Genomic DNA, 72089 nt, shown 5'->3' on the forward strand with positions numbered 1-72089 from the left:
AATCGGTTTCCTGCAATTCTGCCCCGCTTTCAAGTCCTCTTGGCAGCCTCACTTCAATATATTTTTGGACGATAGCTGTCATTTATAACTCTGCAGGTTTGTGAATTACAGTGCCCCTGAGCTCCTTTCTTCAACTCGCTTTCTTGTGAGCTGGCCGCAACACCGCAGGATTGCTTCAGGCCCTAGTGTGGTTCTGGCACGGCACGCTGAGCCTTTGGTTAATTCCTCTTCCTGGTGGGAAATGAGAGTTAAATTTGCCCGTCCACACACCTCCAGCTAGTCTCTCATTGGTTCTCCCTATTCCTGTACATTTTCCGCAGAAATTGCAAACTGGGCCAAACAGGAGTTTAAAGGCACTGACTCTCCAAGTGGGGAGAGTGTTAGTAAAGCGTCTTGAATGTTGCACCCGAGTACCAGGGGACGAAAACTGAGACACATTTGAACACGTTTCCTGATCACACAGTGGATCATACACTGTGTTCCACATGCATGTTTCAGCTGAAGGAAGAATCCCTTAAACCTGGAGAGTTGAGACCCATGGAATGGGTACCATGCAGTATGACTTCAAAGGGTCTGCATTTGCTCACCGAACCTCACCAATCCTATCACTGCTGCGTTTATGCCGCCGTACACACGCTTGATTCTCTTTCGGAGACATATAAATCCATAGGTTTTAAGATTATTTCTAGTCAGGTATATTCTTAGGCGTTTAATATGGGGTGTTGAGTCCACTGCGTTGAGCAAGGAGTAGCTCTTGTCTATTACATATTTGGCTTATGGTATCTGTGCGAATTTCAATCTCTGGTTTCATGCAGCACCCCAACTCACCTTTCCCCTCAATCAACCATAAGTTGGTTTTCTACATTTGAGACCCTGTTCTGTTTTGTAATTCAGTTCTTGTGTAGCCAAGTTTACCTTCCGTGTAGTAGTGATATCTTCTGGTGTTTCTTTTTCTGTGTGACTTATTTCACTTAGAATCATCGTACCTAAATCCACTCATTATCTGCTACGGGCCTGATGACATAGATTTCATTGCTGAGTGATATTGCATTGTACGTAAGTACCACAACTTCTTTATCCATTTTTTGCTTTCTGTGATATTGAACTTGTACTGTAAACGAGGTTCTTGTAAACAGAGCCGTCCCAAACTTTGGGGTGGCTTTGTCTTTTTGATTTTAATTTCCCTAAGCTATAGGACCATAAGTGGAAGTGCCCTAGGCTCTGTTGCTTAGTTTTTTAGATGTTTCAGGAAACACCATACACTTCTCCAGAGTGGCTGTTGGCAATTTACATCCCGCCCACCAGCATAACAAGACTCCCAGTTCTCCATGGCCTGTCCTGCCTTTCTGGATTTTACACTTTTTTCAGATGGCCCTTTTGACCGGGGGGCAGTGAGACTTCATTGTAGTGCAGATTTCCTTTGCAAGCTTGCTTGGTTGGCCAAAAAGGGCGTATGCGTTTTTTCCTGAATATATTCAGGAAAAAACGCATACGCCCTTTTTGGCCAAGTGCATCATTGTGGACGTTCTGCCTCTTTTCCTATGCTTTACATGCAATTCCCGTCTACCTCCTGAAATCGGTTTCCTGCAATTCTGCCCCGCTTTCAACTCCTCTTGGCAGCCTTACTTCAATATATTTTTGGACGATAGCTGTCATTTATAACTCTGCAGGTTTGTGAATTACAGTGCCCCTGAGCTCCTTTCTTCAACTCGCTTTCTTGTGAGCTGGCCGCAACACCGCAGGATTGCTTCAGGCCCTAGTGTGGTTCCGGCACGGCACGCTGAGCCTTTGGTTAATTCCTCTTCCTGGTGGGAAATGAGAGTTAAATTTGCCCGTCCACACACCTCCAGCTAGTCTATCATTGGTTCTCCCTATTCCTGTACATTTTCCGCAGAAATTGCAAACTGGGCCAAACAGGAGTTTAAAGGCACTGACTCTCCAAGTGGGGAGAGTGTTAGTAAAGCGTCTTGAATGTTGCACCCGAGTACCAGGGGACGAAAACTGAGACACATTTGAACACGTTTCCTGATCACACGGTGGATCATACTCTGTGTTCCACATGCATGTTTCAGCTGAAGGAAGAATCCCTTAAACCTGGAGAGTTGAGACCCATGGAATTGGTACCATGCAATATGACTTCAAAGGGTCTGCATTTGCTCACCGAACCTCACCAATCCTATCACTGCTGCGTTTATGCCACGGTACACACGCTTGATTCTCTTTCGGAGACATATAAATCCGTAGGTTTTAAGATTATTTCTAGTCAGGTATATTCTTAGGCGTTTAATATGGGGTGTTGAGTCCACTTCGTTCAGCAAGGAGTAGCTCTTGTCTATTGCATATTTGGCTTATGGAACGGTATCTGTGCTGATTTCAATCTCTGGTTTCATGCAGCACCCCAACTCACCTTTCCCCTTAAGCAAGCATAAGTTGGTTTTCTACATTTGAGACCCTGTTCTGTTTTGTAATTCAGTTCCTGAGTAGCCAAGTTTACATTCCGTGTAGTAGTGATATCTTATGATCTTTCTTTTTCTGTGTGACTTATTTCACTTAGAATCATCGTACCTAAATCCACTCATTATGCTGCGACGGGCCTGATGACATAGATTTCATTGCTGAGTGATATTGCATTGTACGTAAGTACCACAACTTCTTTATCCATTTTTCACTTTCTGTGATATTGAACTTGTACCGTAAACGAGGTTCTTGTAAACAGAGCAGGCCCAAACTTTGGGGTGGCTGTGTCTTTCTGATTTTAATTTCCCTAAGCTATAGGACCATAAGTGGAAGTGCCCTAGGCTCTGTTGCTTTGTTTTTTAGATGTTTCAGGAAACACCATACACTTCTCCAGAGTGGCTGTTGGCAATTTACATCCCGCCCACCGGCATAACAAGGCTCCCAGTTCTCCATGGCCTGTCCTGCCTTTCTGGATTTTACACTTTTTTCAGATGGCCCTTTTGACCGGGGGGCAGTGAGACTTCATTGTAGTGCAGATTTCCTTTGCAAGCTTGCTTGGTTGGCCAAAAAGGGCGTATGCGTTTTTTCCTGAATATATTCAGGAAAAAACGCATACGCCCTTTTTGGCCAAGTGCATCATTGTGGACGTTCTGCCTCTTTTCCTATGCTGTACATGCAATTCCCGTCTACCTCCTGAAATCGGTTTCCTGCAATTCTGCCCCGCTTTCAAGTCCTCTTGGCAGCCTTACTTCAATATATTTTTGGACGATAGCTGTCCTTTATAACTCTGCAGGTTTGTGAATTACAGTGCCCCTGAGCTCCTTTCTTCAACTCGCTTTCTTGTGAGCTGGCCGCAACACCGCAGGATTGCTTCAGGCCCTAGTGTGGTTCCGGCACGGCACGCTGAGCCTTTGGTTAATTCCTCTTCCTGGTGGGAAATGAGAGTTAAATTTGCCCGTCCAGACACCTCCAGCTAGTCTCTCTTTGGTTTTCCCTATTCCTGTACATTTTCCGCAGAAATTGCAAACTGGGCCAAACAGGAGTTTAAAGACACTGACTCTCCTAGTGGGGAGAGTGTTAATAAAGCGTCTTGAATGTTGCACCCGAGTACCAGGGGACGAAAACTGAGACACATTTGAACACGTTTCCTGATCACACGGTGGATCATACTCTGTGTTCCACATGCATGTTTCAGCTGAAGGAAGAATCCCTTAAACCTGGAGAGTTGAGACCCATGGAATGGGTACCATGCAGTATGACTTCAAAGGGTCTGCATTTGCTCACCGAACCTCACAAATCCTATCACTGCTGCGTTTATGCCGCTGTACACACGCTTGATTCTCTTTCGGAGACATATAAATGCGTAGGTTTTAAGATTATTTCTAGTCAGGTATATTCTTAGGCGTTTAATATGGGGTGTTGAGTCCACTGCGTTGAGCAAGGAGTAGCTCTTGTCTATTACATATTTGGCTTATGGAACGCTATCTGTGCTAATTTCAATCTCTGGTTTTATGCAGCACCCCAACTCACCTTTCCCCTTAAGCAAGCATAAGTTGGTTTTCTACATTTGACACCCTGTTCTGTTTTGTAATTCAGTTCCTGTGTAGCCAAGTTTACATTCCGTGTAGTAGTGATATCTTATGATGTTTCTTTTTCTGTGTGACTTATTTCACTTAGAATCATCGTACCTGCATCCACTCATTATGCTGCTATGGGCCTGATGACATAGATTTCATTGCTGAGTGATATTGCATTGTACGTAAGTACCACAACTTCTTTATCCATTTTTCGCTTTCTGTGATATTGAACTTGTACCGTAAACGAGGTTCTTGTAAACAGAGCCGTCCCAAACTTTGGGGTGGCTGTGTCTTTTTGATTTTAATTTCCCTAAGCTATAGGACCATAAGTGGAAGTGCCCTAGGCTCTGTTGCTTTGTTTTTTAGATGTTTCAGGAAACACCATACACTTCTCCAGAGTGGCTGTTGGCAATTTACATATCGCCCACCAGCATAACAAGGCTCCCAGTTCTCCATGGCCTCTCCTGCCTTTCTGGATTTTACACTTTTTTCAGATGGCCCTTTTGACCGGGGGGCAGTGAGACTTCATTGTAGTGCAGATATCCTTTGCAAGCTTGCTTGGTTGGCCAAAAAGGGCGTATGCGTTTTTTCCTGAATATATTCAGGAAAAAACGCATACGCCCTTTTTGGCCAAGTGCATCATTGTGGACGTTCTGCCTCTTTTCCTATGCTTTACATGCAATTCCAGTCTACCTCCTGAAATCGATTTCCTGCAATTCTGCCCCGCTTTCAAGTCCTCTTGGCAGCCTTACTTCAATATATTTTTGGAGGATAGCTGTCATTTATAACTCTGCAGGTTTGTGAATTACAGTGCCCCTGAGCTCCTTTCTTCAACTCGCTTTCTTGTGAGCTGGCCGCAACACTGCAGGATTGCTTCAGGCCCTAGTGTAGTTCTGGCACGGCACGCTGAGCCTTTGGTTAATTCCTCTTCCTGGTGGGAAATGAGAGTTAAATTTGCCCATCCAGACACCTCCAGATAGTCTCTCTTTCGTTCTCCCTATTCCTGTTCATTTTCCACAGAAATTACAAACTGGGCCAAACAGGAGGTTAAAGGCACTGACTCTCCAAGTGGGGAGAGTGTTAGTAAAGCATCTGGAATGTTGCACCCGAGTACCAGGGACGAAAACGAGACACATTTGAACACGTTTCCCGATCACACGGTGGATCATACTCTGGGTTCCACATGCATGTTTTAGCTGAAGGAAGAATCCCTTAAACCTGGAGAGTTGAGACCCATGGAATTCGTACCATGCAATATGACTTCAAAGGGTCTGCATTTGCTCACCGAACCTCACCAATCCTATCACTGCTGTGTTTATGCCGCTGTACACACGCTTGATTCTCTTTTGGAGACATATAAATCCGTAGGTTTTAAGATTATTTCTAGTCAGGTATATTCTTAGGCGTTTAATATGGGGTGTTGAGTCCACTTCGTTCAGCAAGGAGTAGCTCTTGTCTATTGCATATTTGGCTTATGGAACGGTATCTGTGCTAATTTCAATCTCTGGTTTCATGCAGCACCCCAACTCAACTTTCCCCTTAAGCAAGCATAAGTTGGTTTTCTACATTTGAGAACCTGTTCTGTTTTCTAATTCAGTTCCTGTGTAGCCAAGTTTACATTCCGTGTATTGGTGATATCTTATGATGTTTCTTTTTCTGTGTGACTTATTTCACTTAGAATCATCGTACCTGAATCCACTCATTATGCTGCTACGGGCCTGATGACATAGATTTCAGTGCTGAGTGATATTGCATTGTACGTAAGTACCACAACTTCTTTATCCATTTTTCGCTTTCTGTGATATTGAACTTGTACCGTAAACGAGGTTCTTGTAAACAGAGCCGTCCCAAACTTTGGGGTGGCTGTGTCTTTTTGATTTTAATTTCCCTAAGCTATAGGACCATAAGTGGAAGTGCCCTAGGCTCTGTTGCTTTGTTTTTCAGATGTTTCAGGAAACACCATACACTTCTCCAGAGTGGCTGTTGACAATTTACATCCCGCCCACCAGCATAACAAGACTCCCAGTTCTCCATGGCCTGTCCTGCCTTTCTGGATTTTACACTTTTTTCAAATGGCCCTTTTGACCGGGGGGCAGTGAGACTTCATTGTAGTGCAGATTTCCTTTGCAAGCTTGCTTGGTTGGCCAAAAAGGGCGTATGCGTTTTTTCCTGAATATATTCAGGAAAAAACGCATACGCCCTTTTTGGCCAAGTGCATCATTGTGGACGTTCTGCCTCTTTTCCTATGCTTTACATGCAATTCCAGTGTACCCCCTGAAATCGATTTCCTGCAATTCTGCCCCGCTTTCAAGTCCTCTTGGCAGCCTTACTTCAATATATTTTTGGACGATAGCTGTCATTTATAACTCTGCAGGTTTGTGAATTACAGTGCCCCTGAGCTCCTTTCTTCAACTCGTTTTCTTGTGAGCTGGCCGCAACACCGCAGGATTGCTTCAGGCCCTAGTGTAGTTCCGGCACGGCACGCTGAGCCTTTGGTTAATTCCTCTTCCTGGTGGGAAATGAGAGTTAAATTTGCCCGTCCAGACACCTCCAGCTAGTCTCTCTTTTGTTCTCCCTATTCCTGTTCATTTTCCACAGAAATTACAAACTGGGCCAAACAGGAGGTTAAAGGCACTGACTCTCCAAGTGGGGAGAGTGTTAGTAAAGCATCTGGAATGTTGCACCCGAGTACCAGGGACGAAAACGAGACACATTTGAACACGTTTCCCGATCACATGGTGGATCATACTCTGGGTTCCACATGCATGTTTTAGCTGAAGGAAGAATCCCTTAAACCTGGAGAGTTGAGACCCATGGAATGGGTACCATGCAATATGACTTCAAAGGGTCTGCATTTGCTCACCGAACCTCACCAATCCTATCACTGCTGCGTTTATGCCGCTGTACACACGCTTGATTCTCTTTCGGAGACATATAAATCTGTAGGTTTTAAGATTATTTCTATTCAGGTATATTCTTAGGCGTTTAATATGGGGTGTTGAGTCCACTTCGTTGAGCAAGGAGTAGCTCTTGTCTATTGCATATTTGGCTTATGGAACGGTATCTGTGCTAATTTCAATCTCTGGTTTCATGCAGCACCCCAACTCACCTTTCCCCTTAAGCAAGCATAAGTTGGTTTTCTACATTTGAGACCCTGTTCTGTTTTGTAATTCAGTTCTTGTGTAGCCAAGTTTACCTTCCGTGTAGTAGTGATATCTTATGGTGTTTCTTTTCCTGTGTGACTTATTTCACTTAGAATCATCATACCTGAATCCTCTCATTATGTTGCTACGGGCCTGATGACATAGATTTCATTGCTGAGTGATATTGCATTGTACGTAAGTACCACAACTTCTTTATCCATTTTTTGCTTTCTGTGATATTGAACTTGTACCGTAAACGAGGTTCTTGTAAACAGAGCCGTCCCAAACTTTGGGGTGACTGTGTCTTTTTGATTTTAATTTCCCTAAGCTATAGGACCATAAGTGGAAGTGCCCTAGGCTCTGTTGCTTTGTTTTTTGGATGTTTCAGGAAACACCATACACTTCTCCAGAGTGGCTGTTGGCAATTTACATCCCGCCCACCAGCATAACAAGGCTCCCAGTTCTCCATGGCCTGTCCTGCCTTTCTGGATTTTACACTTTTTTCAGATGGCCCTTTTGACCGGGGGGCAGTGAGACTTCATTGTAGTGCAGATATCCTTTGCAAGCTTGCTTGGTTGGCCAAAAAGGGCGTATGCGTTTTTTCCTGAATATATTCAGGAAAAAACGCATACGCCCTTTTTGGCCAAGTGCATCATTGTGGACGTTCTGCCTCTTTTCCTATGCTTTACATGCAATTCCAGTCTACCTCCTGAAATCGATTTCCTGCAATTCTGCCCCGCTTTCAAGTCCTCTTGGCAGCCTTACTTCAATATATTTTTGGACGATAGCTGTCATTTATAACTCTGCAGGTTTGTGAATTACAGTGCCCCTGAGCTCCTTTCTTCAACTCGCTTTCTTGTGAGCTGGCCGCAACACCGCAGGATTGCTTCAGGCCCTAGTGTAGTTCCGGCACGGCACGATGAGCCTTTGGTTAATTCCTCTTCCTGGTGGGAAATGAGAGTTAAATTTGCCCGTCCAGACACCTCCAGATAGTCTCTCTTTCGTTCTCCCTATTCCTGTTCATTTTCCACAGAAATTACAAACTGGGCCAAACAGGAGGTTAAAGGCACTGACTCTGCAAGTGGGGAGAGTGTTAGTAAAGCATCTGGAATGTTGCACCCGAGTACCAGGGACGAAAACGAGACACATTTGAACACGTTTCCCGATCACACGGTGGATCATACTCTGGGTTCCACATGGATGTTTTAGCTGAAGGAAGAATCCCTTAAACCTGGAGAGTTGAGACCCATGGAATGGGTACCATGCAATATGACTTCAAAGGGTCTGCATTTGCTCACCGAACCTCACCAATCCTATCACTGCTGTGTTTATGCCGCTGTACACACGCTTGATTCTCTTTCGGAGACATATAAATCCGTAGGTTTTAAGATTATTTCTAGTCAGGTATATTCTTAGGCGTTTAATATGGGGTGTTGAGTCCACTTCGTTCAGCAAGGAGTAGCTCTTGTCTATTGCATATTTAGCTTATGGAACGGTATCTGTGCTAATTTCAATCTCTGGTTTCATGCAGCACCCCAACTCAACTTTCCCCTTAAGCAAGCATAAGTTGGTTTTCTACATTTGAGAACCTGTTCTGTTTTCTAATTCAGTTCCTGTGTAGCCAAGTTTACATTCCGTGTATTGGTGATATCTTATGATGTTTCTTTTTCTGTGTGACTTATTTCACTTAGAATCATCGTACCTGAATCCACTCATTATGCTGCTACGGGCCTGATGACATAGATTTCAGTGCTGAGTGATATTGCATTGTACGTAAGTACCACAACTTCTTTATCCATTTTTCGCTTTCTGTGATATTGAACTTGTACCGTAAACGAGGTTCTTGTAAACAGAGCCGTCCCAAACTTTGGGGTGGCTGTGTCTTTTTGATTTTAATTTCCCTAAGCTATAGGACCATAAGTGGAAGTGCCCTAGGCTCTGTTGCTTTGTTTTTTAGATGTTTCAGGAAACACCATACACTTCTCCAGAGTGGCTGTTGGCAATTTACATCCCGCCCACCAGCATAACAAGACTCCCAGTTCTCCATGGCCTGTCCTGCCTTTCTGGATTTTACACTTTTTTCTAATGGCCCTTTTGACCGGGGGGCAGTGAGACTTCATTGTAGTGCAGATTTCCTTTGCAAGCTTGCTTGGTTGGCCAAAAAGGGCGTATGCGTTTTTTCCTGAATATATTCAGGAAAAAACGCATACGCCCTTTTTGGCCAAGTGCATCATTGTGGACGTTCTGCCTCTTTTCCTATGCTTTACATGCAATTCCAGTGTACCCCCTGAAATCGATTTCCTGCAATTCTGCCCCGCTTTCAAGTCCTCTTGGCAGCCTTACTTCAATATATTTTTGGACGATAGCTGTCATTTATAACTCTGCAGGTTTGTGAATTACAGTGCCCCTGAGCTCCTTTCTTCAACTCGTTTTCTTGTGAGCTGGCCGCAACACCGCAGGATTGCTTCAGGCCCTAGTGTAGTTCCGGCACGGCACGCTGAGCCTTTGGTTAATTCCTCTTCCTGGTGGGAAATGAGAGTTAAATTTGCCCGTCCAGACACCTCCAGCTAGTCTCTCTTTTGTTCTCCCTATTCCTGTTCATTTTCCACAGAAATTACAAACTGGGCCAAACAGGAGGTTAAAGGCACTGACTCTCCAAGTGGGGAGAGTGTTAGTAAAGCATCTGGAATGTTGCACCCGAGTACCAGGGACGAAAACGAGACACATTTGAACACGTTTCCCGATCACACGGTGGATCATACTCTGGGTTCCACATGCATGTTTTAGCTGAAGGAAGAATCCCTTAAACCTGGAGAGTTGAGACCCATGGAATGGGTACCATGCAATATGACTTCAAAGGGTCTGCATTTGCTCACCGAACCTCACCAATCCTATCACTGCTGCGTTTATGCCGCTGTACACACGCTTGATTCTCTTTCGGAGACATATAAATCCGTAGGTTTTAAGATTATTTCTATTCAGGTATATTCTTAGGCGTTTAATATGGGGTGTTGAGTCCACTTCGTTGAGCAAGGAGTAGCTCTTGTCTATTGCATATTTGGCTTATGGAACGGTATCTGTGCTAATTTCAATCTCTGGTTTCATGCAGCACCCCAACTCACCTTTCCCCTTAAGCAAGCATAAGTTGGTTTTCTACATTTGAGACCCTGTTCTGTTTTGTAATTCAGTTCTTGTGTAGCCAAGTTTACCTTCCGTGTAGTAGTGATATCTTATGGTGTTTCTTTTCCTGTGTGACTTATTTCACTTAGAATCATCATACCTGAATCCACTCATTATGCTGCTACGGGCCTGATGACATAGATTTCATTGCTGAGTGATATTACATTGTACGTAAGTACCACAACTTCTTTATCCATTTTTTGCTTTCTGTGATATTGAACTTGTACCGTAAACGAGGTTCTTGTAAACAGAGCCGTCCCAAACTTTGGGGTGGCTGTGTCTTTTTGATTTTAATTTCCCTAAGCTATAGGACCATAAGTGGAAGTGCCCTAGGCTCTGTTGCTTTGTTTTTTAGATGTTTCAGGAAACACCATACACTTCTCCAGAGTGGCTGTTGGCAATTTACATCCCGCCCACCAGCATAACAAGGCTCCCAGTTCTCCATGGCCTGTCCTGCCTTTCTGGATTTTACACTTTTTTCAGATGGCCCTTTTGACCGGGGGGCAGTGAGACTTCATTGTAGTGCAGATTTCCTTTGCAAGCTTTCTTGGTTGGCCAAAAAGGGCGTATGCGTTTTTTCCTGATATATTCAGGAAAAAACGCATACGCACTTTTTGGCCAAGTGCATCATTGTGGACGTTCTGCCTCTTTTCCTATGCTTTACATGCAATTCCCGTCTACCTCCTGAAATCGGTTTCCTGCAATTCTGCCCCGCTTTCAAGTCCTTTTGGCAGCCTTACTTCAATATATTTTTGGACGATAGCTGTCATTTATAACTCTGCAGGTTTGTGAATTACAGTGCCCCTGAGCTCCTTTCTTCAACTCGATTTCTTGTGAGCTGGCCACAACACCGCAGGATTGCTTCAGGCCCTAGTGTGGTTCCGGCACGGCATGCTGAGCCTTTGGTTAATTCCTCTTTCTGGTGGGAAATGAGAGTTAAATTTGCCCGTCCAGACACCTCCAGCTAGTTTCTCATTGGTTCTCCCTATTCCTGTACATTTTCCGCAGAAATTGCAAACTGGGCCATACAGGAGGTTAAAGGCACTCACTCTCCAAGTGGGGAGAGTGTTAGTAAAGCGTCTGGAGTGTTGCACCCGAGTACCAGGGGACGAAAACTGAGACACATTTGAACACGTTTCCTGATCACACGGTGGATCATAATCTGTGTTCCACATGCATGTTTTAGCTGAAGGAAGAATCCCTTAAACCTGGAGAGTTGAGACCCATGGAATGGGTACCATGCAATATGACTTCAAAGGGTCTGCATTTGCTCACCGAACCTCACCAATCCTATCACTGCTGCGTTTATGCCGCTGTACACACGCTTGATTCTCTTTCGGAGACATATAAATCCGTAGTTTTTAAGATTATTTCTAGTCAGGTGTATTCTTAAGCGTTTAATATGGGGTGTTGAGTCCACTTCGTTGAGCAAGGAGTAGCTATTGTCTATTACATATTTGGCTTATGGAACGGTATCTGTGTTAATTTCAATCTCTGGTTTCATGCAGCACCCCAACTCACCTTTCCCCTTAAGCAAGCATAAGTTGGTTTTCTACATTTGAGACCCTGTTCTGTTTTGTAATTCAGTTCTTGTGTAGCCAAGTTTACCTTCCGTGTAGTAGTGATATCTTATGGTGTTTCTTTTCCTGTGTGACTTATTTCACTTAGAATCATCATACCTGAATCCACTCATTATGTTGCTACGGGCCTGATGACATAGATTTCATTGCTGAGTGATATTGCATTGTACGTAAGTACCACAACTTCTTTATCCATTTTTTGCTTTCTGTGATATTGAACTTGTACCGTAAACGAGGTTCTTGTAAACAGAGCCGTCCCAAACTTTGGGGTGACTGTGTCTTTTTGATTTTAATTTCCCTAAGCTATAGGACCATAAGTGGAAGTGCCCTAGGCTCTGTTGCTTTGTTTTTTAGATGTTTCAGGAAACACCATACACTTCTCCAGAGTGGCTGTTGGCAATTTACATCCCGCCCACCAGCATAACAAGGCTCCCAGTTCTCCATGGCCTGTCCTGCCTTTCTGGATTTTACACTTTTTTCAGATGGCCCTTTTGACCGGGGGGCAGTGAGACTTCATTGTAGTGCAGATATCCTTTGCAAGCTTGCTTGGTTGGCCAAAAAGGGCGTATGCGTTTTTTCCTGAATATATTCAGGAAAAAACGCATACGCCCTTTTTGGCCAAGTGCATCATTGTGGACGTTCTGCCTCTTTTCCTATGCTTTACATGCAATTCCAGTCTACCTCCTGAAATCGATTTCCTGCAATTCTGCCCCGCTTTCAAGTCCTCTTGGCAGCCTTACTTCAATATATTTTTGGACGATAGCTGTCATTTATAACTCTGCAGGTTTGTGAATTACAGTGCCCCTGAGCTCCTTTCTTCAACTCGCTTTCTTGTGAGCTGGCCGCAACACCGCAGGATTGCTTCAGGCCCTAGTGTAGTTCCGGCACGGCACGATGAGCCTTTGGTTAATTCCTCTTCCTGGTGGGAAATGAGAGTTAAATTTGCCCGTCCAGACACCTCCAGATAGTCTCTCTTTCGTTCTCCCTATTCCTGTTCATTTTCCACAGAAATTACAAACTGGGCCAAACAGGAGGTTAAAGGCACTGACTCTCCAAGTGGGGAGAGTGTTAGTAAAGCATCTGGAATGTTGCACCCGAGTACCAGGGACGAAAACGAGACACATTTGAACACGTTTCCCGATCACACGGTGGATCATACTCTGGGTTCCACATGTATGTTTTAGCTGAAGGAAGAATCCCTTAAACCTGGAGAGTTGAGACCCATGGAATGGGTACCAGGCAATATGACTTCAAAGGGTCTGCATTTGCTCACCGAACCTCACCAATCCTATCACTGCTGTGTTTATGCCGCTGTACACATGCTTGATTCTCTTTCGGAGACATATAAATCCGTAGGTTTTAAGATTATTTCTAGTCAGGTATATTCTTAGGCGTTTAATATGGGGTGTTGAGTCCACTTCGTTCAGCAAGGAGTAGCTCTTGTCTATTACATATTTGGCTTATGGAACGGTATCTGTGCTAATTTCAATCTCTGGTTTCATGCAGCACCCCAACTCAACTTTCCCCTTAAGCAAGCATAAGTTGGTTTTCTACATTTGAGAACCTGTTCTGTTTTCTAATTCAGTTCCTGTGTAGCCAAGTTTACATTCCGTGTATTGGTGATATCTTATGATGTTTCTTTTTCTGTGTGACTTATTTCACTTAGAATCATCGTACCTGAATCCACTCATTATGCTGCTACGGGCCTGATGACATAGATTTCAGTGCTGAGTGATATTGCATTGTACGTAAGTACCACAACTTCTTTATCCATTTTTCGCTTTCTGTGATATTGAACTTGTACCGTAAACGAGGTTCTTGTAAACAGAGCCGTCCCAAACTTTGGGGTGGCTGTGTCTTTTTGATTTTAATTTCCCTAAGCTATAGGACCATAAGTGGAAGTGCCCTAGGCTCTGTTGCTTTGTTTTTTAGATGTTTCAGGAAACACCATACACTTCTCCAGAGTGGCTGTTGGCAATTTACATCCCGCCCACCAGCATAACAAGGCTCCCAGTTCTCCATGGCCTGTCCTGCCTTTCTGGATTTTACACTTTTTTCAGATGGCCCTTTTGACCGGGGGGCAGTGAGACTTCATTGTAGTGCAGATTTCCTTTGCAAGCTTTCTTGGTTGGCCAAAAAGGGCGTATGCGTTTTTTCCTGAATATATTCAGGAAAAAACGCATACGCCCTTTTTGGCCAAGTGCATCATTGTGGACGTTCTGCCTCTTTTCCTATGCTTTACATGCAATTCCTGTCTACCTCCTGAAGTAGGTTTCCTGCAATTCTGCCCCGCTTTCAAGTCCTCTTGGCAGCCTTACTTCAATATATTTTTGGACGATAGCTGTCATTTATAACTCTGCAGGTTTGTGAATTACAGTGCCCCTGAGCTCGTTTCTTCAACTCGCTTTCTTGTGAGCTGGCCGCAACACCGCAGGATTGCTTCAGGCCCTAGTGTAGTTCCGGCACGGCACGCTGAGCCTTTGGTTAATTCCTCTTCCTGGTGGGAAATGAGAGTTAAATTTGCCCGTCCAGACACCTCCAGCTAGTCTCTCTTTCGTTCTCCCTATTCCTGTTCATTTTCCACAGAAATTACAAACTGGGCGAAACAGGAGGTTAAAGGCACTGACTCTCCAAGTGGGGAGAGTGTTAGTAAAGCGTCTTGAATGTTGCACCCGAGTACGAGGGGATGAAAACTGAGACACATTTGAACACGTTTCCTGATCACACGGTGAATCATACTCTGTGTTCCACATGCATGTTTTAGCTGAAGGAAGAATACCTTAAACCTGGAGAGTTGAGACCCATGGAATGGGTACCATGCAATATGACTTCATAGGGTCTGCATTTGCTCACCGAACCTCACCAATCCTATCACTGCTGCGTTTATGTCGCTGTACACACGCTTGATTCTCTTTCGGAGACATATAAATCGGTAGGTTTTTAGATTATTTCTAGTCAGGTATATTCTTAGGCGTTTAATATGGGGTGTTGAGTCCACTTCGTTGAGCAAGGAGTAGATCTTGTCTATTACATATTTGGCTTATGGAACGGTATCTGTGCTAATTTCAATCTCTGGTTTCATGCAGCACCCCAACTCACCTTTCCCCTTAAGCAAGCAAAACTTGGTTTTCTACATTTGAGACCCTGTTCTGTTTTGTAATTCAGATCCTGTGTAGCCAAGTTTACATTCCGTGTAGTAGTGATATCTTATGATGTTTCTTTTTCTGTGTGACTTATTTCACTTAGAATCATCATACCTGAATCCACTCATTATGCTGCTACGGGCCGGATGACATAGATTTCATTGCTGAGTGATATTGCATTGTACGTAAGTACCACAACTTCTTTATCCATTTTTCGCTTTTGTGATATTGAACTTGTACCGTAAACAAGATTCTTGTAAACAGAGCCGTCCCAAACTTTGGGGTGGCTGTGTCTCTTTCATTTTAATTTCCCTAAGCTATAGGACCATAAGTGGAAGTGCCCTAGGCTCTGTTGCTTAGTTTTTTAGATGTTTCAGGAAACACCATACACTTCTCCAGAGTGGCTGTTGGCAATTTACATCCCGCCTACCAGCATAACAAGGCTCCCAGTTCTCCATGGCCTGTCCTGCCTTTCTGGATTTTACACTTTTTTCAGATGGCCCTTTTGACCGGGGGGCAGTGAGACTTCATTGTAGTGCAGATATCCTTTGCAAGCTTGCTTGGTTGGCCAAAAAGGGCGTATGCGTTTTTTCCTGAATATATTCAGGAAAAAACGCATACGCCCTTTTTGGCCAAGTGCATCATTGTGGACGTTCTGCCTCTTTTCCTATGCTTTACATGCAATTCCCGTCTACCTCCTGAAATCGGTTTCCTGCAATTCTGCCCGCTTTCAAGTCCTCTTGGCAGCCTTACTTCAATATATTTTTGGACGATAGCTGTCATTTATAACTCTGCAGGTTTGTGAATTACAGTGCCCCTGAGCTCGTTTCTTCAACTCGCTTTCTTGTGAGCTGGCCGCAACACCGCAGGATTGCTTCAGGCCCTAGTGTGGTTCCGGCACGGCACGCTGAGCCTTTGGTTAATTCCTCTTCCTGGTGGGAAATGAGAGTTAAATTTGCCCGTCCAGACACCTCCAGCTAGTCTCTCTTTCGTTCTCCCTATTCCTGTTCATTTTCCACAGAAACTGCAAACTGGGCCAAACAGGAGGTTAAAGCCACTGACTCTCCAAGTGGGGAGAGTGTTAGTAAAGCATCTGGAATGTTGCACTCGAGTACCAGGGGACGAAAACGAGACACATTTGAACACGTTTCCCGATCACACGCTGGATCATACTCTGGGTTCCACATGCATGTTTTAGCTGAAGGAAGAATCCCTTAAACCTGGAGAGTTGAGACCCATGGAATGGGTACCATGCAATATGACTTCATAGGGTCTGCATTTGCTCACCGAACCTCACCAATCCTATCACCGCTGCGTTTATGTCGCTGTACACACGCTTGTTTCTCTTTCGGAGACATATAAATCGGTAGGTTTTTAGATTATTTCTAGTCAGGTATATTGTTAGGCGTTTAATATGGGGTGTTGAGTACACTTCGTTGAGCAAGGAGTAGCTCTTGTCTATTACATATTTGGCTTATGGAACGGTATCTGTGCTAATTTCAATCTGTGGTTTCATGCAGCACCCCAACTCACCTTTCCCCTTAAGCAAGCATAAGTTGGTTTTCTACATTTGAGACCCTGTTCTGTTGTGTAATTCAGATCCTGTGTAGCCAAGTTTACATTCCGTGTAGTAGTGATATCTTATGATGTTTCTTTTTCTGTGTGACTTATTTCACTTAGAATCATCGTACCTGAATCCACTCATTATGCTGCTACGGGCCTGATGACATAGATTTCATTGCTGAGTGATATTGCATTGTACGTAAGTACCATAACTTCTTTAACCATTTTTCGCTTTTGTGATATTGAACTTGTACCGTAAACAAGATTCTTGTAAACAGAGCCGTCCCAAACTTTGGGGTGGCTGTGTCTCTTTCATTTTAATTGCCCTAAGCTATAGGACCATAAGTGGAAGTGCCCTAGGCTCTGTTGCTTAGTTTTTTAGATGTTACAGGAAACACCATACACTTCTCCAGAGTGGCTGTTGGCAATTTACATCCCACCCATCAGCATAAGAAGGCTCCCAGTTCTTCATGACCTGTCCTGCCTTTCTGGATTTTACACTTTTTTCATATGGCCCTTTTGACCGGGGGCAGCGATTCTTCATTGTAGTGCAGATTTCCTTTGCAAGCTTGCTTGGTTGGCCAAAAAGGGCGTATGCGTTTTTTCCTGAATATATTCAGGAAAAAACGCATATGCCCTTTTTGGCCAAGTGCTTCATTGTGTACGTTCTGCCTCTTTTCCTATGCTTTACATGCAATTCCCGTCTACCTCCTGAAATCGGTTTCCTGCAATTCTGCCCCACTTTCAAGTCCTCTTGGCAGCCTTACTTCAATATATTTTTGGACGATAGCTGTCATTTATAACTCTGCAGGTTTGTGAATTACAGTGCCCCTGAGCTCCTTTCTTCAACTCGCTTTCTTGTGAGCTGGCCGCAACACCGCAGGATTTCTTCAGGCCCTAGTGTGGTTCCGGCACGGCATGCTGAGCCTTTGGTTAATTCCTCTTTCTGGTGGGAAATGAGAGTTAAATTTGCCCGTCCAGACACCTCCAGCTAGTTTATCATTGGTTCTCCCTATTCCTGTACATTTTCCGCAGAAATTGCAAACTGGGCCATACAGGAGTTTAAAGGCACTGACTCTGCAAGTGGGGAGAGTGTTAGTAAAGCGTCTGGAGTGTTGCACCCGAGTACCAGGGGACGAAAACTGAGACACATTTGAACACGTTTCCCAATCACACGGTGGATCATAATCTGTGTTCCACATGCATGTTTTAGCTGAAGGAAGAATCCCTTAAACCTGGAGAGTTGAGACCCATGGAATGGGTACCATGCAGTATGACTTCAAAGGGTCTGCATTTGCTCACCGAACCTCACCAATCCTATCACTGCTGCGTTTATGCCGCTGTACACACGCTTGATTCTCTTTCGGAGACATATAAATCCATAGGTTTTAAGATTCTTACTCGTCAGTTATATTCTTAGGCGTTTAATATGGGGTGTTGAGTCCACTTCGTTGAGCAAGGAGTAGCTCTTGTCTATTACATATTTGGCTTATGGAACGGTATCTGTGCTAATTTCAATCTCTGGTTTCATGCAGCACCCCAACTCACCTTTCCTCTTAAGCAAGCATAAGTTGGTTTTCTACATTTGAGACCCTGTTCTGTTTTGTAATTCAGTTCCTGTGTAGCCAAGTTTACCTTCCGTGTAGTAGTGATATCTTATGGTGTTTCTTTTTCTGTGTGACTTATTTCACTTAGAATCATCGTACCTGAATCCACTCATTATGCTGCTACGGGCCTGATGACATAGATCTCATTGCTGAGTGATATTGCATTGTACGTAAGTACCACAACTTCTTTATCCATTTTTCGCTTTCTCTTATATTGAACTTGTACCGTAAACGAGGTTCTTGTAAACAGAGCCGTCCCAAACTTTGGGGTGGCTGTGTCTTTTTGATTTTAATTTCCATAAGCTATAGGACCATAGGTGGAAGTGCCCTAGGCTCTGTTGCTTTGTTTTTTAGATGTTTCAGGAAACACCATACACTTCTCCAGAGTGGCTGCTGGCAATTTACATTCCGCCCATCAGCATATCAAGGCTCCCAGTTCTCCATGGCCTGTCCTGCCTTTCTGGATTTTACACTTTTTTCAGATGGCCCTTTGACCGGGTTGAAGTGAGACTTCATTGTAGTGCAGATTTCCTTTGAGAGCTTGCTTGGTTGGCTAGAAAGGGCGTATGCGTTTCTTCCTGAATATATTCAGGAAAAAACGCATACGCCCTTTTTGGCCAAGTGCATCATTGTCGACGTTCTGAGTGTTTTCATATGTTTTCAGTACAATTCCTGTCTACCTCCTGAAATCGGTTTCCTGCAGTTCTGCCTTGCTCTCAGTGCCTCTTCATAGCCTTACCTCAATATACTTTTGGAGAATAGTTGGCCTTTATAACTCTGCAGGTTTTTGAATTGCAGTGGCCCTTAGCTTCATTTTTCAGCTCTTATTTTTGTGATCTTGCCTCATATCCACAGGATTTCTTCAGGCCCTATTCTTCTTCTGGGGCGCCTTGCTCTGCCTTTGGTTAATTCATCTTCCTGATGTGAAATTAGAGTGACATGTGCCCATTGAAACCGCTACAGCTATTTTCTCACTGGTTCCCCCTATTCCCATTCATCCTCCGCACTAACTGCAGACTGTGCAATACCGGAACTTAAAGGCATTGACTCTCCATGTGGAGATGTTGTTAGTAAAGTGGCTGGAATGTTGATCCGGAGCCCCAGGAGAGGAAAATGAGGTGCATTTTAGAAACCTTTCCCGATCATATGGTATACCATCCGCTGGATTTCCCATGCATGGTTTAGCTGTAGGAAGATTCCCTTCAACTTGGAGTGTTGGGACCCTTGGAATAAGTAGCATGAAGTATTGCATTAAACTTTCGGCAGTTGCTCACCAAAGCTCTCCAATCCTTTCAGCCCCAAGTGTCCAGCCTTATGTCTTATCCAGCTGTGGGTTTATATGTGGTCATTCCAGGTTGCATCACAGCCCCTGAGCGAATTTTGTAAGAATTTTTCTCTCTTTCATTGTTTCTGCGTTTTGGTTTTAAAATTTATTTCTATAATGGGGTTTAGCTCATTTTCACTGCTGTGTTTGTGCCGCTCTGCGCACACTTGATTCCCTTATGGAGATATATCAATACATGGGTTTTAAGATTCTTATTACTCAGATATATTTCTCTGCGGTGTATAGGGTGTGTTGAGGCCAGTTCATTGAGCGAGGTGTAGATCTTGTCTGATACCTATTTGGTTTATTGAACGGTATCTGTGCTAATTTCAAACTCTGGTTTTATGCATCACCCCACCTCTCCTTTCCCCTTAAGCTGACATAAGTGTGTTTTCTAAATGTGAGACACTGTTCTGTTTTGTAATTCATTTTTTGTGCAGCCATATTTATCCTCCCTCTATAAGTGATATCTTATGATATGTTTCTTTTTCTGTTTGACTTATTTCAAGTAGTATTATCGGACCTCAATCCACTCTTTATCCTTCTACTAGCCTTATTACATTGATTTCATGGTGAAGAGATATTCCATTGTACATAAGTACCACATTTTCTTTATCCATTGTTCTCTTTCCTGGGATATTTAAGGTGTACTGAAGTTGAGGTTCTTGTAAACAGAGTAGCCCTAAACTGTGGTGTGCTTGTGTCTTGTTGATTTTTAGACTTCCCTAGATATACTCCCGTGATTGGAAGTGCCCTATGCTCTGTCGCTCTGTTTTTTAGATGATTTAGGAACCACCATACACTTCTCCAGAGTGGCTCTCGGCAGTTCACACACTGTCCATCAGCGTATAAAGGCTCCCTGTTCTCCATGGCCTGTCCTGCATTTCTGGTGTTTACAATTTTTTCGGATGGCCCTTTTGACCGGTGGGAAATAAGACTTCTTTGTTGTGCACATTTGCATTGCTTGCTTGCTTGGTTGCCCATAAAGTGCGTATGCGTTTTTTCCTGGATATATTCAGGAAATAACGCATACTCCCTTTTGGGCCAACTGCATCATTGTCGAAATTCTGCCGCTTTTCATGTGCTTTAAAGGCGAGTCCAATCTATCTCTTGAAATCTGTTTCTTGCAATTCTGTCTTGCATTCAGATCCTCTTCTTTGCCTTACCTCAACATATTTTTGGACATTAGTTTTCATTTATAACTCTGCAGGTTTGTGAATTGCAGTGACCCTGAGCTCCATTTTTTAAGTTGCTCTTTTGTGAGCTGGCCTCAAAACCGCAGGATTGCTTCAGGCCCTATTTTGGCTCCGGCGAGGCGGGCTGAGCCTTTTTTTAATTCTTATTCTTAATGGGAAATTAGAGTGACATGTGCCCGTCCAAACCCCTACAACTATTCTCTCATTGTTTCCCCCTCTTCCCGTTCATCCTCCTCACAATTTGCAAAATGTGTGAAACAGAAGTTTAAATGTGCTGATTCTCTAAGTGGGGAGATTCTAAGTAACGTGGCTGGAATGATGAACAGGAGCACCAGGAGAGGATAAATGAGGTGCATTTTAGACACATCTCCCGATCACATGGTGTACAGTCCTCTGGGTTTTCCATGCATGTTTTAGCTGTAGGAAGATTCCTTGAACCTGCAGATTTGGGACCCATTGAATGGGTACCAGGTAGTATTACTTTAAAGGGTGTGCATTTCCTCACCCAACCTCACATTTCTCTTAGCGCGAACAGTTTCCAGCCTTATGTCTCATCCTGCTGTGGGTCTAGATGTGTTCAATCCATGTTGCATCACCGTCCCTGAGGAAAAGTTGTAAGAGGTTTTCTCTGTCTCTCTGTCGTTTATTTTTTTCAATTTATTACTATATTGGTTACAGCTGATTTTCAAAGCTCTGTTTCTTGCTGCTGTACATCCACTTGATTCACGTACAGAGAGACATCAATAAATTCTTTTTCAGATTCTTACCAGTCATAGATATTCTTTTCCGGTGACTTGAGTGTGCTGAGTGCAGTTCTTTTAGCTACCGTGTAGGCCTTGTTGATTATCAGTTTGGTATTTGGAATGGTATCTTTGCTAATTTCAACCTCCTGGATGATGCCTCACCCCTCCCCACCTTTCCCGTTTAGCAGCCTTACGCGTGTTTTCTACATATTTGACTATGTTTTTGTTTTGTAATTTATTTCATGTGTAGCCATTTTGGATTCCACCTTTAAGTGATATCTTATGATATGTGTCTTTTTCTTTTTGAATTATGTCACTTAGAATGATCATACGTAACTCCTCCGGAGTTGTTACAACTGGCCATATTTCATTGATTTCCAGGCTGAGTAATATTCCACTCTACATAAGTACCACATCTCTATCCATTTTTTCCCTCCAGAGACATTTAAGTTATATCCTAGTCGAGGATCTTTTAAACAGAGAGGCAGTAAACATTGGGGTGCCTGTGTCCTCTCGATTTTTGTTTTTCCCAAGATATACGCCCATGAGTGCAAGTGCCCTATGCTCTGTAGCTCATTTTTTAGATGCTTTAGTAAACACAATACACTTCTCCAGAATGGCCGTTGGCAATATACATTTCCACTATAAGCCTCACAGGGCTCCCTCTTCTCCTTGCCCTGTCCTGCATTTCTGGCGTTTACACTTTATGAGGATGGCTCTTCTGACTGATGCGAAGTGATATCTTTTGTAGTATTGATTTCCAGTGCCCACCTGTTTGGTTGGCTAAAAAAGTGTATGCCCTTTTCTTGAATATATACAGAAAAAAATGCATACAGCCTTTTTGGCCAACTGCAATGTCGGAAATGTTCAGCCCCTTTTCTTGTGCTTAATGGCGAATCCTTTCTACCTCCTCAAATCCCTTTCCTGCCATTCTCCCTTGCTTGCCAATCCTTTTCTTTGACTTTCCTCAAGACATTTTTCAGTGATAGATATTTTCAACTCTGCAGTTTCGTGAATTTTACTGCCCCTGAGTTCCATTGTTCAACTTGTGTTTATGGGAACTGGCCACAAAGCAGTGGGATTTCCTCAAGCCCTATACTGTTTCCATGGGCAACCCTAGCCTTTGGTCAATTCATCTTCCTGGTTGGAAATTAGAGTGACATGTGCCTGTCTGAACACCTAGGACTTGTCTCTCATTGTTCCTCATCCTTCCGCTTCATCCTCTGGACAAATTCCAAACTGTACGCAACAGGATGTTGACAGTGTTGACATCTCCAAGTGGGGAGACTGTTAGTAAAGACGCTGGAGGGGTGAACCCGAGCACCAGGAGATGAGGAGATGAGATGCCTTTTCCAAACTCTTCCCGATCAGACGGTATACCATCCTCTGGGTGTGACAGACATGTTTTAGCAGTAGGAAGAGTCCCATTCATGTAAGGAGAACACCAGGGCTTTTTCAAAATCAGTGTCTCCCCGAAACCCAAACTGGGGAGTTTTTTAAGCTACGGCTACACATATGTTCATTAAGGGCCTTGGGAAGTAGGCAGAGTCCAAACTTTAGATGACTGAAGTCTTCAGGGTCAGAAGCACTCACCACCGGCTTCCCTTAGGTTACACTTTAACTGTCATTGATAGATGATGTCAATAAAAATATCTATTCTTTTTCCGATTATTTCCCCTTATAGGTTATTGCACAATATTGAGTGTAGTTCCCTGTGCTATACAGTAGTTCCTTGTTGATGATCTATTTTATACATAGCAGTGTGTATGTGTTAATTCCAAACTGTTAATTTATCCCTCCTCCCACCTTTCCCCTTTGGTAATAATAAATTATAAGATTTTATACTTCTCAGAAATGGGGGAGCTGAAAGAGAGGTATCATTTTCAATGGAAAAGCATTTAAAACAAGATTGAAGCTTTAACCAAGATTATTAGATGTACATCCTTGGAAAGAAATCACTTCATTTCTCTAATATTGACCTGACAAATAAGACAAACCTTTTCACTGAACTTGCTTATAATAAAGTGATGGAAATATCAAATGGAAGTGTTAGAAACATCTTATTTTACCCGAGCCTTATAAACTGTTCTATGTTAACTACAGTTTGGCTCACACATCTGTTCATTGAAGTTACAATAGTCTCAATTTCTGTTACTGATCCTCCAGAGTGGACCCCAACAAGGGTCCCCCTGCCCAGTGTCATTGGGGCCAACAGATCGAGACTGAGTTTGGTTCCCAAGCAAAGGAAACTTTATATTTTCATCAGAGAATGGAGAGGTGAGAGCATGCACTACCCCGTGGGCTGTGGGCTGGGCTGCTGTGTAGAGATCCTGTCAGAGTCAGTGGGAGGGAGGGGGCGGAGCTCTCAAGGGCCGGGTTGGCTGCAGCTCAGGCTCTATATCTCGGAGTCTGCACTGGGCCCCAGGAGCTGAGGTGTCGACCCAGCCATTCTGCACCAGGAAATCTGGTCTGAAGTGCCGGGTGTGGAACCTCTGCATGCGGGACCCTAGGAGCACGTGAAATTAGACAAAGCACAAAGGATAAAAAAGGTCAGACTTGACTTTATTGCCCACATTCTATTTTTATCTCCCAGGGATTTTTAATGGGCTTTGCTGGGGACAAACCCCTCCTCTGCCTTTTGTCCCGTTCCTCATTCTTGGAGTGCTGAGGGTGCAGACCCTTCTTCTGTAACTGCTGAGTGCTGAGTTGGGAGCCCTCATACCAGGGGACGAGGGTCAGAACTTCTCCCCAGCAGCCTCCAGGTGACGTTGATTGGCCCCAGGACCCCTGCCTCCCTGCTCGTCCGCCTGAGCACCAGCATTGGAAGTGTTATAGATTCTAATGACCTTTAAGGGTCCAGGAAAGAGATGTGCAGAGACGCTGTGGGGGCCGGTTTCACCCCGCCCCACATTTGTTCGGCCACCTTAGGCTGACCGTTTCTGCCAGCCTAGATGCTCTGACCAGTAGTCTGCTCTTTCTTCAATTAGGCCCCTGAATTAACGTAAAAACAGCACCAGGTGTCAGAGCCCTGCCCGCTCAACTCCCAGACAGTCCAGGGTCAGTGGTGATCAAGGACCATGATGGCCACTGAGTCAACAGCCTTTTGAAGTAAACAGGAGTCCAGCCGGTCTTATTGGCCACCATCATCACGGTGTCTGTAGGCTTTTCTATGGTGACGGTGTGATATACGGTTCCCCCGCCAAGATTATTAGCTCCCCTCCGGGTGCAGGAAGTCCTGCAAGCAGTAGTCTACTCCTTCGGGACACACTATTGTTGTTTTATGAGAGAAACTCCAGGTCAAGTGATGTTCACATGAGTCGTCATGGTGCCCTGTTGCCCCCGGTTATCTCTCTGGATGTTGGAGTTGGAGGGCCTCCTCACTCGAGGTCGGTGTGCCCACGGAGCGAACCCTGCAACTTCAGGGCATGGTTGGTGATTAGGATCACCACGTGGGGTCCTTTTCCCTTAGGAGGGAGGTGGCCTTTTGGGCTGCTGATTTCCAGGTTTTTAGATACCGCCAGTATCTTGGCCAGATGTGGCAGTGGGCCAAGCCCCTTGGTGACTGTAGTTTATCCTACCTGGATGGCATTCTTGCGTTGTTCCATTTCAAGTGGTCCCAGTTTTTGCACTAATTCTCCAATGGCGATTCACCTTTCACCGGGAATGGAAAGGTCAAAGGGTTTAGCTCAATTAGGGAGTTCCAGGGCAAGGGTCTGAATTGACTGCTCTTTCCATTCTTGAAAGGCCACTTCTGGATTCTGTTCAAAAGGATCATCATCTTTTCCTTTCAGTGTTTCATATAGAGGCCCAGCTAGTAGACTGTAGTTAGGGATCCAGAAGCAGCAAACCCTGGCCTCCCCAGGAACCCCTAAGCTGTCTTCTAGTTTTAGAAAGGGGTAAGGCTGCAAATGGTTTCTTCCCTTTCCTGGGATGGGCTTCTCTGACCTTGTGTGAGAATGAAGCCCAGGCAGGTCACTGCAGTCTGTGATATTTGAGCTTTTTCTTGGACAACTTCTATCCTTTATTGGCTTGGTAGTTCAGAGGCCTCCTTAGTAGGGCTGGCGATCAGAATGTCGTCTGCATATTGAAGGAGGGTTTCCTTTTCCAGAGGTAGAACTTTTCGGTCTTTAGCTAAGCTTTCCCCAAAGATGGTGTGGGAATTTTTGAACCCTTGGGGCAAGACGGCCCGGAAGTATTGTTTTAGTTGTATGTTGAGTCCTGCCACTCACAAGCCAAAATTTCTTGTGACTCTGGGACTAATGGAATACAAAAGAAGGCATCATTGAAGACTAATACAGAATACCATGTCCTGGTGGTTGGTAGAATGACCAGCAGGGTGTAGGAATCAGGAGCAACTGGAGGTATATCCTCGGTGGCTTCACTGACTGTCCTGACATCCTTTACCAGGTCCCCAGCAGCCCATGGGGCTCTCGTGGTCAGGCCAATCCCAGGATATGGAGCTCTCCTGGGCAGGTACCCCACCCCCAACCCAGCCCACGGGGCTCTCATGGTCAGGCCCCTCCCAGGATACAGAGCTACCCTTGCAGGTACCGTGGCAGGGCTGGGCACACAGGAACCGTGCACATAGCCCTCATTGAAGAGCACCCCCAGCTCACCTGTCGCTCAGAGCTGACACAGAGCACCTCAGAGCAGGACTTGAACTAACAAACAGCAGCTCCGACAGGTCTGTGACCCTGGGCATCACTCTGTGTGGCCTCCCTCCACCTGGTCTTCCAGAGACTTCCACTGCACCCAGGGCACCAGGCCTCTGTCTCCAACCACCACCCACCCCTCCTCTCCCTGACTCCTGGGTTCCTCTCATTAGGAGAGGGTTTTCTTGAAGTTGTCTCCCACTCATGGGCCAGATAAAATGATTAGAAAACAAGCCAAAGCTGCAGCCCCTTGTCTATCCTGACTCTCAGGAGCCCACACCTGTTCCTTGGACCTGGCTGGTTCAGCAAGTTCCATTTTCTGCAACTGTGAGCCCCTGAGGGGTGATGATTGGCTACCTGGGCAGCCTTACCATGCCGGCCAGCCCTCCCCAGGTGTGCCTGGGTTGAGATCAATATAAATACCACTCCAGGCAGCAAAAGCCCCTGCAGCTGTGCCTGACGCCATTTTCTCTGCCCTGTCAGCAGTCTCGGGGCTGGGCTGGTGGGAGGGAGTGAGAGGCCACGGCTTTGTGGGTGGCCCAGTGTGAGTGGGGCTCTGCTGGACTTTCTGCAGCAGTTGCCAGGCTGCCACCTGCTAAAGAAGAGGATGTGTCACCCATACCTGCTGCTGGAATTTCTCCCTGGGCAGAGGTGAGGAAGGAAAAAAGCAGTGGGGGCAGGGACAGGACGGGTATCTCAGGCAGGGAAATGGAAATCTTCCAGAAGAGCACCCAGGGCCAGGACCATCCTGGCTGGCCTGCAGGCACCAAGTCAGCTGGCATGCTGTCACTCGTGTGGCTCCATGGCCCTTCCTCTAGGCTTTCAAGTCCTTGTATATATTCAGGTGTTTTACCTGGGAAGGGCGGGAACAGTTCAGCAGCAACTGGCCTGGGGCTCAGCTCACGTTTACTCACAGATGCCTCGGCACGGTGCCCCAGCTTTGCAATGAGGACGCTTGTTGTGTGGGGGCTGCTGGCTGAATGGGAGACGATTCCCCACCACTGACCAACTTCAGAATTGTTTACAACTGGAGCAAGTGCCCTGATACGGTTTTCCTCTGAGTAACTGGTGGGTTCTGTTTTTTTTTTTTCTCTTTTTTGTTTTTGGTTCAAGGTAGATTTTATTCCTCTTTTTTGTATTTACAGATATAAGCATGGAAATAATTTATTCATATAAATGTATGTGAAGGGAATAATTGTTTTTTCTGTTTTATTTTTTAAATTTTATTTCTTTTTAATTTTGAATTTTATTTTATATTTTTATACAGCAGCTTCTCATTGGTTATCTATTTTATACATATAAATGTTTACATGCCAATCCCAATCTCTCAACTCCTCCCACCACCACCCCTCCAAGAGCTTTCCCCCCTTGTTGTCCATACGATTGTTGTCTACATCTGTTGCTCTATTTATGCCTTGCAAAACGGTTAATCTGTACAGTTTTTCTAGGTTCCACATATATGCATGAATATACAAGATTTGTTTTTCTCTTTCTGACTTACTTCACTCTGTATGACAGTCTCTAGATCCATCGACGTCTCTACAAATGACCCAATTTCATTCCTTTCATGGCTTAGTAATATTCCATTTTATATATGTACCACATCTTTATGCATTCGTCTGTCTGTGGGCATTTAGGTTGCTTCCATTACCTCGATATTGTAAATAGTGATGCAATGAACATTGCGGTGAATGTCTCTTTTTGATTTATGGTTTTGTCTGGGTATATGTCCAGTCCTGGGATCGCTGTATCATATGGTAATTCTATTATTAGTTTCTTAAGAAACTCCATATTGTTCTCCATAGTGACTGTATCAACTTATATTCCCAACAATAGTGGAAGAGGGTTCCTTTTCTCCACACCCTTTCCAGCATTTGTTGTTTGTAGATTTTCAGATGATGCCCATTCTAACAGGTGTGAGGTGATACCTCATTGTTGAGTCCATTTCGTTGAGCAGGGGGTAGGTCTTGTCTATTACATATTTGGCTTATGGAACGGTATCTGTGCTAATTTCAATCTCTGGTTTTATGCAGCACCCCCTTAACTCACCTTTCCCTTTAAGCAAGCATAAGTTGGTTTTCTAATCTTGAGACCCTGTTCTGTTTTGTAATTCAGTTCATGTGTAGCCAAGTTTACATTCCGTGCATTAGTGATACCTTATGATGTTTCTTTTTCTGTGTGACTTATTTCACTTAGAATCATCATGCCTCAATCCACTCATTATGCTGGTACAGGCCTGGTGACACAGATTTCATTGCTGAGTGGTATTCTGTTGTACGTAAGTACTGCAACTTCTTTATCAATTATTTGTTCTCTGGGATATTTAACTCGTACTGTAGAAGAGGTTCCTGTAAACAGAGCCGTCCCAAATTTTGGGGTGGCTGTGTCTTTTTGATTTTAATTTCCCTAAGCTATAGGACCATAAGTGGAAATGCCCTAGACTCTGTTGCTTTGTTTTTCAGATGTATCAGGAAACACCATACACTTCTCCAGAGTGGCTGTTGGCAATTTACATCCCGCCCATCAGCATAACAAGGCTCCTTTTTCCCCATGGCCTGTCTTGCCTTTCTGGATTTTACACTTTTCTCAGATGGCCCTTTAGACCGGGGGGAAGTGACACTTCATAGTAGTTCGGATTTCCATTGCAAGCTTGCTTGGTTTGCCAAAAAGGGCATATGTGTTTTTTCCTGAATATATTCAGGAACAAACTCATACGCCCTTTGTTGCCAAGTGCATCATTGTCGATGTTCTGCCTCTTTTCCTATGCTTTAAATGCAATTCCAGTCTACCTCCTGAAATCGGTTTCCTGAAATTCTGCCCCGCTTTCAAGTCCTCTTCGCAGCCTTACTTCAATATATTTTTGGACGTTATCTGTTATTTATAACTCTCCAGATTTGTGAATTACAGGGCCCCTGAGCTCCTTTCTTCAACTCGCTTTCTTGTGAGCTGGCCGCAAACCCGCAAGACTGCTTCAGGCCCTAATCTGCTTCTGGCAGGGCACGCTGAGCCTTTGGTTAATTTCTCTTCCTGGTGGGAAATGAGTGTTAAATATACCCGTCCAGACACCTACCTCACTCTCAACCCCTTGGTGATGTGGGTCCTCTGGTTTGTGGCCACCTTTGCTGGGTTCCTCACCTTTCGATGATGTGGCCCCACTAGTGTGAGGACACTCCTGCTTGGTTCTCATCCACGTGGTTATGTGGACCCCCTGGTGAGAGTCTGTTCCTGGCTTTGTTCCTCACCCACCTGTGAGGGAGACCCTCTGCTGATAGGTCACTCCTGCATGGCTGGCACACATTGCCTTGGTGAAGTCAGCCGTGTGGTGGCAGTTGGAGCGTGCTGGGAATCTCCTCCCCCCGGTGATGAGGACCCTCTTGCGTCAGGCCCTAACTGCTGGACTCACCAACTTTTCTTAGGGAGCCCGGTGATGCTTTGGCACTCCTCTTAGGATCCCATCTCCATGGGGTTGTGGGCCTTCTGCTCTGAGGTCCCAACGGCTGGGTTGTTCACATTTTCATGATGTGGGCTCTCTGGTGTTCACAGAAGCCTGGATCCCATAGCCTCTGTGCTCTTGGCCGCCTGCTGGGAGGTTCCAACTGCTGGATTCCTCACTTTTTTAATTTTTTGGGCCCTCTGTTGTGAGGATCCTCCTGCCTTCCTCACTCCCATCCCCTTCGTGATGTGTGTCGTCTGGTTTGAGGCCACATGTGCTGGGTTCCTCACCTTTCGATGATGTGGGACCAATGGTCTTAGGAGACTCCTGCCTGGTTCACATCCCCTTGGTGATGTGGGCCCTCTGTTGAGAGTCTGATCCTGGCTGGGTTCCTCACCCTTCTGTGAGGTGGGCCCTCTGCTGTGAGGTCAATCATGCCTGTCTGGCACACGTCACCTTGGTGACGTGGGCCCTCTGGTGGCAGTTGGAGTGTGCTGGGATCCTCCTCCCCTCGGTGATGAGGGCCCTCTTGCCTTAGGCCATAACTGCTGGGCTCCCCACATTTTCTGATGTGCGCCAAGTGAGTGAGGAGACTCTTGCCAGGTTCCCATCCCCATGGCGATATGGGCCTTCTGCTCTGAGGTCAAAACGGCTGGCTTGCTCACAGTACCATGATGTGGGCCCTCTGCTGTGAGTTCACTCCGGCAAGGATCCCTTATCATCGGTGCTCTGGGCCGCCTGCTGGGAGGTTCCAACTGCTGGATTCCTCAACTTTTTTATTCTATGTGCCCTCTGTTGTGAGGCTCCTCCTGCCTGCCTCACTGCCAGCCCCTTGGTGATGACTGTCCTATGGCTTGAGGCCACATGTGCTGCGTTCCTCACCTTTCGATGATGTGACCCCACTCGTGTGAGGACACTCCTGCCTGGTTCCCATCCCCTTGGTGAGGTGGGCCCTCTGGCGAGAGTCTAATCCTGGCTGGGTTCCTCAACGTTCTGTGAGGTAGGCCCTCTTCTGTGAGGTCACTCCTGCCTGGCTGGCACACGTCACCTTGGAGACGTGAGCCCTCTGGTGGCAGTTGGAGCGTGCAGGGCACCTCCTCCTCTCGGTGATGACGGCCCTCTGGCGTCAGGCCCTAAATGGTGGGCTCCCCACATTTTCTGATGTGCGCCCAGTGGTGCGAGGACACTCCAGCCAGGTTCCCATTCCCATGGGGATGTGGGCCTTCTGCGCTGAGGTCTCAACTCCTGGGTTGCTCACAGTTTCGTGATGTGGGCCCTCTGCTGTGAGTTCACTGTGGCCTGGATCCCATAGCCTCGGTGTTCTGGGCCGCCTGCTGGAAGGTCTAAATGCTGGAATTCTCACGTTTTTTATATTATGTGCCCTGTGTTGTGAGGCTACTCCTGCCTGCCTCACTCCAAGGCCCTTGGTGATGTGGGTCCTCTGGTTTGAGGACACATGTGCTGGGTTCCTCACCTTAAGATGATGAGGCCCCACTGGTGTGAGGATAATCCTGACTGGGTCCCATCCCCTTTGTGATGTGGGCCCTCTGGTGAGAGTCTGATCCTGGCTGGGTTCCTCACCCATCTGTGAGGTGGGCCCTCTACTATCAGGTAACTCTTGCCTGGGTTGCTCACCTCGCCTTGTTGACATGAGCCCTCTGGTGGCAATTGGACCCTGCTGGGAGCCTCCTCAGCTCTGTGATGAGGGCCCTCTGACGTCAGGCCCTAACTGCTGGGCTCCCCAACTTTTCTTAGTGAGCCCAGTGTTGCTCAAGCACTCCTCTTAGGTTCCCATCCCCATGGGGATGTGGGCCTTCTGCTCTGAGGTTCCAACGGCTGGGTTGATCACAATTTCATGATGTGGGCTCTCTGGTGTTAGTTCACTGTGGCCTGGATCCCATAGCCTCTGTGGTCTTGGCTGCCTGCTGGGAGGTTCCAACTGCTCGATTCCTCAACTTTTGTATTCTATGGGTCCTGTGTTGTGATGCTCCTCCTGCCTGCCTCACTCGCAACCCCTTCGTGATGTGGGTCTTCTGGTTTGAGGCCACATGTGCTGGGTTAGGCAACTTTCAATGATGTGGCCCCACTGGTGTGAGGACACTCCTGCCTGGTTCCCATCCCCTTGGTGATGTGGGCCTTCTGGTGACAGTCTTATCCTGGCTGGGTTCCTCACTCTTCTGTGAGGTAGGCCCTCTGCTGTGAGGTCAATCCTGCCTGACTTGCACACATCACCTTGGCGACGTGGGCCCTCTGTTGGCACATGGAACCTGCTGGGAGCCTCCTGCCCTCGGTGATGACGGCCCTCTAGCATCAGGCTCTAACTGCTGGGCTCCCCACGTTTTCTGATGTGAGCCCAGTGATGCCAGGACACTCCTGTCAGGTTCCCATCCCCATGGGGATGTGGGCTTTCTGCTCTGAGGTCCCAATGCCTGGGTTGCTCACAGTTTCATGATGTGGGCTCTCTGCTGTTAGTTCACTCCTGCCTGCATCCCATAGCTTCTGTGCTCTCGGCCGCCTGCTGGGAGGTTCCAAATGCTGGATTCCTCACTTTTTTTATTCTTTGGGCCCTCTGTTTTTAGGCTACTCCTACCTGCCTCACTCCCATCCCCTTTGTGATGTATGTCCTCTGATATGAGGCCACATGTGCTGGGTTCCTCACCTTTCGATGATGTGGCCCCACTGGTGGGAGGACAGTCCTGACTGGTTCCCATCCCCTTGGTGTTGTGGGCCCTCTGGTGAGAGTCTCATCCTGCCTCGGTTCCTCACCCTTCTGTGAGATAGGCCCTCTGCTGTGAGGTCACTACTGCCTGGCTGGCGCATGCCACCTTGTAGATGTGGGCCCTCTGTTGGCAGTTGGAACCTGCTGGGAGTCTCCTCCCCTCAGTTATGAGGGCCCCCTGGCATCAGGCCCTAACTGCTGGGCTCCTAACTTTTTCTGATATGTGCTAAGTGGTGCAAAGCCACTCCTGCCAGGTTCCCATCCCAATGGGGATGTGGGCCTTCTGTTCTGAGGTCCCAACAGCTGGGCTGCTCACAGGTTCATGATGTGGGCCCTCTGCTGTGAGTTCACTGCGGCCTGGATCCCATAGCCTCGGTGCTCTGGGCCACTTGCTGGGAGGTTCCAACTGCTGGATTCCTCAACTTTTATATTCTATGGACCCTGTGTTGTGAGGCCAGTCCTGCCAGCCTCATTCCGAACCCCTTGGTGATGTGGTTCCTCTGGTTTGAGGACACATGTGCTGGGATCCTCACCTTTCGATGATGTTGTCCCACTGGTGTGGGGACACTCCTGCCTGGTTCCCATCCCCTTGGTGATGTGGGCCCTCTGGTGAGAGTCTGATCCTGGCTGTGTTCCTCACCCTTCTGTGAGGTGGGCCCTCTGCTGTGAGGTCACTCCTGCCAGACTGGCACACATCGCCTTGGCGACGTTGGCCCTCTGGTGGCAGCTGGAGCCTGCTGGGAGCCTCCTCCTCTCGGTGATGAGTGCCCTCTAGCGTCAGGCCCTAACTTCTGAGCACCCCACGTTTTCTGATGTGAGCCCAGTGATGCCAGGACACTCCTGTCATGTTCCCATCACCATGGGGATGTGGGCCTTCTGCTCTGAGGTCCCAATGTCTGGGTTGCTCACAGTTTCATGATGTGGGCTGTCTGGTGTTAGTTCACTCTGGCCTGGTTCCTCTAGCCTCTGTGCTCTGGGCCGCCTGCTGGGAGGTTCCAACTGCTGGATTCCTCACCTTTCTTATTTTTGGGCCCTCTGTTATGAGGCTCCTCCTGCCTGCCTCACTCCCAGCCCCTTGGTGATGGGTGTCCTATGGTTTGAAGCCACATGTTCTGGGTTCCTCACCTTTAGATGATGTGGCCCTACTCATGTGAGGACACTCCTGCCTGGTTCCAATCCATTTGGTGATGTGGGCCCTCTGGTGCGAGTCTGATCCTGACTGGGTTCGTCACACTTCTCTGAGGTGGGCCCTCTGCTGTGAGGTCATTCGTGCCTGGTTGGCACACATCGCCTTGGCGACGTCAGCCCTCTGGTGGCAGTTGGAGCCTGCTGGGAGCCTCCTTCCCTTGGTGATGAGGGTCCTCTGGCGTCAGGCCCTAACTGCTGGTCGCCCAAAATTTTCTGATACGTTCTCAGTGGTGCGAGGACACTCCTACCAGAATTCCATCCCCATGGGGATGTGGGCCTCCTGCTCTGAGGTCCCAATGGCTGGTTTGCTCAGTTTCATGACATGGGCCCTCTTCTGTGAGTTCACTGTGGCCTGGATCCCATAGCCTCGGTGCTCTGGGCCGCCTGCTGGGAGGTTCCAACTGCTGGATTCCTCACTTTTTTATTCTATGTGCCCAGTGTTGTGAGGTTACTCCTGCCTGCCTCACTCCGAGGTCCTTGGTGATGTGGGTCCTCTGGTTTGAGGACACATGTGCTGAGTACCTCAGCTTTCGATGATGTGGCCCCACTGATGTGAAGACACTCCTGCCTGGTTCCCATCCCCTTGGTGATGTGGGCCCTCTGGTGAGAGTCTGATGTTGGCTGGGTTTCTCACCCTTCTGTGAGGTGGGACCTCTGCTGTGAGGTAACTCCTGCCTGGCATGCTCACGTTGCCTTGGCAATGTGAGCCCTCAGGTGGCAGTTGGAGCCTGCTGGGAATCTCCTCCCCTCAGTTATGAGAGCTCTGGATAAAACACATATGCCCTTTTTTGCCAAGTGCATTATTTTCCAAGTTCTGTCTCTTTTCCTATGCTTTAAGAACTACTCCCGTGTACGTTCTGAAATCAGTTTCCAGCAATTCTGCCCGGCATTCAAGTCCTCATCGCAGCCTTACTTCAGTATAATTTTAGATGATAGCTGTCATTTATAACTCCGCAGGTTTCTGAATTACAGTGCCCCTGAGCTCCTTTCTTCAACTCGCTTTCTTGTGAGCTGGCCGCAACACCGCAGGATCTCCTCAGGCCCTAATCTAGTTCCAGCATGGCACGCAGAGCCTTTGGTTCATTTATCTTCCTGGTGGGAAATGAGAGTTAAATTTGCCCGTCCAGACACCTACAGATAGTCTCCCATTGCTTCTCCTTATTCCTGTTCATCTTCCGAAGAAATTGCAAACTGGGCCAAACAGGAGGTTAAAGGCACTGACTCTCCAAGTGGGGAGAGTGTTAGTAAAGCGTCTGGAATGTTGCACCCGAGTACCAGGGGACGAAAACTGAGACACATTTGAACATGTTTCCTGATCACACGGTGGATCATACTCTGTGTTCCACATGCATGTTTCAGCTGAAGGAAGAATCCCTTAAACCTGGAGAGTTGAGACCCATGGAATGGGTACCATGCAGTATGACTTCAAAGGGTCTACATTTGCTCACCGAACCTCACCAATCCTATCACTGCTGAGTTTATGCCGCCGTACACACGCTTGATTCTCTTTCGGAGACATATAAATCCATAGGTTTTAAGATTATTTCTAGTCAGGTATATTCATAGGCGTTTAATATGGGGTGTTGAGTCAACTGCGTTGAGCAAGGAGTAGCTCTTGTGTATTACATATTTGGCTTATGGAACGGTATCTGTGCTAATTTCAATCTCTGCTTTTAGGCAGCACCCCAACTCACCTTTCCCCTTAAGCAAGCATAAGTTGGTTTTCTACATTTGAGACCCTGTTCTGTTTTGTAATTCAGTTCCTGTGTAGCCAAGTTTACATTCCGTGTAGTAGTGATACCTTATGATGTTTCTTTTTCTGTGTGACTTATTTCACTTAGAATCATCGTACCTGCATCCACTCATTATGCTGCTACGGGCCTGATGACATAGATTTCATTGCTGAGTGATATTGCATTGTACGTAAGTACCACAACTTCTTTATCCATTTTTCGCTTTCTGTGATATTGAACTTGTAACGTAAACGAGGTTCTTGTAAACAGAGCCGTCCCAAACTTTGGGGTGGCTGTGTATTTTTGATTTTAATTTCCCTAAGCTATAGGAGCATAAGTGGAAGTGCCCTAGGCTCGGTTGCTTAGTTTTTTAGATGTTTCAGGAAACACCATACACTTCCCCAGAGTGGCTGTTGGCAATTTACATCCCGCCCATCAGCATAACAAGGCTCCCAGTTCTCCATGGCCTGTCCTGCCTTTCTTGATTTTACACTTTTTTCAGATGGCCCTTTTGACCAGGGGGCAGTGAGACTTCATTGTAGTGCAGATTTCCTTTGCAAGCTTGCGTGGTTGGCCAAAAAGGGCGTATGCGTTTTTTCCTGAATATATTCAGGAAAAAACGCATACGCCCTTTTTGGCCAAGTGCATCATTGTGGACGTTCTGCCTCTTTTCCTATGCTTTACATGCAATTCCAGTCTACCTCCTGAAATCGGTTTCCTGCAATCCTGCCCCGCTTTCAAGTCCTCTTGGCAGCCTTACTTCAATATATTTTTGGACGATAGCTGTCATTTATAACTCTGCAGGTTTGTGAATTACAGTGCCCCTGAGCTCCTTTCTTCAACTCGCTTTCTTGTGAGCTGGCCGCAACACCGCAGGATTGCTTCAGGCCCTAGTGTGGTTCCGGCACGGCATGCTGAGCCTTTGGTTAATTCCTCTTTCTGGTGGGAAATGAGAGTTAAATTTGCCCGTCCTGACACCTCCAGCTAGTTTCTCATTGGTTCTCCCTATTCCTGTACATTTTCCGCAGAAATTGCAAACTGGGCCAAACAGGAGTTTAAAGACACTGACTCTCCAAGTGGGGAGAGTGTTAGTAAAGCGTCTTGAATGTTGCACCCGAGTACCAGGGGACGAAAACTGAGACACATTTGAACACGTTTCCTGATCACACGGTGGATCATACTCTGTGTTCCACATGCATGTTTCAGCTGAAGGAAGAATCCCTTAAACCTGGAGAGTTGAGACCCATGGAATGGGTACCATGCAGTATGACTTCAAAGGGTCTGCATTTGCTCACCTAACCTCACAAATCCTATCACTGCTGCGTTTATGCCGCTGTACACACGCTTGATTCTCTTTCGGAGACATATAAATGCGTAGGTTTTAAGATTATTTCTAGTCAGGTATATTCTTAGGCGTTTAATATGGGGTGTTGAGTCCACTGCGTTGAGCAAGGAGTAGCTCTTGTCTATTACATATTTGGCTTATGGAACGCTATCTGTGCTAATTTCAATCTCTGGTTTTATGCAGCACCCCAACTCACCTTTCCCATAAGCAAGCATAAGTTGGTTTTCTACATTTGACACCCTGTTCTGTTTTGTAATTCAGTTCCTGTGTAGCCAAGTTTACATTCCGTGTAGTAGTGATATCTTATGATGTTTCTTTTTCTGTGTGACTTATTTCACTTAGAATCATCGTACCTGCATCCACTCATTATGCTGCTACGGGCCTGATGACATAGATTTCATTGCTGAGTGATATTGCATTGTACGTAAGTACCACAACTTCTTTATCCATTTTTCGCTTTCTGTGATATTGAACTTGTACCGTAAACGAGGTTCTTGTAAACAGAGCCGTCCCAAACTTTGGGGTGGCTGTGTCTTTTTGATTTTAATTTCCCTAAGCTATAGGACCATAAGTGGAAGTGCCCTAGGCTCTGTTGCTTTGTTTTTTAGATGTTTCAGGAAACACCATACACTTCTCCAGAGTGGCTGTTGGCAATTTACATCCCACCCACCAGCATAACAAGGCTCCCAGTTCTCCATGGCCTGTCCTGCCTTTCTGGATTTTACACTTTTTTCAGATGGCTCTTTTGACCGGGGGCAGTGAGACTTCATTGTAGTGCAGATTTCCTTTGCAAGCTTGTTTGGTTGGCCAAAAAGGGCGTATGCGTTTTTTCCTGAATATATTCAGGAAAAAATGCATACGCCCTTTTTGGCCAAGTGCATCATTGTGGACGTTCTGCCTCTTTTCGTATGCTTTATATGCAATTCCCGTCTACCTCCTGAAATCGGTTTCCTGCAATTCTGCCCCGCTTTCAAGTCCTCTTGGCAGCCTTACTTCAATATATTTTTGGACGATAGCTGTCATTTATAACTCTGCAGGTTTGTGAATTACAGTGCCCCTGAGCTCCTTTCTTCAACTCGTTTTCTTGTGAGCTGGCCGCAACACCGCAGGATTGCTTCAGGCCCTAGTGTAGTTCCGGCACGGCACGCTGAGCCTTTGGTTAATTCCTCTTCCTGGTGGGAAATGAGAGTTAAATTTGCCCGTCCAGACACCTCCAGCTAGTCTCACTTTTGTTCTCCCTATTCCTGTTCATTTTCCACAGAAATTACAAACTGGGCCAAACAGGAGGTTAAAGGCACTGACTCTCCAAGTGGGGAGAGTGTTAGTAAAGCATCTGGAATGTTGCACCCGAGTACCAGGGACGAAAACAAGACACATTTGAACACGTTTCCCGATCACACGGTGGATCATACTCTGGGTTCCACATGCATGTTTTAGCTGAAGGAAGAATCCCTTAAACCTGGAGAGTTGAGACCCATGGAATGGGTACCATGCAATATGACTTCAAAGGGTCTGCATTTGCTCACTGAACCTCACCAATCCTATCACTGCTGCGTTTATGCCGCTGTACACACGCTTGATTCTCTTTTGGAGACATATAAATCTGTAGGTTTTAAGATTATTTCTAGTCAGGTATATGCTTAGGCGTTTAATATGGGGTGTTGAGTCCACTTCGTTCAGCAAGGAGTAGCTCTTGTCTATTGCATATTTGGCTTATGGAACGGTATCTGTGCTAATTTCAATCTCTGGTTTCATGCAGCACCCCAACTCAACTTTCCCCTTAAGCAAGCATAAGTTGGTTTTCTACATTTGAGAACCTGTTCTGTTTTCTAATTCAGTTCCTGTGTAGCCAAGTTTACATTCCCTGTATTGGTGATATCTTATGATGTTTCTTTTTCTGTGTGACTTATTTCACTTAGAATCATCGTACCTGAATCCACTCATTATGCTGCTACGGGCCTGATGACATAGATTTCAGTGCTGAGTGATATTGCATTGTACGTAAGTACCACAACTTCTTTATCCATTTTTTCCTTTCTGTGATATTGAACTTGTACCGTAAACGAGGTTCTTGTAAACAGAGCCGTCCCAAACTTTGGGGTGGCTGTGTCTTTTTGATTTTAATTTCCCTAAGCTATAGGACCATAAGTGGAAGTGCCCTAGGCTCTGTTGCTTTGTTTTTTAGATGTTTCAGGAAACACCATACACTTCTCCAGAGTGGCTGTTGGCAATTTACATCCCGCCCACCAGCATAACAAGGCTCCCAGTTCTCCATGGCCTGTCCTGCCTTTCTGGATTTTACACTTTTTTCAGATGGCCCTTTTGACCGGGGGGCAGTGAGACTTCATTGTAGTGCAGATTTCCTTTGCAAGCTTTCTTGGTTGGCCAAAAAGGGCGTATGCGTTTTTTCCTGAATATATTCAGGAAAAAACGCATACGCCCTTTTTGGCCAAGTGCATCATTGTGGACGTTCTGCCTCTTTTCCTATGCTTTACATGCAATTTCTGTCTACCTCCTGTAATAGGTTTCCTGCAATTTTGCCCCGCTTTCAAGTCCTCTTGGCAGCCTTACTTCAATATATTTTTGGACGATAGCTGTCATTTATAACTCTGCAGGTTTGTGAATTACAGTGCCCCTGAGCTCCTTTCTTCAACTCGCTTTCTTGTGAGCTGGCCGCAACACCGCAGGATTGCTTCAGGCCCTAGTGTGGTTCCGGCACGGCATGCTGAGCCTTTGGTTAATTCCTCTTTCTGGTGGGAAATGAGAGTTAAATTTGCCCGTCCAGACACCTCCAGCTAGTTTCTCATTGGTTCTCCCTATTCCTGTTCATTTTCCACAGAAATTACAAATTGGGCCAAAGAGGTTAAAGGCACTGACTCTCCAAGTGGGGAGAGTGTTAGTAAAGCATCTGGAATGTTGCACCCGAGTACCAGGGACGAAAACGAGACACATTTGAACACGTTTCCCGATCACACGGTGGATCATACTCTGGGTTCCACATGCATGTTTTAGCTGAAGGAAGAATCCCTTAAACCTGGAGAGTTGAGACCCATGGAATGGGTACCATGCAATATGACTTCAAAGGGTCTGCATTTGCTCACCGAACCTCACCAATCCTATCACTGCTGTGTTTATGCCGCTGTACACACGCTTGATTCTCTTTCGGAGACATATAAATCCGTAGGTTTTAAGATTATTTCTAGTCAGGTATATTCTTAGGCGTTTAATATGGGGTGTTGAGTCCACTTTGTTCAGCAAGGAGTAGCTCTTGTCTATTGCATATTTGGCTTATGGAACGGTATCTGTGCTAATTTCAATCTCTGGTTTCATGCAGCACCCCAACTCAACTTTCCCCTTAAGCAAGCATAAGTTGGTTTTCTACATTTGAGAACCTGTTCTGTTTTCTAATTCAGTTCCTGTGTAGCCAAGTTTACATTCCGTGTATTGGTGATATCTTATGATGTTTCTTTTTCTGTGTGACTTATTTCACTTAGAATCATCGTACCTGAATCCACTCATTATGCTGCTACGGGCCTGATGACATAGATTTCAGTGCTGAGTGATATTGCATTGTACGTAAGTACCACAACTTCTTTATCCATTTTTTGCTTTCTGTGATATTGAACTTGTACTGTAAACGAGGTTCTTGTAAACAGAGCCGTCCCAAACTTTGTGGTGGCTGTGTCTTTTTGATTTTAATTTCCCTAAGCTATAGGACCATAAGTGGAAGTGCCCTAGGCTCTGTTGCTTTGTTTTTTAGATGTTTCAGGAAACACCATACACTTCTCCAGAGTGGCTGTTGGCAATTTACATCCCGCCCACCAGCATAACAAGGCTCCCAGTTCTCCATGGCCTCTCCTGCCTTTCTGGATTTTACACTTTTTTCAGATGGCCCTTTTGACCGGGGGGCAGTGAGACTTCATTGTAGTGCAGATTTCATTTGCAAGCTTGCTTGGTTGGCCAAAAAGGGCGTATGCGTTTTTTCCTGAATATATTCAGGAAAAAACGCATACGCCCTTTTTGGCCAAGTGCATCATTGTGGACGTTCTGCCTCTTTTCCTATGCTTTACATGCAATTCCTGTCTACCTCCTGAAATCGGTTTCCTGCAATTCTGCCCCACTTTCAAGTCCTCTTGGCAGCCTTACTTCAATATATTTTTGGACGATAGCTGTCATTTATAACTCTGCAGGTTTGTGAATTACAGTGCCCCTGAGCTCCTTTCTTCAACTCGCTTTCTTGTGAGCTGGCCGCAACACCGCAGGATTGCTTCAGGCCCTAGTGTGGTTCCGGCACGGCATGCTGAGCCTTTGGTTAATTCCTCTTTCTGGTGGGAAATGAGAGTTAAATTTGCCCGTCCAGACACCTCCAGCTAGTTTCTCATTGGTTCTCCCTATTCCTGTACATTTTCCGCAGAAATTGCAAACTGGGCCATACAGGAGGTTAAAGGCACTGACTCTCCAAGTGGGGAGAGTGTTAGTAAAGCGTCTGGAGTGTTGCACCCGAGTACCAGGGGACGGAAACTGAGACACATTTGAACACGTTTCCTGATCACACGGTGGATCATACTCTGTGTTCCACATGCATGTTTTAGCTGAAGGAAGAATCCCTTAAACTTGGAGAGTTGAGACCCATGGAATGGGTACCATGCAATATGACTTCAAAGGGTCTGCATTTGCTCACCGAACCTCACCAATCCTATCACTGCTGCGTTTATGCCGCTGTACACACGCTTGATTCTCTTTCGGAGACATATAAATCCGTAGTTTTTAAGATTATTTCTAGTCAGGTGTATTCTTAAGCGTTTAATATGGGGTGTTGAGTCCACTTCGTTGAGCAAGGAGTAGCTCTTTTCTATTACATATTTGGCTTATGGAACGGTATCTGTGCTAATTTCAATCTCTGGTTTCATGCAGCACCCCAACTCACCTTTCCCCTGAAGCAAGCATAAGTTGGTTTTCTACATTTGAGACCCTGTTCTGTTTTGTAATTCAGTTCTCGTGTAGCCAAGTTTTCCTTCCGTGTAGTAGTGATATCTTATGGTGTTTCTTTTCCTGTGTGACTTATTTCACTTAGAATCATCATACCTGAATCCACTCATTATGCTGCTACGGGCCTGATGACATAGATTTCATTGCTGAGTGATATTGCATTGTACGTAAGTACCACAACTTCTGTATCCATTTTTCGCTTTCTGTGATATTGAACTTGTACAGTAAACGAGGTTCTTTTAAACAGAGCAGTCCCAAAGTTTAGGGAGGCTGTGTCTTTTTGATTTTAATTTCCCTAAGCTATAGGACCATAAGTGGAAGTGCCCTAGGCTCTGTTGCTTTGTTTTTTAGATGTTTCAGGAAACACCATACACTTCTCCAGAGTGGCTGTTGGCAATTTACATCCCGCCCATCAGCATAACAAGGCTCCCAGTTCTCCATGCCAAGTCCTGCCTTTCTGGATATTACACTTTCTTCAGATGGCCCTTTTGACCGGGGGGCAGTGAGACTTCATTGTAGTGTAGATTTCCTTTGCAAGCCTGCTTGGTTGGCGAAAAAGGGCGTATGCGTTTTTTCCTGAATATATTCAGGAAAAAACGCATACGCCCTTTTTGGCCAAGTGCATCAATGTGGACGTTCTGCCTCTTTTCCTATGCTTTACATGCAATTCCCGTCTACCTCCTGAAATCGGTTTCCTGCAATTCTGCCCCGCTTTCAAGTCCTCTTGGCAGCCTTACTTCAATATATTTTTGGACGATAGCTGTCATTTATAACTCTGCAGGTTTGTGAATTACAGTGCCCCTGAGCTCCTTTCTTCAACTCGCTTTCTTGTGCGCTGGCTGCAACACCGCAGGATTGCTTCAGGCCCTAGTGTGGTTCCGGCACGGCATGCTGAGCCTTTGGTTAATTCCTCTTTCTGGTGGGAAATGAGAGTTAAATTTGCCCGTTCCGACACCTCCAGCTAGTTTCTCATTAGTTCTCCCTATTCCTGTACATTTTCCGCAGAAATTGCAAACTTGGCCAAACAGGAGTTTAAAGACACTGACTCTCCAAGTGGGGAGAGTGTTAGTAAAGCGTCTTGAATGTTGCACCCGAGTACGAGGGGATGAAAACTGAGACACATTTGAACACGTTTCCTGATCACACGGTGGATCATACTCTGTGTTCCAAATGCATGTTTCAGCTGAAGGAAGAATCCCTTAAACCTGGAGAGTTGAGACCCATGGAATGGGTACCATGCAGTATGACTTCAAAGGGTCTGCATTTGCTCACCGAACCTCACCAATCCTATCACTGCTGCGTTTATGCCGCTGTACACACGCTTGATTCTCTTTCGGAGACATATAAATCCGTAGGTTTTAAGATTATTTCTAGTCAGGTATATTCTTAGGCGTTTAATATGGGGTGTTGAGTCCACTGCGTTGAGCAAGAAGTAGCTCTTGTCTATTACATATTTGGCTTATGGAACGGTATCTGTGCTAATTTCAATCTCTGGTTTTATGCAGCACCCCAACTCACCTTTCCCCTTAAGCAAGCATAAGTTGGTTTTCTACATTTGAGACCCTGTTCTGTTTTGTAATTCAGTTCTTGTGTAGCCAAGTTTACATTCCGTGTAGTAGTGATATCTTATGGTGTTTATTTTTCTGTGTGACTTATTTCACTTAGAATCATCATACCTGAATCCACTCATTATGCTGCTATGGGCCTGATGACATAGATTTCATTACTGAGTGATATTGCATTGTACGTAAGTACCACAACTTCTTTATCCATTTTTCGCTTTCTGTGATATTGAACTTGTACCGTAAACGAGGTTCTTGTAAACAGAGCCGTCACAAATTTGGGGTGACTGTGTCTTTTTGAATTTAATTTCCCTAAGCTATAGGACCATAAGTGGAATTGCCCTAGGCTCTGTTGCTTTGTTTTTTAGATGTTTCAGGAAACACCATACACTTCTCCAGAGTGGCTGTTGGCAATTTACATCCCGCCCATCAGCATAACAAGGCTCCCAGTTCTCCATGGCCTGTCCTGCCTTTCTGGATTTTACACTTTTTTCAGATGGCCCTTTTGACCGGGGGGCAGTGAGACTTCATTGTAGTGCAGATATCCTTTGCAAGCTTGCTTGGTTGGCCAAAAAGTGCGTATGCGTTTTTTCCTGAATATATTCAGGAAAAAACGCATACGCCCTTTTTGGCCAAGTGCATCATTGTGGACGTTCTGCCTCTTTTCCTATGCTTTACATGCAATTCCAGTCTACCTCCTGAAATCGATTTCCTGCAATTCTGCCCCGCTTTCAAGTCCTCTTGGCAGCCTTACTTCAATATATTTTTGGACGATAGCTGTCATTTATAACTCTGCAGGTTTGTGAATTACAGTGCCCCTGAGCTCCTTTCTTCAACTCGCTTTCTTGTGAGCTGGCCGCAACACCGCAGGATTGCTTCAGGCCCTAGTGTAGTTCCGGCACGGCACGATGAGCCTTTGGTTAATTCCTCTTCCTGGTGGGAAATGAGAGTTAAATTTGCCCGTCCAGACACCTCCAGCTAGTCTCTCTTTCGTTCTCCCTATTCCTGTTCATTTTCCACAGAAATTACAAACTGGGCCAAACAGGAGGTTAAAGGCACTGACTCTCCAAGTGGGGAGAGTGTTAGTAAAGCATCTGGAATGTTGCACCCGAGTACCAGGGGACGAAAACGAGACACATTTGAACACGTTTCCCGATCACACGGTGGATCATACTCTGGGTTCCACATGCATGTTTTAGCTGAAGGAAGAATCCCTTAAACCTGGAGAGTTGAGACCCATGGAATGGGTACCATGCAATATGACTTCAAAGGGTCTGCATTTGCTCACCGAACCTCACCAATCCTATCACTGCTGCGTTTATGCCGCTGTACACACGCTTGATTCTCTTTCGGAGACAAATAAATCCGTAGGTTTTAAGATTATTTCTAGTCAGGTATATTCTTAGGCGTTTAATATGGGGTGTTGAGTCCACTTCGTTCAGCAAGGAGTAGCTCTTGTCTATTGCATATTTGGCTTATGGAACGGTATCTGTGCTAATTTCAATCTCTGGTTTCATGCAGCACCCCAACTCACCTTTCCCCTTAAGCAAGCATAAGTTGGTTTTCTACATTTGAGACCCTGTTCTGTTTTGTAATTCAGTTCCTTTGTAGCCAAGTTTACATTCCGTGTATTGGTGATATCTTATGATGTTTCTTTTTCTGTGTGACTTATTTCACTTAGAATCATCGTACCTGAATCCACTCATTATGCTGCTACGGGCCTGATGACATAGATTTCATTGCTGAGTGATATTGCATTGTACGTAAGTACCACAACTTCTTTATCCATTTTTCGCTTTCTGTGATATTGAACTTGTACCATAAACGAGGTTCTTGTAAACAGAGCCGTCCCAAACATTGGGGTGGCTGTGTCTTTTTGATTTTAATTTCCCTAAGCTATAGGACCATAAGTGCAAGTGCCCTAGGCTCTGTTGCTTTGTTTTTTAGATGTTTCAGGAAACACCATACACTTCTCCAGAGTGGCTGCTGGCAATTTACATCCCGCCCATCAGCATAACAAGGCTCCCAGTTCTCCATGGCCTGTCCTGCCTTTCTGGATTTTACACTTTTTTCAGATGGCCCTTTGACCCGGGTGAAGTGAGACTTCATTGTAGTGCAGATTTCCTTTGAGAGCTTGCTTGGTTGGCCAGAAAGTGCGTATGCGTTTCTTCCTGAATATATTCAGGAAAAAACGCATACGCCCTTTTTGGCCAAGTGCATCATTGTCGACGTTCTGAGTGTTTTCATATGTTTTCAGTGCAATTCCTGTCTACCTCCTGAAATCGGTTTCCTGCAGTTCTGCCTTGCTCTCAGTGCCTCTTCATAGCCTTACCTCAATATACTTTTGGAGAATAGTTGGCCTTTATAACTCTGCAGGTTTTTGAATTGCAGTGGCCCTTAGCTCCATTTTTCAGCTCTTATTTTTGTGATCTTGCCTCATATCCACAGGATTTCTTCAGGCCCTATTCTTTTTCTGGGGTGCCTTGCTCTGCCTTTGGTTAATTCTTCTTCCTGATGTGAAATTAGAGTGACATGTGCCCATTGAAACCGCTACAGCTATTTTCTCACTGGTTCCCCCTATTCCCATTCATCCTCCGCACTAACTGCAGACTGTGCGATACCGGAACTTAAAGGCATTGACTCTCCATGTGGAGATGTTGTTAGTAAAGTGGCTGGAATGTTGATCCGGAGCCCCAGGAGAGGAAAATGAGGTGCATTTTAGAAACCTTTCCCGATCATATGGTATACCATCCGCTGGATTTCCCATGCATGGTTTAGCTGTAGGAAGATTCCCTTCAACTTGGAGTGTTGGGACCCTTGGAATAAGTAGCATGAAGTATTGCATTAAACTTTCAGCAGTTGCTCACCAAAGCTCTCCAATCCTTTCAGCCCCAAGTGTCCAGCCTTATGTCTTATCCAGCTGTGGGTTTATATGTGGTCATTCCAGGTTGCATCACAGCCCCTGAGCGAATTTTGTAAGAATTTTTCTCTTTCATTGTTTCTGCGTTTTGGTTTTAAAATTTATTTCTATAATGGGGTTTAGCTCATTTTCACTGCTGTGTTTGTGCCGCTCTGCGCACACTTGATTCCCTTATGGAGATATATCAATACATGGGTTTTAAGATTCTTATTACTCAGATATATTTCTCTGCGGTGTATAGGGTGTGTTGAGGCCAGTTCATTGAGCGAGGTGTAGATCTTGTCTGATACCTATTTGGTTTATTGAACGGTATCTGTGCTAATTTCAAACTCTGGTTTTATGCATCACCCCACCTCTCCTTTCCCCTTAAGCTGACATAAGTGTGTTTTCTAAATGTGAGACACTGTTCTGTTTTGTAATTCATTTTTTGTGCAGCCATATTTATCCTCCCTCTATAAGTGATATCTTATGATATGTTTCTTTTTCTGTTTGACTTATTTCAAGTAGTATTATCGGACCTCAATCCACTCTTTATCCTTCTACTAGCCTTATTACATTGATTTCATGGTGAAGAGATATTCCATTGTACATAAGTACCACATTTTCTTTATCCATTGTTCTCTTTCCTGGGATATTTAAGGTGTACTGAAGTTGAGGTTCTTGTAAACAGAGTAGCCCTAAACTGTGGTGTGCTTGTGTCTTGTTGATTTTTAGACTTCCCTAGATATACTCCCGTGATTGGAAGTGCCCTATGCTCTGTCGCTCTGTTTTTTAGATGATTTAGGAACCACCATACACTTCTCCAGAGTGGCTCTCGGCAGTTCACACACTGTCCATCAGCGTATAAAGGCTCCCTGTTCTCCATGGCCTGTCCTGCATTTCTGGTGTTTACAATTTTTTCGGATGGCCCTTTTGACCGGTGGGAAATGAGACTTCTTTGTTGTGCACATTTGCATTGCTTGCTTGCTTGGTTGCCCATAAAGTGCGTATGCGTTTTTTCCTGGATATATTCAGGAAATAACGCATACTCCCTTTTGGGCCAACTGCATCATTGTCGAAATTCTGCCGCTTTTCATGTGCTTTAAAGGCGAGTCCAATCTATCTCTTGAAATCTGTTTCTTGCAATTCTGTCTTGCATTCAGATCCTCTTCTTTGCCTTACCTCAACATATTTTTGGACGTTAGTTTTCATTTATAACTCTGCAGGTTTGTGAATTGCAGTGACCCTGAGCTCCATTTTTTAAGTTGCTCTTTTGTGAGCTGGCCTCAAAACCGCAGGATTGCTTCAGGCCCTATTTTGGCTCCGGCGAGGCGGGCTGAGCCTTTTTTTAATTCTTATTCTTAATGGGAAATTAGAGTGACATGTGCCCGTCCAAACCCCTACAACTATTCTCTCATTGTTTCCCCCTCTTCCCGTTCATCCTCCTCACAATTTGCAAAATGTGTGAAACAGAAGTTTAAATGTGCTGATTCTCTAAGTGGGGAGATTCTAAGTAACGTGGCTGGAATGATGAACAGGAGCACCAGGAGAGGATAAATGAGGTGCATTTTAGACACATCTCCCGATCACATGGTGTACAGTCCTCTGGGTTTTCCATGCATGTTTTAGCTGTAGGAAGATTCCTTGAACCTGCAGATTTGGGACCCATTGAATGGGTACCAGGTAGTATTACTTTAAAGGGTGTGCATTTCCTCACCCAACCTCACATTTCTCTTAGCGCGAACAGTTTCCAGCCTTATGTCTCATCCTGCTGTGGGTCTAGATGTGTTCAATCCATGTTGCATCACCGTCCCTGAGGAAAAGTTGTAAGAGGTTTTCTCTGTCTCTCTGTCGTTTATTTTTTTCAATTTATTACTATATTGGTTACAGCTGATTTTCAAAGCTCTGTTTCTTGCTGCTGTACATCCACTTGATTCACGTACAGAGAGACATCAATAAATTCTTTTTCAGATTCTTACCAGTCATAGATATTCTTTTCCGGTGACTTGAGTGTGCTGAGTGCAGTTCTTTTAGCTACCGTGTAGGCCTTGTTGATTATCAGTTTGGTATTTGGAATGGTATCTTTGCTAATTTCAACCTCCTGGATGATGCCTCACCCCTCCCCACCTTTCCCGTTTAGCAGCCTTACGCGTGTTTTCTACATATTTGACTATGTTTTTGTTTTGTAATTTATTTCATGTGTAGCCATTTTGGATTCCACCTTTAAGTGATATCTTATGATATGTGTCTTTTTCTTTTTGAATTATGTCACTTAGAATGATCATACTTAACTCCTCCGGAGTTGTTACAACTGGCCATATTTCATTGATTTCCAGGCTGAGTAATATTCCACTCTACATAAGTACCACATCTCTATCCATTTTTTCCCTCCAGAGACATTTAAGTTATATCCTAGTCGAGGATCTTTTAAACAGAGAGGCAGTAAACATTGGGGTGCCTGTGTCCTCTCGATTTTTGTTTTTCCCAAGATATACGCCCATGAGTGCAAGTGCCCTATGCTCTGTAGCTCATTTTTTAGATGCTTTAGTAAACACAATACACTTCTCCAGAATGGCCGTTGGCAATATACATTTCCACTATAAGCCTCACAGGGCTCCCTCTTCTCCTTGCCCTGTCCTGCATTTCTGGCGTTTACACTTTATGAGGATGGCTCTTCTGACTGATGCGAAGTGATATCTTTTGTAGTATTGATTTCCAGTGCCCACCTGTTTGGTTGGCTAAAAAAGTGTATGCCCTTTTCTTGAATATATACAGAAAAAAACGCATACAGCCTTTTTGGCCAGCTGCAATGTCGGAAATGTTCAGCCCCTTTTCTTGTGCTTAATGGCGAATCCTTTCTACCTCCTCAAATCCCTTTCCTGCCATTCTCCCTTGCTTGCCAATCCTTTTCTTTGACTTTCCTCAAGACATTTTTCAGTGATAGATATTTTCAACTCTGCAGTTTCGTGAATTTTACTGCCCCTGAGTTCCATTGTTCAACTTGTGTTTATGGGAACTGGCCACAAAGCAGTGGGATTTCCTCAAGCCCTATACTGTTTCCATGGGCAACCCTAGCCTTTGGTCAATTCATCTTCCTGATTGGAAATTAGAGTGACATGTGCCTGTCTGAACACCTAGGACTTGTCTCTCATTGTTCCTCATCCTTCCGCTTCATCCTCTGGACAAATTCCAAACTGTACGCAACAGGATGTTGACAGTGTTGACATCTCCAAGTGGGGAGACTGTTAGTAAAGACGCTGGAGGGGTGAACCCGAGCACCAGGAGATGAGGAGATGAGATGCCTTTTCCAAACTCTTCCCGATCAGACGGTATACCATCCTCTGGGTGTGACAGACATGTTTTAGCAGTAGGAAGAGTCCCATTCATGTAAGGAGAACACCAGGGCTTTTTCAAAATCAGTGTCTCCCCGAAACCCAAACTGGGGAGTTTTTTAAGCTACGGCTACACATATGTTCATTAAGGGCCTTGGGAAGTAGGCAGAGTCCAAACTTTAGATGACTGAAGTCTTCAGGGTCAGAAGCACTCACCACCGGCTTCCCTTAGGTTACACTTTAACTGTCATTGATAGATGATGTCAATAAAAATATCTATTCTTTTTCCGATTATTTCCCCTTATAGGTTATTGCACAATATTGAGTGTAGTTCCCTGTGCTATACAGTAGTTCCTTGTTGATGATCTATTTTATACATAGCAGTGTGTATGTGTTAATTCCAAACTGTTAATTTATCCCTCCTCCCACCTTTCCCCTTTGGTAATAATAAATTATAAGATTTTATACTTCTCAGAAATGGGGGAGCTGAAAGAGAGGTATCATTTTCAATGGAAAAGCATTTAAAACAAGATTGAAGCTTTAACCAAGATTATTAGATGTACATCCTTGGAAAGAAATCACTTCATTTCTCTAATATTGACCTGACAAATAAGACAAACCTTTTCACTGAACTTGCTTATAATAAAGTGATGGAAATATCAAATGGAAGTGTTAGAAACATCTTATTTTACCCGAGCCTTATAAACTGTTCTATGTTAACTACAGTTTGGCTCACACATCTGTTCATTGAAGTTACAATAGTCTCAATTTCTGTTACTGATCCTCCAGAGTGGACCCCAACAAGGGTCCCCCTGCCCAGTGTCATTGGGGCCAACAGATCGAGACTGAGTTTGGTTCCCAAGCAAAGGAAACTTTATATTTTCATCAGAGAATGGAGAGGTGAGAGCATGCACTACCCCGTGGGCTGTGGGCTGGGCTGCTGTGTAGAGATCCTGTCAGAGTCAGTGGGAGGGAGGGGGCGGAGCTCTCAAGGGCCGGGTTGGCTGCAGCTCAGGCTCTATATCTCGGAGTCTGCACTGGGCCCCAGGAGCTGAGGTGTCGACCCAGCCATTCTGCACCAGGAAATCTGGTCTGAAGTGCCGGGTGTGGAACCTCTGCATGCGGGACCCTAGGAGCACGTGAAATTAGACAAAGCACAAAGGATAAAAAAGGTCAGACTTGACTTTATTGCCCACATTCTATTTTTATCTCCCAGGGATTTTTAATGGGCTTTGCTGGGGACAAACCCCTCCTCTGCCTTTTGTCCCGTTCCTCATTCTTGGAGTGCTGAGGGTGCAGACCCTTCTTCTGTAACTGCTGAGTGCTGAGTTGGGAGCCCTCATACCAGGGGACGAGGGTCAGAACTTCTCCCCAGCAGCCTCCAGGTGACGTTGATTGGCCCCAGGACCCCTGCCTCCCTGCTCGTCCGCCTGAGCACCAGCATTGGAAGTGTTATAGATTCTAATGACCTTTAAGGGTCCAGGAAAGAGATGTGCAGAGACGCTGTGGGGGCCGGTTTCACCCCGCCCCACATTTGTTCGGCCACCTTAGGCTGACCGTTTCTGCCAGCCTAGATGCTCTGACCAGTAGTCTGCTCTTTCTTCAATTAGGCCCCTGAATTAACGTAAAAACAGCACCAGGTGTCAGAGCCCTGCCCGCTCAACTCCCAGACAGTCCAGGGTCAGTGGTGATCAAGGACCATGATGGCCACTGAGTCAACAGCCTTTTGAAGTAAACAGGAGTCCAGCCGGTCTTATTGGCCACCATCATCACGGTGTCTGTAGGCTTTTCTATGGTGACGGTGTGATATACGGTTCCCCCGCCAAGATTATTAGCTCCCCTCCGGGTGCAGGAAGTCCTGCAAGCAGTAGTCTACTCCTTCGGGACACACTATTGTTGTTTTATGAGAGAAACTCCAGGTCAAGTGATGTTCACACGAGTCGTCATGGTGCCCTGTTGCCCCCGGTTATCTCTCTGGATGTTGGAGTTGGAGGGCCTCCTCACTCGAGGTCGGTGTGCCCACGGAGCGAACCCTGCAACTTCAGGGCATGGTTGGTGATTAGGATCACCACGTGGGGTCCTTTTCCCTTAGGAGGGAGGTGGCCTTTTGGGCTGCTGATTTCCAGGTTTTTAGATACCGCCAGTATCTTGGCCAGATGTGGCAGTGGGCCAAGCCCCTTGGTGACTGTAGTTTATCCTACCTGGATGGCATTCTTGCGTTGTTCCATTTCAAGTGGTCCCAGTTTTTGCACTAATTCTCCAATGGTGATTCACCTTTCACCGGGAATGGAAAGGTCAAAGGGTTTAGCTCAATTAGGGAGTTCCAGGGCAAGGGTCTGAATTGACTGCTCTTTCCATTCTTGAAAGGCCACTTCTGGATTCTGTTCAAAAGGATCATCATCTTTTCCTTTCAGTGTTTCATATAGAGGCCCAGCTAGTAGACTGTAGTTAGGGATCCAGAAGCAGCAAACCCTGGCCTCCCCAGGAACCCCTAAGCTGTCTTCTAGTTTTAGAAAGGGGTAAGGCTGCAAATGGTTTCTTCCCTTTCCTGGGATGGGCTTCTCTGACCTTGTGTGAGAATGAAGCCCAGGCAGGTCACTGCAGTCTGTGATATTTGAGCTTTTTCTTGGACAACTTCTATCCTTTATTGGCTTGGTAGTTCAGAGGCCTCCTTAGTAGGGCTGGCGATCAGAATGTCGTCTGCATATTGAAGGAGGGTTTCCTTTTCCAGAGGTAGAACTTTTCGGTCGTTAGCTAAGCTTTCCCCAAAGATGGTGTGGGAATTTTTGAACCCTTGGGGCAAGACGGCCCGGAAGTATTGTTTTAGTTGTATGTTGAGTCCTGCCACTCACAAGCCAAAATTTCTTGTGACTCTGGGACTAATGGAATACAAAAGAAGGCATCATTGAAGACTAATACAGAATACCATGTCCTGGTGGTTGGTAGAATGACCAGCAGGGTGTAGGGATCAGGAGCAACTGGAGGTATATCCTCGGTGGCTTCACTGACTGTCCTGACATCCTTTACCAGGTCCCCAGCAACCCATGGGGCTCTCGTGGTCAGGCCAATCCCAGGATATGGAGCTCTCCTGGGCAGGTACCCCACCCCCAACCCAGCCCACGGGGCTCTCATGGTCAGGCCCCTCCCAGGATACAGAGCTACCCTTGCAGGTACCGTGGCAGGGCTGGGCACACAGGAACCGTGCACATAGCCCTCATTGAAGAGCACCCCCAGCTCACCTGTCGCTCAGAGCTGACACAGAGCACCTCAGAGCAGGACTTGAACTAACAAACAGCAGCTCCGACAGGTCTGTGACCCTGGGCATCACTCTGTGTGGCCTCCCTCCACCTGGTCTTCCAGAGACTTCCACTGCACCCAGGGCACCAGGCCTCTGTCTCCAACCACCACCCACCCCTCCTCTCCCTGACTCCTGGGTTCCTCTCATTAGGAGAGGGTTTTCTTGAAGTTGTCTCCCACTCATGGGCCAGATAAAATGATTAGAAAACAAGCCAAAGCTGCAGCCCCTTGTCTATCCTGACTCTCAGGAGCCCACACCTGTTCCTTGGACCTGGCCGGTTCAGCAAGTTCCATTTTCTGCAACTGTGAGCCCCTGAGGGGTGATGATTGGCTGACCTGGGCAGCCTTACCATGCCGGCCAGCCCTCCCCAGGTGTGCCTGGGTTGAGATCAATATAAATACCACTCCAGGCAGCAAAAGCCCCTGCAGCTGTGCCTGACGCCATTTTCTCTGCCCTGTCAGCAGTCTCGGGGCTGGGCTGGTGGGAGGGAGTGAGAGGCCACGGCTTTGTGGGTGGCCCAGTGTGAGTGGGGCTCTGCTGGACTTTCTGCAGCAGTTGCCAGGCTGCCACCTGCTAAAGAAGAGGATGTGTCACCCATACCTACTGCTGGAATTTCTCCCTGGGCAGAGGTGAGGAAGGAAAAAAGCAGTGGGGGCAGGGACAGGACGGGTATCTCAGGCAGGGAAATGGAAATCTTCCAGAAGAGCACCCAGGGCCAGGACCATCCTGGCTGGCCTGCAGGCACCAAGTTAGCTGGCATGCTGTCACTCGTGTGGCTCCATGGCCCTTCCTCTAGGCTTTCAAGTCCTTGTATATATTCAGGTGTTTTACCTGGGAAGGGCGGGAACAGTTCAGCAGCAACTGGCCTGGGGCTCAGCTCACGTTTACTCACAGATGCCTCGGCACGGTGCCCCAGCTTTGCAATGAGGACGCTTGTTGTGTGGGGGCTGCTGGCTGAATGGGAGACGATTCCCCACCACTGGCCAACTTCAGAATTGTTTACAACTGGAGCAAGTGCCCTGATACGGTTTTCCTCTGAGTAACTGGTGGGTTCTGTTTTTTTTTTCTCTTTTTCGTTTTTGGTTCAAGGTAGATTTTATTCCTCTTTTTTGTATTTACAGATATAAGCATGGAAATAATTTATTCATATAAATACATGTATGTGAAGGGAATAATTGTTTTTTCTGTTTTATTTTTTAAATTTTATTTCTTTTTAATTTTGAATTTTATTTTATATTTTTATACAGCAGCTTCTCATTGGTTATCTATTTTATACATATAAATGTTTACATGCCAATCCCAATCTCTCAACTCCTCCCACCACCACCCCTCCAAGAGCTTTCCCCCCTTGTTGTCCATACGATTGTTGTCTACATCTGTTGCTCTATTTATGCCTTGCAAAACGGTTAATCTGTACAGTTTTTCTAGGTTCCACATATATGCATGAATATACAAGATTTGTTTTTCTCTTTCTGACTTACTTCACTCTGTATGACAGTCTCTAGATCCATCGACGTCTCTACAAATGACCCAATTTCATTCCTTTCATGGCTTAGTAATATTCCATTTTATATATGTACCACATCTTTATGCATTCGTCTGTCTGTGGGCATTTAGGTTGCTTCCATTACCTCGATATTGTAAATAGTGATGCAATGAACATTGCGGTGAATGTCTCTTTTTGATTTATGGTTTTGTCTGGGTATATGTCCAGTCCTGGGATTGCTGTATCATATGGTAATTCTATTATTAGTTTCTTAAGAAACTCCATATTGTTCTCCATAGTGACTGTATCAACTTATATTCCCAACAATAGTGGAAGAGGCTTCCTTTTCTCCACACCCTTTCCAGCATTTGTTGTTTGTAGATTTTCAGATGATGCCCATTCTAACAGGTGTGAGGTGATACCTCATTGTTGAGTCCATTTCGTTGAGCAAGGGGTAGGTCTTGTCTATTACGTATTTGGCTTATGGAACGGTATCTGTGCTAATTTCAAACTCTGGTTTTATGCAGCACCCCAACTCACCTTTCCCCTTAAGCAAGCATAAGTTGGTTTTCTAAACTTGAGACCCTGTTCTGTTTTGTAATTCAGTTCATGTGTAGCCAAGTTTACATTCCGTGCATTAGTGATACCTTATGATGTTTCTTTTTCTGTGTGACTTATTTCACTTAGAATCATCATGCCTCAATCCACTCATTATGCTGGTACAGGCCTGGTGACACAGATTTCATTGCTGAGTGGTATTCTGTTGTACATAAGTACCGCAACTTCTTTATCAATTATTTGTTCTCTGGGATATTTAACTTGTACTGTAGAAGAGGCTCCTGTAAACAGAGCCGTTGTAAATTTTGGGGTGGCTGTGTCTTTTTGATTTTAATTTCCCTAAGCTATAGGACCATAAGTGGAAATGCCCTAGACTCTGTTGCTTTGTTTTTCAGATGTATCAGGAAACACCATACACTTCTCCAGAGTGGCTGTTGGCAATGTACATCCCGCCCATCAGCATAACAAGGCTCCTTTTTCCCCATGGCCTGTCTTGCCTCTCTGGATTTTACACTTTTCTCAGATGGCCCTTTAGACCGGGGGGAAGTGACACTTCATAGTAGTTCGGATTTCCATTGCAAGCTTGCTTGGTTTGCCAAAAAAGGCGTATGTGTTTTTTCCTGAATATATTCAGGAACAAACTCATACGCCCTTTGTTGCCAAGTGCATCATTGTCGATGTTCTGCCTCTTTTCCTATGCTTTAAATGCAAATCCAGTCTACCTCCTGAAATCGGTTTCCTGCAATTCTGCCCCGCTTTCAAGTCCTCTTCGCAGCCTTACTTCAATATATTTTTGGACGTTATCTGTCATTTATAACTCTGCAGGTTTGTGAATTACAGGGCCCCTGAGCTCCTTTCTTCAACTCGCTTTCTTGTGAGCTGGCCGCAAACCCGCAAGACTGCTTCAGGCCCTAATCTGCTTCTGGCAGGGCACGCTGAGCCTTTGGTTAATTCCTCTTCCTGGTGGGAAATGAGTGTTAAATATGCCCGTCCAGACACCTACCTCACTCTCAACCCCTTGGTGATGTGGGTCTTCTGGTTTGTGGCCACTTTTGCTGGGTTCCTCACCTTTCGATGATGTGGCCCCACTTGTGTGAGGACACTCCTGCTTGGTTCTCATCCACGTGGTTATGTGGACCCCCTGGTGAGAGTCTGTTCCTGGCTTTGTTCCTCACCCACCTGTGAGGGAGACCCTCTGCTGATAGGTCACTCCTGCATGGCTGGCACACATTGCCTTGGTGAAGTCAGCCGTGTGGTGGCAGTTGGAGCGTGCTGGGAATCTCTTCCCCCCGGTGATGAGGGCCCTCTTGCATCAGGCCCTGACTGCTGGGCTCACCAACTTTTCTTAGTGAGCCCAGTGATGCTTTGGCACTCCTCTTAGGATCCCATCTCCATGGGGATGTGGGCCTTCTGCTCTGAGGTCCCAACGGCTGGGTTGTTCACATTTTCATGATGTGGGCTCTCTGGTGTTAGTTCACAGAAGCCTGGATCCCATAGCCTCTGTGCTCTTGGCCGCCTGCTGGGAGGTTCCAACTGCTGGATTCCTCACTTTTTTAAATTTTTGGGCCCTCTGTTGTGAGGATCCTCCTGCCTGCCTCACTCCCAGCCCCTTCGTGATGTGTGTCGTCTGGTTTGAGGCCACATGTGCTGGGTTCCTCACCTTTCGATGATGTGGGACCAATGGTCGTAGGAGACTCCTGCCTGGTTCACAACCCCTTGGTGATGTGGGCCCTCTGTTGAGAGTCTGATCCTGGCTGGGTTCCTCACCCATCTGTGAGGTGGGCCGTCTGATGTGAGGTCACTCCTGCCTGGCTTGCTCACCTCGCCTTGTGGACATGAGCCCTCTGGTGGCACTTGGAGCCTGCTGGGAGCCTCCTCTCCTCGGTGATGAGGGCCCTCTGGCATCAGGCCCTAACTGCTGGGCTCCCCACATTTTGTGATGTGTGCCCAGTGGTGCAAGGACACTCCAGCCAGGTTCACATCCCCATTGGGGTGTGGGCCTTCTGCTCTGAGGTCCCAAAGCCTGGGTTGCTCACAGTTTCATGATGTGGGCTCTCTGCTGTTAGTTCACTCCTGCCTGCATCCCATAGCTTCTGTGCTCTGGACCGCCTGCTGGGAGGTTCCAACTGCTGGATTCCTCACCTTTCTTATTCTTTGGGCCCTCTGTTTTTAGGCTACTCCTGCTTGCCTCACTCCCGTTCCCTTTGTGATATGTGTCCTCTGATTTGAGGCCACATGTGCTGGGTTCCGCACCTTTCGATGATGTGACCCCACTGGAGGGAAGACAGTCCTGACTGGTTCCCATCCCCTTGCTGATGTGGGCCCTCAGGTGAGAGTCTGATCCTGGCTGGGTTCCTCACCCTTCTGTGAGGTGGGCCCTCTGCTGTGAGGTCAATCATGCCTGTCTGGCACACGTCACCTTGGTGACGTGGGCCCTCTGGTGGCAGTTGGAGTGTGCTGGGATCCTCCTCCCCTCGGTGATGAGGGCCCTCTTGCCTTAGGCCATAACTGCTGGGCTCCCCACATTTTCTGATGTGTGCCAAGTGAGTGAGGAAACTCTTGCCAGGTTCCCATCCCCATTGGGGTGTGGGCCTTCTGCTCTGAGGTCAAAACGGCTGGCTTGCTCACAGTACCATGATGTGGGCCCTCTGCTGTGAGTTCACTCCGGCAAGGATCCCTTATCATCGGTGCTCTGAGCCGCCTGCTGGGAGGTTCCAACTGCTGGATTCCTCAACTTTTTTATTCTATGTGCCCTCTGTTGTGAGGCTCCTCCTGCCTGCCTCACTGCCAGCCCCTTGGTGATGACTGTCCTATGGCTTGAGGCCACATGTGCTGCGTTCCTCACCTTTCGATGATGTGACCCCACTCGTGTGAGGACACTCCTGCCTGGTTCCCATCCCCTTGGTGAGGTGGGCCCTCTGGCGAGAGTCTAATCCTGGCTGGGTTCCTCAACGTTCTGTGAGGTAGGCCCTCTTCTGTGAGGTCACTCCTGCCTGGCTGGCACACGTCACCTTGGAGACGTGAGCCCTCTGGTGGCAGTTGGAGCGTGCAGGGCACCTCCTCCTCTCGGTGATGACGGCCCTCTGGCGTCAGGCCCTAAATGGTGGGCTCCCCACATTTTCTGATGTGCGCCCAGTGGTGCGAGGACACTCCAGCCAGGTTCCCATTCCCATGGGGATGTGGGCCTTCTGCGCTGAGGTCTCAACTCCTGGGTTGCTCACAGTTTTGTGATGTGGGCCCTCTGCTGTGAGTTCACTGTGGCCTGGATCCCATAGCCTCGGTGTTCTGGGCCGCCTGCTGGAAGGTCTAAATGCTGGAATTCTCACGTTTTTTATATTATGTGCCCTGTGTTGTGAGGCTACTCCTGCCTGCCTCACTCCAAGGCCCTTGGTGATGTGGGTCCTCTGGTTTGAGGACACATGTGCTGGGTTCCTCACCTTAAGATGATGAGGCCCCACTGGTGTGAGGATAATCCTGACTGGGTCCCATCCCCTTTGTGATGTGGGCCCTCTGGTGAGAGTCTGATCCTGGCTGGGTTCCTCACCCATCTGTGAGGTGGGCCCTCTACTATCAGGTAACTCTTGCCTGGGTTGCTCACCTCGCCTTGTTGACATGAGCCCTCTGGTGGCAATTGGACCCTGCTGGGAGCCTCCTCAGCTCTGTGATGAGGGCCCTCTGACGTCAGGCCCTAACTGCTGGGCTCCCCAACTTTTCTTAGTGAGCCCAGTGTTGCTCAAGCACTCCTCTTAGGTTCCCATCCCCATGGGGATGTGGGCCTTCTGCTCTGAGGTTCCAACGGCTGGGTTGATCACAATTTCATGATGTGGGCTCTCTGGTGTTAGTTCACTGTGGCCTGGATCCCATAGCCTCTGTGGTCTTGGCTGCCTGCTGGGAGGTTCCAACTGCTCGATTCCTCAACTTTTGTATTCTATGGGTCCTGTGTTGTGATGCTCCTCCTGCCTGCCTCACTCGCAACCCCTTCGTGATGTGGGTCTTCTGGTTTGAGGCCACATGTGCTGGGTTAGGCAACTTTCAATGATGTGGCCCCACTGGTGTGAGGACACTCCTGCCTGGTTCCCATCCCCTTGGTGATGTGGGCCTTCTGGTGACAGTCTTATCCTGGCTGGGTTCCTCACTCTTCTGTGAGGTAGGCCCTCTGCTGTGAGGTCAATCCTGCCTGACTTGCACACATCACCTTGGCGACGTGGGCCCTCTGTTGGCACATGGAACCTGCTGGGAGCCTCCTGCCCTCGGTGATGATGGCCCTCTAGCATCAGGCTCTAACTGCTGGGCTCCCCACGTTTTCTGATGTGAGCCCAGTGATGCCAGGACACTCCTGTCAGGTTCCCATCCCCATGGGGATGTGGGCTTTCTGCTCTGAGGTCCCAATGCCTGGGTTGCTCACAGTTTCATGATGTGGGCTCTCTGCTGTTAGTTAACTCCTGCCTGCATCCCATAGCTTCTGTGCTCTCGGCCGCCTGCTGGGAGGTTCCAAATGCTGGATTCCTCACTTTTTTTATTCTTTGGGCCCTCTGTTTTTAGGCTACTCCTACCTGCCTCACTCCCATCCCCTTTGTGATGTATGTCCTCTGATATGAGGCCACATGTGCTGGGTTCCTCACCTTTCGATGATGTGGCCCCACTGGTGGGAGGACAGTCCTGACTGGTTCCCATCCCCTTGGTGTTGTGGGCCCTCTGGTGAGAGTCTCATCCTGCCTCGGTTCCTCACCCTTCTGTGAGATAGGTCCTCTGCTGTGAGGTCACTACTGCCTGGCTGGCGCATGCCACCTTGTAGATGTGGGCCCTCTGTTGGCAGTTGGAACCTGCTGGGAGTCTCCTCCCCTCAGTTATGAGGGCCCCCTGGCGTCAGGCCCTAACTGCTGGGCTCCTAACTTTTTCTGATATGTGCTAAGTGGTGCAAAGCCACTCCTGCCAGGTTCCCATCCCAATGGGGATGTGGGCCTTCTGTTCTGAGGTCCCAACAGCTGGGCTGCTCACAGGTTCATGATGTGGGCCCTCTGCTGTGAGTTCACTGCGGCCTGGATCCCATAGCCTCGGTGCTCTGGGCCACTTGCTGGGAGGTTCCAACTGCTGGATTCCTCAACTTTTATATTCTATGGACCCTGTGTTGTGAGGCCAGTCCTGCCAGCCTCATTCCGAACCCCTTGGTGATGTGGTTCCTCTGGTTTGAGGACACATGTGCTGGGATCCTCACCTTTCGATGATGTTGTCCCACTGGTGTGGGGACACTCCTGCCTGGTTCCCATCCCCTTGGTGATGTGGGCCCTCTGGTGAGAGTCTGATCCTGGCTGTGTTCCTCACCCTTCTGTGAGGTGGGCCCTCTGCTGTGAGGTCACTCCTGCCAGACTGGCACACATCGCCTTGGCGACGTTGGCCCTCTGGTGGCAGCTGGAGCCTGCTGGGAGCCTCCTCCTCTCGGTGATGAGTGCCCTCTAGCGTCAGGCCCTAACTTCTGAGCACCCCACGTTTTCTGATGTGAGCCCAGTGATGCCAGGACACTCCTGTCATGTTCCCATCACCATGGGGATGTGGGCCTTCTGCTCTGAGGTCCCAATGTCTGGGTTGCTCACAGTTTCATGATGTGGGCTGTCTGGTGTTAGTTCACTCTGGCCTGGTTCCTCTAGCCTCTGTGCTCTGGGCCGCCTGCTGGGAGGTTCCAACTGCTGGATTCCTCACCTTTCTTATTTTTGGGCCCTCTGTTATGAGGCTTCTCCTGCCTGCCTCACTCCCAGCCCCTTGGTGATGGGTGTCCTATGGTTTGAAGCCACATGTTCTGGGTTCCTCACCTTTAGATGATGTGGCCCTACTCATGTGAGGACACTCCTGCCTGGTTCCAATCCATTTGGTGATGTGGGCCCTCTGGTGCGAGTCTGATCCTGACTGGGTTCGTCACACTTCTCTGAGGTGGGCCCTCTGCTGTGAGGTCATTCGTGCCTGGTTGGCACACATCGCCTTGGCGACGTCAGCCCTCTGGTGGCAGTTGGAGCCTGCTGGGAGCCTCCTTCCCTTGGTGATGAGGGTCCTCTGGCGTCAGGCCCTAACTGCTGGTCGCCCAAAATTTTCTGATACGTTCTCAGTGGTGCGAGGACACTCCTACCAGAATTCCATCCCCATGGGGATGTGGGCCTCCTGCTCTGAGGTCCCAATGGCTGGTTTGCTCAGTTTCATGACATGGGCCCTCTTCTGTGAGTTCACTGTGGCCTGGATCCCATAGCCTCGGTGCTCTGGGCCGCCTGCTGGGAGGTTCCAACTGCTGGATTCCTCACTTTTTTATTCTATGTGCCCAGTGTTGTGAGGTTACTCCTGCCTGCCTCACTCCGAGGTCCTTGGTGATGTGGGTCCTCTGGTTTGAGGACACATGTGCTGAGTACCTCAGCTTTCGATGATGTGGCCCCACTGATGTGAAGACACTCCTGCCTGGTTCCCATCCCCTTGGTGATGTGGGCCCTCTGGTGAGAGTCTGATGTTGGCTGGGTTTCTCACCCTTCTGTGAGGTGGGACCTCTGCTGTGAGGTAACTCCTGCCTGGCATGCTCACGTTGCCTTGGCAATGTGAGCCCTCAGGTGGCAGTTGGAGCCTGCTGGGAATCTCCTCCCCTCAGTTATGAGAGCTCTGGATAAAACACATATGCCCTTTTTTGCCAAGTGCATTATTTTCCAAGTTCTGTCTCTTTTCCTATGCTTTAAGAACTACTCCCGTGTACGTTCTGAAATCAGTTTCCAGCAATTCTGCCCGGCATTCAAGTCCTCATCGCAGCCTTACTTCAGTATAATTTTGGATGATAGCTGTCATTTATAACTCCGCAGGTTTCTGAATTACAGTGCCCCTGAGCTCCTTTCTTCAACTCGCTTTCTTGTGAGCTGGCCGCAACACCGCAGGATCTCCTCAGGCCCTAATCTAGTTCCAGCATGGCACGCAGAGCCTTTGGTTCATTTATCTTCCTGGTGGGAAATGAGAGTTAAATTTGCCCGTCCAGACACCTACAGATAGTCTCCCATTGCTTCTCCTTATTCCTGTTCATCTTCCGAAGAAATTGCAAACTGGGCCAAACAGGAGGTTAAAGGCACTGACTCTCCAAGTGGGGAGAGTGTTAGTAAAGCGTCTGGAATGTTGCACCCGAGTACCAGGGGACGAAAACTGAGACACATTTGAACACGTTTCCCGATCACACGGTGGATCATACTCTTGGTTCCACATGCATGTTTTAGCTGAAGGAAGAATCCCTTAAACATGGAGAGTTGAGACCCATGGAATGGGTACCATGCAATATGACTTCAAAGGGTCTGCATTTGCTCACCAAACCTCACCAATCCTATCACTGCTGCGTTTATGCCACTGTACACACGCTTCATTCTCTTCCGGAGACATATAAATCCATAGGTTTTAAGATTCTTACTAGTCAGGTATATTGTTAGGCGATTAATATGGGGTGTTGAGTCCACTTCGTTGAGCAAGGAGTAGCTCTTGTCTATTACATATTTGGCTTATGGAACGATATCTGTGCTAATTTCAGTCTCTGGTTTTATGCAGCACCCCAACTCACCTTTCCCCTTAAGCAAGCATAAGTTGGTTTTCTACATTTGACACCCTGTTCTGTTTTGTAATTCAGTTCCTGTGTAGCCAAGTTTACATTCCATGTAGTAGTGATATCTTATGATGTTTCTTTTTCTGTGTGACTTATTTCACTTACAATCATCGTACCTGAATCCACTCATTATGCTGCTACGGGCCTGATGACATAGATTTCATTGCTGAGTGATATTGCATTGTACGTAAGTACCACAACTTCTTTATCCATTTTTCGCTTTCTGTGATATTGAACTTGTACTGTAAACGAGGTTCTTGTAAACAGAGCCGGCCCAAACTTTGGGGTGGCTGTGTCTTTTTGATTTTAATTTCCCTAAGCTATAGGACCATAAGTGGAAGTGCCCTAGGCTCTGTTGCTTTGTTTTTTAGATGTTTCAGGAAACACCATACACTTCTCCAGAGTGGCTGCTGGCAATTTACATCCCGCCCATCAGCATAACAAGGCTCCCAGTTCTCCATGACCTATCCTGCCTTTCTGGATTTTACACTTTTTTCAGATGGCCCTTTTGACTGGGGGGCAGTGAGACTTCATTGTAGTGCAGATTTCCTTTGCAAACTTGCTTGGTTGGCCAAAAAGTGCGTATGCGTTTTTTCCTGAATATATTCAGGAAAAAACGCATACGCCCTTTTTGGCCAAGTGCATCATTGTGGACGTTCTGCCTCTTTTCCTATGCTTTACATGCAATTCCAGTCTACCTCCTGAAATCGGTTTCCTGCAATTCTGCCCCGCTTTCAAGTCCTCTTGTCAGCCTTCCTTCAATATATTTTTGGACGATAGCTGTCATTTATAACTCTGCAGGTTTGTGAATTACAGTGCCCCTGAGCTCCTTTCTTCAACTCGCTTTCTTGTGAGCTGGCCGCAACACCGCAGGATTGCTTCGGGCCCTAGTTTGGTTCCGGCATGGCATGCTGATCCTTTGGTTAATTCCTCTTCCTGGTGGGAAATGAGAGTTAAATTTGCCCGTCCAGACACCTCCACCTAGTCTCTCATTGGTTCTCCCTATTCCTGTTCATTTTCCACAGAGATTGCAAACTGGGCCAAACAGGAGGTTAAAGGCACTGACTCTCCAAGTGGGCAGAGTGTTAGTAAAGCGTCTGGAATGTTGCACCCGAGTACCAGGGGACGAAAACTGAGACACATTTGAACACGTTTCCCGATCACATGGTGGATCATACTCTGGGTTCCACATGCATGTTTTAGCTGAAGGAAGAATCCCTTAAACCTGGAGAGTTGAGACCCATGGAATGGGTACCATGCAATATGACTTCAAAGGGTCTGCATTTGCTCACCAAACTTCACCAATCCTATCACTGCTGCGTTTATGCCGCTGTACACATGCTTGATTCTCTTTCGGAGACATATAAATCCTTAGGTATTAAGATTATTACTAGTCAGGTATATTCTTAGGCGTTTAATGTGGGGTGTTGAGTCCACTTCGTTGAGCAAGGAGTAGCTCTTGTCTATTACATATTTGGCTTATGGAACGGTATCTGTGCTAATTTCAATCTCTGGTTTTATGCAGCACCCCAACTAACCTTTCCACTTAAGCAAGCATAAGTTGGTTTTCTACATTTGACACCCTGTTCTGTTTTGTAATTCAGTTCTTGTGTAGCCAAGTTTACATTCCGTGTAGTAGTGATATCTTATGATGTTTCTTTTTCTGTGTGACTTATTTCACTTAGAATCATCGTACCTGAATCCACTCATTATGCTGCTACGGGCCTGATGACATAGATTTCATTGCTGAGTGATATTGCATTGTACGTAAGTACCACAACTTCTTTATCCATTTTTCGCTTTCTGTGATATTGAACTTGTACCGTAAACGAGGTTCTTGTAAACAGAGCCGGCCGAAACTTTGGGGTGGCTGAGTCTTTTTGATTTTAATTTCCCTAAGCTATAGGACCATAAGTGGAAGTGCCCTAGGCTCTGTTGCTTTGTTTTTTTGATGTTTCAGGAAACACCATACACTTCTTCAGAGTGGCTGTTGGCAATTTACATCCCGCCCATCAGCTTAACAAGGCTCCCAGTTCTCTATGGTCTGTCCTGCCTTTCTGGATTTTACACTTTTTTCAGATAGCCCTTTTGACCGGGGGCAGTGAGACTTCACTGTAGTGCAGATTTCCTTTGCAAGCTTGCTTGGTTGGCCAAAAAGGGCGTATGCGTTTTTTCCTGAATATATTCAGGGAAAAACGCATACGCCCTTTTTGGCCAAGTGCATCATTGTGGACGTTCTGCCTCTTTTCCTATGCTTTACATGCAATTCCAGTCTACCTCCTGAAATCGGTTTTCTGCAATTCTGCCCCGCTTTCAACTCCTCTTGGCAGCCTTCCTTCAATATATTTTTGGACGATAGCTGTCATTTATAACTCTGCAGGATTGTGAATTACAGTGCCCCTGAGCTCCTTTCTTCAACTCGCTTTCTTGTGAGCTGGCCGCAACACCGCAGGATTGCTTCAGGCCCTAGTTTGGTTCCGGCATCGCATGCTGAGCCTTTCGTTAATTCCTCCTCCTGGTGGGAAATGAGAGTTAAATTTGCCCGTCCTCACAGCTCCAGCTAGTCTCTCATTGGTTCTCCCTATTCCTGTTCATCTTACGCAGAAATTGCAAACTGGGCCAAACAGGAGGTTAAAGGCACTGACTCTCCAAGTGGGGAGAGTGTTAGTAAAGCGTCTGGAATGTTGCACCCGAGTACCAGGGAACGAAAACTGAGACACGTTTGAAAACGTTTCCCGATCACACGGTGGATCATACTCTGGGTTCCACATGCATGTTTTAGCTGAAGGAAGAATCCCTTAAACCTGGAGAGTTGAGACCCATGGAATGGGTACCATGCAATATGACTTCAAAGAGTCTGCATTTGCTCACCGAACCTCACCAATCCTATCACTGCTGCGTTTATGCCACCGTACACACGCTAGATTCTCTTTCGGAGACATATAAATCCATAGGTTTTAAGATTATTTCTAGTCAGGTATATTCTTAGGCGTTTAATATGGGGTGTTGAGTCCACTGCGTTGAGCAAGGAGTAGATCTTGTCTATTACATATTTGGCTTATGGAATGGTATCTGTGCTAATTTCAATCTCTGGTTTTAGGCAGGACCCCAACTCACCTTTCCCCTTAAGCAAGCATAAGTTGGTTTTCTACATTTGAGACCCTGTTCTGTTTTGTAATTCAGTTCCTGTGTAGCCAAGTTTACATTCCGTGTAGTAGTGATACCTTATGATGTTTCTTTTTCTGTGTGACTTATTTCACTTAGAATCATCGTACCTGCATCCACTCATTATGCTGCTACGGGCCTGATGACATTGATTTCATTGCTGAGTGATATTGCATTGTACGTAAGTACCACAACTTCTTTATCCATTTTTTGCTTTCTGTGATATTGAACTTGTACCGTAAACGAGGTTCTTGTCAACAGAGCCGGCCCAAACTTTGGGGTGGCTGTGTCTTTCTGATTTTAATTTCCCTAAGCTATAGGACCATAAGTGGAAGTGCCCTAGGCTCTGTTGCTTTGTTTTTTAGATGTTTCAGGAAACACCGTACACTTCTCCAGAGTGGCTGTTGGCAATTTACATCCCGCCCACCAGCATAACAAGGCTCCCAGTTCTCCATGGCCTGTCCTGCCTTTCTGTATTTTACACTTTTTTCAGATGGCCCTTTTGACCGGGGGGCAGTGAGACTTCATTGTAGTGCAGATTTCCTTTGCAAGCTTGCTTGGTTGGCCAAAAAGGGAGTATGCGTTTTTTCCTGAATATATTCAGGAAAAAACGCATACGCCCTTTTTGGCCAAGTGCATCATTGTGGACGTTCTGCCTCTTTTCCTATGCTTTACATGCAATTCCCGTCTACCTCCTGAAATCGGTTTCCTGCAATTCTGCCCCGCTTTCAAGTTCTCTTGGCAGCCTTACTTCAATATATTTTTGGACGATAGCTGTCATTTATAACTCTGCAGGTTTGTGCATTACAGTGCCCCTGAGCTCCTTTCTTCAACTCGCTTTCTTGTGAGCTGGCTGCAACACCGCAGGATTGCTTCAGGCCCTAGTGTGGTTCTGGCACGGCACGCTGAGCCTTTGGTTAATTCCTCTTCCTGGTGGGAAATGAGAGTTAAATTTTCCCGTCCACACACCTCCAGCTAGTCTCTCATTGGTTCTCCCTATTCCTGTACATTTTCCGCAGAAATTGCAAACTGGGCCAAACAGGAGTTTAAAGGCACTGACTCTCCAAGTGGGGAGAGTGTTAGTAAAGCGTCTTGAATGTTGCACCCGAGTACCAGGGGACGAAAACTGAGACACATTTGAACACGTTTCCTGATCACACGGTGGATCATACACTGTGTTCCACATGCATGTTTCAGCTGAAGGAAGAATCCCTTAAACCTGGAGAGTTGAGACCCATGGAATGGGTACCATGCAGTATGACTTCAAAGGGTCTGCATTTGCTCACGGAACCTCACCAATCCTATCACTGCTGCGTTTATGCCGCCGTACACACGCTTGATTCTCTTTCGGAGACATATAAATCCATAGGTTTTAAGATTATTTCTAGTCAGGTATATACTTAGGCGTTTAATATGGGGTGTTGAGTCCACTGCGTTGAACAAGGAGTAGCTCTTGTCTATTACATATTTGGCTTATGGCACGGTATCTGTGCTAATTTCAATCTCTGGTTTTATGCAGCACCCCAACTCACCTTTCCCCTTAAACAAGCATAAGTTGGTTTTCTACATTTGAGACCCTGTTCTGTTTTGTAATTCAGTTCCTGTGTAGCCCAGTTTACATTCCGTGTAGTAGTGATACCTTATGATGTTTCTTTTTCTGTGTGACTTATTTCACTTAGAATCATCGTACCTGAATCCACTCATTATGCTGCGACGGGCCTGATGACAAGATTTCATTGCTGAGTGATATTGCATTGTACGTAAGTACCACAACTTCTTTATCCATTTTTCGGTTTTGTGATATTGAACTTGTACCGTAAACAAGATTCTTGTAAACAGAGCCGTCCCAAACTTTGGGGTGGCTGTGTCTTTTTGATTTTAATTTCCCTAAGCTATAGGACCATAAGTGGAAGTGCCCTAGGCTCTGTTGCTTGTTTTTTAGATGTTTCAGGAAACACCATACACTTCTCCAGAGTGGCTGTTGGCAATTTACATCCCGCCCATCAGCATAACAAGGCTCCCAGTTCTCCATGGCCTGTCCTGCCTTTCTGGATTTTACACTTTTTTCAGATGGCCCTTTTGAGCGGGGGGCAGTGAGACTTCATTGTAGTGCAGATTTCCTTTGCAAGCTTGCTTGGTTGGCCAAAAAGGGCGTATGCGTTTTTTCCTGAATATATTCAGGAAAAAACGCATACGCCCTTTTTGGCCAAGTGCATCATTGTGGACGTTCTGCCTCTTTTCCTATGCTTTACATGCAATTCCCGTCTACCTCCTGAAATCGGTTTCCTGCAATTCTGCCCCGCTTTCAAGTCCTCTTGGCAGCCTTACTTCAATATATTTTTGGACGATAGCTGTCATTTATAACTCTGCAGGTTTGTGAATTACAGTTCCCCTGAGCTCCTTTCTTCAACTCGCTTTCTTGTGAGCTGGCCGCAACACCGCAGGATTGCTTCAGGCCCTAGTGTGGTTCTGGCACGGCACGCTGAGCCTTTGGTTAATTCCTCTTCCTGGTGGGAAATGAGAGTTAAATTTGCCCGTCCACACACCTCCAGATAGTCTCTCATTGGTTCTCCCTATTCCTGTACATTTTCCGCAGAAATTGCAAACTGGGCCAAACAGGAGTTTAAAGGCACTGACTCTCCAAGTGGGGAGAGTGTTAGTAAAGCGTCTTGAATGTTGCACCCGAGTACCAGGGGACGAAAACTGAGACACATTTGAACACGTTTCCTGATCACACGGTGGATCATACACTGTGTTCCACATGCATGTTTCAGCTGAAGGAAGAATCCCTTAAACCTGGAGAGTTGAGACCCATGGAATGGGTACCATGCAGTATGACTTCAAAGGGTCTGCATTTGCTCACCGAACCTCACCAATCCTATCACTGCTGCGTTTATGCCGCCTTACACACGCTTGATTCTCTTTCGGAGACATATAAATCCATAGGTTTTAAGATTATTTCTAGTCAGGTATATTCTTAGGCGTTTAATATGGGGTGTTGAGTCCACTGCGTTGAGCAAGGAGTAGCTCTTGTCTATTACATATTTGGCTTATGGAACGGTATCTGTGCTAATTTCAATCTCTGGTTTTATGCAGCACCCCAACTCACCTTTCCCCTTAAGCAAGCATAAGTTGGTTTTCTACATTTGAGACCCTGTTCTGTTTTGTAATTCAGTTCCTGTGTAGCCAAGTTTACATTCCGTGTAGTAGTGATACCTTATGATGTTTCTTTTTCTGTGTGACTTATTTCACTTAGAATCATCGTACCTGCATCCACTCATTATGCTGCTACGGGCCTGATGACATAGATTTCATTGCTGAGTGATATTGCATTGTACGTAAGTACCACAACTTCTTTATCCATTTTTCGCTTTCTGTGATATTGAACTTGTACCGTAAACGAGGTTCTTGTAAACAGAGCCATCCCAAACTTTGGGGTGGCTGTTTCTTTTTGATTTTAATTTCCCTAAGCTATAGGACCATAAGTGGAAGTGCCCTAGGCTCTGTTGCTTTGTTTTTTGAATGTTTCAGGAAGCACCATACACTTCTCCAGAGTGGTTGCTGGCAATTTACATCCCGCCCTTCAGCACAACAAGGCTCCTAGTTCTCCTTGGTCTGTCCTGCCTTTCTGGATTTTACACTTTTTTCAGATGGCCCTTTTGACCGGGGGGCAGTGAGACTTCATTGTAGTGCAGATTTCCTTTGCAAGCTTGCTTGGTTGGCCAAAAAGGGCGTATGCGTTTTTTCCTGAATATATTCAGGAAAAAACACATACGCCCTTTTTGGCCAAGTGCATCATTGTGGACGTTCTGCCTCTTTTCCTATGCTTTACATGGAATTCCCGTCTACCTCCTGAAATCGATTTCCTGCAATTCTGCTCCGCTTTCAAGTCCTCTTGGCAGCCTTACTTCAATATATTTTTGGACGATAGCTGTCATTTATAACTCTGCAGGTTTGTGAATTACAGTGCCCCTGAGCTCCTTTCTTCAACTCGCTTTCTTGTGAGCTGTCCGCAACACCGCAGGATTGCTTCAGGCCCTAGTGTAGTTCCGGCACGGCACGCTGAGCCTTTGGTTAATTCCTCTTACTGGTGGGAAATGAGAGTTAAATTTGCCCGTCCAGACACCTCCAGCTAGTCTCTCTTTCGTTCTCCCTATTCCTGTTCATTTTCCACAGAAATTGCAAACTGGGCCAAACACGAGGTTAAAGGCACTGACTCTCCAAGTGGGGAGAGTGTTAGTAAAGCATCTGGAATGTTGCACTCGAGTACCAGGGGACGTAACGAGACACATTTGAACACGTTTCCCGATCACACGGTGGATCATACTCTGGGTTCCACATGCATGTTTTAGCTGAAGGAAGAATCCCTTAAACCTGGAGAGTTGAGACCCATGGAATGGGTACCATGCAATATGACTTCATACGGTCTGCATTTGCTCACCGAACCTCACCAATCCTATCACTGCTGCGTTTATGTCGCTGTACACACGCTTGATTCTCTTTCGGAGACATATAAATCGGTAGGTTTTTAGATTATTTCTAGTCAGGTATATTCTTAGGCGTTTAATATGGGGTGTTGAGTCCACTTCGTTGAGCAAGGAGTACATCTTGTCTATTACATATTTGGCTTATGGAACGGTATCTGTGCTAATTTCAATCTCTGGTTTCATGCAGCACCCCAACTCCCTTTCCCCTTAAGCAAGCATAAGTTGGTTTTCTACATTTGAGACCCTGTTCTGTTTTGTAATTCAGATCCTGTGTAGCCAAGTTTACATTCCGTGTAGTAGTGATATCTTATGATGTTTCTTTTTCTGTGTGACTTATTTCACTTAGTATCATCATACCTGAATCCACTCATTATGCTGCTACGGGCCTGATGACATAGATTTCATTGCTGAGTGATATTGCATTGTACGTAAGTACCACAACTTCTTTATCCATTTTTCGCTTTTGTGATATTGAACTTGTACCGTAAACAAGATTCTTGTAAACAGAGCCGTCCCAAACTTTGGGGTGGCTGTGTCTCTTTCATTTTAATTGCCCTAAGCTATAGGACCATAAGTGGAAGTGCCCTAGGCTCTGTTGCTTAGTTTTTGAGTTGTTACAGGAAACACCATACACTTCTCCAGAGTGGCTGTTGGCAATTTACATCCCGCCCATCAGCAAAACAAGGCTCCCAGTTCTTCATGGCCTATCCTGCCTTTCTGGATTTTACACATTTTTCATATGGCCCTTTTGACCGGGGGGCAGCGAGACTTCATTGTAGTGCAGATTTCCTTTGCAAGCTTGCTTGGTTGGCCAAAAAGGGCGTATGCGTTTTTTCCTGAATATATTCAGGAAAAAACGCATACGCCCTTTTTGGCCAAGTGCATCATTGTGGACGTTCTGCCTCTTTTCCTATGCTTTACATGCAATTCCCGTCTACCTCCTGAAATCGGTTTCGTGCAATTCTGCCCCGCTTTCAAGTCCTCTTGGCAGCCTTACTTCAATATATTTTTGGACGATAGCTGTCATTTATAACTCTGCAGGTTTGTGAATTACAGTGCCCCTGAGCTCCTTTCTTCAACTCGCTTTCTTGTGAGCTGGCCGCAACACCGCAGGATTGCTTCAGGCCCTAGTGTGGTTCCGGCACGGCATGCTGAGCCTTTGGTTAATTCCTCTTTCTGGTGGGAAATGAGAGTTAAATTTGCCCGTCCAGACACCTCCAGCTAGTTTCTCATTGGTTCTCCCTATTGCTGTACATTTTCCACAGAAATTACAAACTGGGCCATACAGGAGGTTAAAGGCACTCACTCTCCAAGTGGGGAGAGTGTTAGTAAAGCGTCTGGAGTGTTGCACCCGAGTACCAGGGGACGAAAACTGAGACACATTTGAACACGTTTCCTGATCACACGGTGGATCATACTCTGTGTTCCACATGCATGTTTTAGCTGAAGGAAGAATCCCTTAAACTTGGAGAGTTGAGACCCATGGAATGGGTACCATGCAATATGACTTCAAAGGGTCTGCATTTGCTCACTGAACCTCACCAATCCTATCACTGCTGCGTTTATGCCGCTGTACACACGCTTGATTCTCTTTCGGAGACATATAAATCCGTAGTTCATAAGATTATTTCTAGTCCGGGGTATTTTTAAGCGTTTAATATGGGGTGTTGAGTCCACTTCGTTGAGCAAGGAGTAGCTCTTGTCTATTACATATTTGGCTTATGGAACGGTATCTGTGCTAATTTCAATCTCTGGTTTTATGCAGCACCCCAACTCACCTTTCCCCTTAAGCAAGCATAAGTTGGTTTTCTACATTTGAGACCCTGTTCTGTTTTGTAATTCAGTTCCTGTGTAGCCAAGTTTACATTCCGTGTAGTAGTGATATCTTATGATGTTTCTTTTTCTGTGTGACTTATTTCACTTAGACTCATCATACCTGCATCCACTCATTATGCTGCTACGGGCCTGATGACATAGATTTCATTGCTGAGTGATATTGCATTGTACGTAAGTACCACAACTTCTTTATCCATTTTTTGCTTTCTGTGATATTGAACTTGTACTGTAAACGAGGTTCTGTAAACAGAGCCGTCCCAAACTTTGGGGTGACCGTGTCTTTTTGAT

This window comes from Leucopleurus acutus (assembly GCF_964270905.1).
Source record: "Leucopleurus acutus genome assembly, chromosome: 1".
NCBI lineage: Eukaryota > Metazoa > Chordata > Mammalia > Artiodactyla > Delphinidae > Leucopleurus > Leucopleurus acutus.